Raw genomic sequence first — 60948 nt, 5'->3', positions numbered from 1 at the left:
AAATAATAATTATTATTATTATTTTGTATTCATTTATTTACAGTCAAACTAAATCACAACATTTAAAGTACATCATACCTGTAATGCTTACCTATGTAATAACACACACACACACAGAGAGACACATACACACACCCATGAAATCCTATAAAAATGAGTCATTAGATGTACCAAATAGTTTCTATAAGTTAAGGCTGTAGATTTAAAAAATGCTATTGCTTTTAAATCTTATTCTAGGACTGTGTTATTTTATTTCATTTATGAATTGAATTAAGCCCTAGACATTCTATCACACCTATCCATTGTCCATGATTCCCAAATCTCATCTTTGATTGGCTGAAAGCAACATAAATTTGTCACTAGATGTTTTCAATCGTAGATATTTTTATCTCTATCATAACTGAGTCATTGGGTATTTTTTATCCTAGATCCAGTTCTCTCTAGGAGGGGTCACCACCATTCCCTCCACTAATTTTGCCTTCTCCTGAAATATTTTTTAAAATTTTGTTTGAAAAGCTCTGGAAGAACTTTTCAACCTCACTGAGAGATCCAGAAGTGTTTCCAAACTTGCCAACCAACTTCCTATGGGAATGTCCCCATTTTCCCAAGTAAATACCTCAATTTACTCTTCATAAATGAAGTCTATCAGACCCAAAAGGGGTTGCATTAGCTCTGATTGCAATGAGAGTACAGTGCACACTTTAGCAGGATGTATGAAAGAAATTCAACTCTTTATCTGAACAAATACATACTCAATCTTCATACGGGAGTTTGAAATATTGATCAATTATCACCTTAGTAAGAAGTACATTATATGAAAATACTCTTTTATGTGGGGCGTATAGAATTTTATAAAAGTAATTGAAGAGCATCCAAGGAGAGAGCAATTCATCTGTAAGTGATATGGGAAAGTTTAGCTATGCCTACCTAAATCTTGCCCCGAAATTGTCAGTCCCAGTCATCGTCTTCGGTATGGTGGATGCCAGCCATTCCGATTCCTAATGGCACGAACCACTGAAGGCCCAGTAGGCTTGGTCGGTCTCTATCAACAAGGGTGAGTGGTAGTATTGCAGTATGTCCCTTGAAAGAGACCTGGAAATGGCTGGTGCCCGCAACTGGAATCCAGTTGCCCTGGTAATCTTTTAATATTTGTCTCTGACTGCTGAGATCTCAGCGGCGGATGTTGGGAATCAGTTCTTTAAGGGTTTTCCAGGATACCATGGATAGGGAAGACCCAGAGTCTACTTCCATGATGCACAGTTGATTTTCGATGGAGACTTTTACACGGATTTTTTTTGTATCTAGTGATGAAGCGTGGCCGATGGTGATGGTCTGATGTGCCTCTTCTCATCTGGGTATGCCAGTAAACCTTCGGGGTCTGTTGTACTGGTTCCACTGGTTGCTTGGGCAGTCCCTCTGTGTGGTAAGGTTGCCATCGGATCTTTTTGGGCTGTTCCCTCTCCGTCTGGAGCTGGAGCTTCTTTTATTCCTGCATACCTTAGCAATATGCCCTCGTTTTTCACAAAAACGACAGATGGCGTCTAGGAATCTGCACTCAGATCGTGGGTGGTTCCCACCGCAACCAGCATATTGGTAGTTCGCTTTATGACCCCACTGGTCCCGTTGCTCAATTTCTGACCGGAGTCTGTGGACTTCTTCCTCCCCACTGTCTGAGGTGGACTCGACATCTTCGTGATGGGTGGCTGATATGTATTTGTCTGAAGGCTTCCCAGTATTGTTGGTGGGTTGGCGTTTGGCCCCACTGGTTCGGTGCATTCGTGCTCCTGATTTACAAGTAGCTTCAGCTGCAGTGGTGTCTGCTATGGAATCTGCAAGGGAAATGTCTCCTTTGGCCATGATATTGCTTTGGACATTTGGATCTCTCAGGCCAAGGACAATTCGATCTCTCATGCCTTCTTCTAGGTGGCGAAGCCACATAATCCGCCCAGGTTTCTCAGGTCAGCCATGAAATCCCCGATGCTCTCACCTTCACGCTGATCCCTCTGGTAAAACTCATGCCTACGAATGAGAGTCGGTACTGCTGGGGCGTAATGGTTGTGAAGGATGGGAGCAAGGGTATCCCAGTCCATCGTTTTGACTTCAGCTGGTTTCGCAAGTGCTTTAGCCATTTTAAAAACGGCGGGTCCGCAATGCGTTAGAAAGACTGCTCGTTTCTTGCTGGCCGTCGCATCTTTAAGGTTGTTGGACTCCAGGAACATTTGAAATCTGTCCATATATGAGTCCCAGTCCTCGCTGGCTGGATTGTATGGGGCGGGTGGTATAGCGCTGCTGGCCATGTCGCCAATGTTTGCGCTCTGTCAGCCACGTGCTCCTTCAGCTTCAGCGAGTGTTCAGTAGGCTTCGTTGTCTCCGCATCCCATCCTCGTCGCCAGTGTTAGATCTGGGAGGATAGGTTCAAGGACGGAGACAAGACTCAAATAACAACAACAGCTCTTAATTAGTGACTTCAGATCTGAGCGAAATATCCCAGCTGCAGCAGCCCCTTATATAGGGCTGGCTGCGGCTAGGCAGCCAATGATGGTGATTTGAGTTTGCCGTGCTTGGCTAGACCAACTGCGGAAACCCGTTTACTAGCCAATTGGATCAGTCTGAGGTGACCAATCACAATCCGCGGGCCAATCAGAGTTGCAGGCTTTTGAGCCTGCTAGTCCGGAACAAATGCATTAATTAAAATATGATATAACCAGTAATGATGTATAAAGATATAAATTGCAATTCTTGAAGCCTGCCTTCCCTGAAAACTTCTATTTGGTTATTGTTTGCTTGGGAACAAAGGGTGGAACTTTTATGTCTCAGGTGACTAGTAAATGAGTGACCATTTGTGTGTGTGTGTGTGTGTGTGTGTGTGTGTGTGTGTGTTATGAACAGGGGGAAAGTAAGAGGCAAAGAGAAAGGAATATTCTTAGGACTATCAGGGTTGGGAACATAGACAGAATGGAAAGGATATGCACAGATTATTTATTTATTTATTTATTTAAATTTTTATAGCTGCACATCTCAGTCAATGATTCTGGGCATTGACAATTGTGTGTGTGTGTTTGTGTCTGTATTTGTAACTTCCAAAAATACAAAAAACATTTTAAGACAATAAAAATACTAAAAACCTCCAGATAGTTCTCAATGACTCTTAGCATGAATTGTTAGTTTGCTGCAAACTCATTTTAGAACCTTGCAAACTTCTTTGCTTTTCAAAATATAGATGAGAACCAAAGTAGTAAGGATAATAAAAATAACTGTGAAGATTTGTTTTGAAATGACTTACAGTAAAACTATGTGGCACCATGTAAATAATGGGTTTTTTTAATTTTAAAATTCATTCATTCATAGAAAGAAATAACAAATTACTCAACATTTTTGGCAACATTTCAAGAGTTGAGTCTGGTTTTCCTGATTCAGCCTTTGAAATGTCAATTCAATGTATATTCTTTTTTAAAGTATAGCAATGAGCTCATTCACCATCCAATCTTTTCTTTTCCTTTAGACTTTTGTGTCTGTGCGATTAAGTGGAATACAATTAAGAATGAAGAATGTAAATATGTTGCAGAATATAGCAAAAACATTCAATATTTCAGATGAAAATATGCCTGTTGAACTGCACTCATACATATCCCTGAATCCAAAGTAGAACTTTAAGAAATATTATCCAAAAAATTATGCCCCAAGCATCTGAAACTTCTGACTATGTATGATTTGATGTGGATTAATTGGTGTTAATTTCATGACATATGTATATATGCATGGATGTTTTGTGTGTGTATGTGTGTGTGTGTGTGTGCATGCGTGCGCTTATGGATTTTTATTTCAAGGAAATGTGTGTACAATATGTGAACACACCATATAACAATGTTTCCAATAATGATTGATTCAAACAAACTATTTTCTTGAAAGTGACTAAAGACAAAATATTAGACAATTAGAATGAGCCACTTTCTAGAGTTTAACCTCTACATTTAGAGCAACCTATAACATAGGAAAATATTGAAAATAACCTAAGCAAATATTATGTTAAAAATAGCCAAAGCATGACAAAATGATTATTTATTTATTCCACTGTCAGTTATCTCACCTGGAAGAGACTTTGGGTAGCTTTCAATAATTACAAAAAAGAAACATTTAAAATTTAAATTAATAATAAGATTAAATTATTTTAAAATTAACAAAATGGGAAGATTAGATGCCAGACAGATAGATAGATAGGTATAGAAATTATGATAGATAGGTGATAGATAATGATCAAAATATAGATAGATAATAGTGAAGCAACTTCCGGTTTGTCAGCTTCGGTGACAGCAGGGATTCACTTTTTTCCACGATCCCTGCTGTGCTAGCTGCCTTGGTGCCTCCGATCCTGACGGATTTGGAGGCTAAGGCTGCCCTGTTGGGGCAGCTGAAGAAAGGGGGGATCCGGACAGGGGTTGAGGAGTATCGCAAACCCCCTCCCCAGCCGGCAATAACCCCCTTCTCTCAAGATGGTGGAGCGGCGGTCTTAATGGCCGCCATAAAGAAGCCGGCAACTGGATAAAGAATGTGCAGGAGGAAGAAGAAGGAGTTTTAAAATGAAAGTTTTTTCTTGGTCGAACTGGGACCTTAAGGACATATTCAACACCTGGGAAAGTATTGGCTTTTTTCTGGATGCTACAATGTTCCCGATTGATGTTTTCAGCGGCGAAGAAAAGTGATGAAAAGGGAAAGTTACTCTCCCTCCCTTATGGAATTAACAAATGGACAAGGGAAACCTGCCTTTTAATAGAAGGTAAAACCTAAACTCCTTTGTTATAAGTGGGAAGGGAGAGGCTTGGGAAAAAAAAATTTACTCTAAGACTTTGCTGGAGGAGATGCCTTGAAGATAAAGAGAATAGAAATTAATTCTAAAAAAGATTTAAAGTACAGACTGGACGTTTTTTCTTTCCCTAATTTGACTTCACCCTTAGAAGAGAAATTGTAAAAAGAAGAAATTTGTACTCTGCCTGGACTGTTTGATGATTGCGGGATTTTGGGACTTTTGGGAACTGTTTTAAGTTTGGAAATAACTGATTGGCTTAATAATAAGAAGAGGATACAGAAAAAGAAGAAACAGTTTAAAATGGCTCTATCTCTTGATGAATTAAAAAAACAATATTTAAAAATAAGGAAAGAAGGCAAAGATGTTATGGAAGAAGCCCTTTGTTTCCTAGATATGGCGCTTGTCATGTGTCAGCAAATTAAACAACAGCTGGAAGAAGCTGAGGAAGAAGAAGCCATTTTTAATGAACTAAATGGTGTGACTAAGAAAGAAAGGAGAAAGAGAGGAGCGAAAAGGAAGGACTTAAGAAATAAAAAAATATTTATGAAAGAGAAAAAGAAGATGCAAAAACAACAGAATGCTAGAAAGCAAAAGGAAAGAGGAATGCAACAGAAAGGGGAAACCAAGAAGGGAGAGGTTTGGAGAGGAGGGGGTAAAAGTTTAGGCAGGCTAAGAAGGAAAGGGAAAGGGGGAAAAAGTTACAAAGGTATAAAACAAGATGGAGAAAAGAATTTTTTTTTTAGGGATAATGGGTAATGTATGGGGTTTTTTTCTTTAAAAAAAGGGGGATTCTGTAAAGTACACATGAGTATTGTAATAGTGGTATTTGTATTATAAGTAGATAATCAGAACTTTTTAAGATCTAATAAAAGACTAAAATATTAAGGTATAACTTTAAAATGTTTAATAATGAATGATCTTAAGTTTTAATAAAATACTAAAGGGAATGTTTAAAATATTAGTTTAAATATAGAGTTTAATGGATTAATGTGTTGACTGTTATGGATTTATTATTGTAGTATTGGTTTCTGAAATAGTAGAATGTACTAAGCAGAATCTGACTGGGATCTAGGTGTTATTTTAAATTTTAATTTAGGGGAATGATAGAAAGGCATCATACTCTGATTAGTGATTCCAGGAAACTATTCTTTTTATATTGGAAATGAGACAGATGTAAATGGAGAAATGGACAAAAGATATAAAAATATTTTTCTTTAAAGCAAGATTAAATATATAAAGCAGAATTAAGATGTGGCAAAAGTGGAGAGGAGTTATATAATAGATATAGAATGGTAAACAAGATAGGTAATGGTATATAAGAAGAGCATGAATTCAATTGAAGTCCATACAAAAAGAGGTAATCTGGGGCCAAGTTACTTTCTAAAAGAAAGTTTTATGTTTTTATGTTTATGTCTTATGTGTGTGTGTTCAATTAAGAATTAAATAATAAAATCTCGGAGGAAGACTAGATGAGAACAATTATAAACAAGCCAGAGGAAAATATAAATGTGATGATTGAATAGCAGATAAATTAGAAAGGAAATATAATTGAATAATGATTAAAGAGAAACAATGTGGAATTTGGTAAAGAGAATTTGCGTGTTTATATGGAAATGGGATAAATTATAAGTATGTGATATAAAGCAATGTGTTACCTGCTTTGTAAAGATTTACAATGGAAAGAGGTTTTATGTTTTTAATGTTTAAAAAAAAATAGATAGATAATAGTACAGATATAGATGATATAGATATAGATGATATAGATTTAGATGTAGATGTAGATGAGAGAGATAAACTTAGAAAATTGGCATGTTTTTTTAAAAAGATGCAATTTTCTCTGAACTTGAAGAATGTTCAGCCAGGAATTGGAAAAGAATTTCCTGAAATGTAGGAATAACACATTTATTACTTCTGTAAAGATAGGTAACTTTTCAGAATTGAATGTTACCAATAGAAAAATCTGCCTAAAAATAGTCAGAAAATCTCATGAGCTTTACATTGTGAACTGCCACATTGGGAGATGTGACAATTAGACCACACTGCCATTGCCTCAGGAATAGACAATATAAGCAATCCTTCTTTGAAAATATAATTAACTCAAAAGAGCATGCTGTAACTGAGAGCAACAATCAGAAATAAAAGACATCAAAGGTATTCTCAATGCTGAAGCTCCAAAATAGATTTGAGGCCTAGCATAGGAAACAGGTTGTAAACACTTAGAGAAAGAAAAGGAGATTCTGCTGAAGAACAGAAGGATTGGAGCCTTGAAGAAGAAAGGAGGTGCAAATGAACACTCAAAGGAAACAAGGACAAAACTTGTGATAATGTTGGTGAAATTTGTGGGAAAGACTGGAAAGCAAACAATCAGCAAAACAGTGAGTTGAAGCTTAATCAAAATGGCAGAGAATCTGGAACAGTGCATCTCAAATTATTAAAGACGATTCTGCCTTAATTAACTCAGTTAATTGTATTAGGAAATTGCAATAACAGGATATGCTTATTGCAGGCTAGCATTAAAGAAAGAGTCTATACTGTAATGGTTATGGGTACTGCCCCAGGAGTGTAGTGACTGGGTGTTCTATTCTTCAACAACTTGGTGATTATGGTCCAATCATTGTCCTACAGTCCTTAGAAGAACTTATTGACAATCTACTTACAACATGTAACTAAAAAAATGCATGGACCTATCTTGTAGTCCAGGGGTGTCAAACTTGCATTGTCACATTGTTGTCACATGATATAGTGTGACTTTTTCCCCCTTCGCTAAAACAGGGGTGGGCGTCACCAGCACACAACACATCCGGCCCATGGGCTATGAATTTGGCACCCCTGTTGTAGTCTATAAAAATCCGGATTCATCTGAAAGTTTAAAAGCTTCTGGCTGGACTCCTTCGCCAACGGACCAAAATCTGCAATTGTCCATGGTTTCAGTTCATACTCTCCCATCAGAGGGCCCTGATCATCCTGATTTGAGGCCAGAGCCAACCCACAGAGGTGGTGAAGAAGGGGGAGACTGCCAGCTGGGTCTAGGGGAGCCGCATCTCTCCTCCTTGGCTTGGTAATACTCCCCTGCAAAGATGGCTGTAGCGGTGGCCAATATGGCCACCCTGAAGAGGTGAGCTAACCAGGATAAAATCATGAAGAAGAGGACAGCACAGAAACCAGGAGAATTGGATGCAATTTTTAAATAAAAGGTACCCCAGAATTAAATCAAATTTTTTTTAAGAGAGTTAATTGAAGTGACTAATAAAGAAGTGAAGAAAAGAATTTTTGACAGCTTAAAGTGGTTTTGAACCTTAAAAGGAAGAAGCCAGAGGAAGATTCTTGCTTATATAGGATGAATATATAACTCTGACGCTAAATAGGCATAATTAAAGCCGTACTTGAATGTGTCAGGGGAAAAAAAAAGTAATTGATACTTGGAAATATTAGAACTTTTGAAGTTTAAAAGTCTGAACTAGAGAGAAAAAATGAGAAAAAAAAAAGAAATGATTTTAGACATAACAGAGAGTGCCATCTAGTGGCAAAAGAAATTGCTTGTTTCTCTTTTTTTTCTTTTTAAATACCTTCAAGTATTTATTTGATATAAAATAACTGAAATTAGGATACAATAAAATAGAGACCCTGGAAAATGAAAATGGAATATTGAACATTAAGACAAAGAAAGAAGCAGGAATGAATTTTTTTTGGATTGTTTGATAATCTTGGTACAAACTTTAATCTATTTATACTGAACTATGAGATGAATTTAGAAAACCTAAAAGAGAAATTAATAAAAGCTGATCATTGGAAATAAACTTTATAGATATTGGTTAAATCAAGTTACTGGATAAAAGTGGGAAAATGGCAGAATTGCTCTTTGAACTAAAACTACAACTTAGAAACATGAAAGAAATGTTAAAAGAAGAAGGATATGCTTGACCTTACAATGTTTAGAAATGAAAATCTTAGAGCATGAAGAACAATGAGGAATGCCAGAAGAAGAGAAACTGATTAAAGAAGAGGGCATTTTTAATGAACATTTAAAACAATGAAAGTTAAAGCAAAGGGGAAAAGAAGGGAAATTAAAAATAGGAGGTTTGAAATGGTAATTAAAAAGGAGTTCATTTTGAAAACCAAACAAAGTAAAAGGAAACAGCAGAGAAGGGAATTGCTGAAGGGAGTTTTTAAAAAATGGAGTAAAAAAAGAGGGGAAGAATGAAGGAGAAAAGAGACAATAAGAAACAGAACCAAGAAATAAAGAAATATGGAAATCAAACAAAAATGAAAAGAAATTGTTTGTTTAAAAAACACAGATATAATGATTAGTTAAAAATTAAGAAAGGGGATTCTGCAAGTTGATGAGGTGTAAAATAAATGAATTAAAAGTAACAAATTAATTAGAAAATAGTGAAATACAGATTACTAAAATGAAAGATTGGAACTGATATTGTTCTGTTACTGCAATGTTTGCTTTTTTATGGAATTATATACAGAGTTATATGTGAAATAATTGTGAAAAAAGGGAAGCTATGATAAGTTATTAACTGTGTTTAATGAATTTATAAAATACAGCTGAAATGAAACATGGAAATTGTGACTAGGAGAATAATATCAGTTTTTATGATGAATTGAATAGATTATTTTTTTCTTTTAAAACTATAAATATTTTTATGTAATTAAAGGGGAAACTTGCAGGCCCTGAACTGAAAGATATATATGCAATGTAGTATGCGTTAGAAGAATACTAGTATTAACTTTTTAGGTGATAATTAAAACTTAAATAATTAATAGGATTTAAAGGGGGATTACATGATATGTATGCTATGGGGTGGCACATTCAAATTGATAATAGTAGGGAAATTTTTTTGAAATGTTTGAATTGTGATTGAACTTTTGGACTGATGAATTAAATATATGTGATGAAATTGCAAACCTGACAGAGAAAACCATAAAGTATAATGAATATGAAAAATGAGAGTTACTCAAAGTTTAAGGAAATAGATCAAGTAATAAATTGAAAAAATATATAAAATAAGCTGGAGGAAAGTATATAATAAAAATGATAGAAAATATGAAAAATAATGGTAAGATATGAAGTTAAATGTGAAAGATGAGTATGAAACTAAAGTCATGTTTGTATGGAAATGTGATAACCTGAAATCATGCTGTTCACTGAAAAAAGATGTTTTTAATATGTAGAAAACTAAATAAAATTTTATTTTAAAAAAAGCTAATGCAAAAATACCTAATTAAGTTTTCTGCAGCCATTGCTTCCTTCCTTATCATGAAAAATATAATAAATATTTATTAGAATATCAGAAGTAATTATTGTTCCTAAAATGTGCTATCAGTTATAACAGATACATTTCTAAACCTTAAAAATGAAGATTGAAATATTAAAGAAACTGACCTTTTGGGGGGGAAATTTATAGCCATAAATTCATATTCTAAACTCACATTGGAAATAACACTATAAAGAGAAAGGTAACAGCCAAAAAATGTTTAGAAATTGACAAACTGTGAAGTTAAAACTGTCATAAATAGGGCAAGTCTGATGCCACTTGGAAAGAAAACTTATACATAATGAAGGAAGATTTCTAAGAAGTGAGTACATTAAGCTTTAGAAAAACTTAGGACAACTTAATAACATCTGTTTCTGGAAATGAACTAAGCAATTCATAGCTCAATCCATAGTTGTTCAGAATATACATCCATTTTGTATTTCTGAAATAGAAAACTTATAGCAAATTGAAAAGAAATATCAGTATGTTAAGCAGCATTGCTTTGAACCTAGAAAAAAATCATGTTTGACATACAAAATGGACAATATAAGTTCCTTTTTCCCCATTCATCATGATGATAAAAAGGAGCAGTGCTTTCCTCTGATAGCTACCTCTGATTCAGCAACTATATTTAGAATAGAATAGAATAGAATTCTTTATTGGTCAAGTGTGGTTGGACACACAAGGTATTTGTCTTGGTGCAAATGCACCAAGAAAAGATACATTCATCAAGAATCATAAGGTACAATACTTAATAATAGTCATAGAGTACAATAAGCAATCAAATCATACTAGGAAACAGTCAATATAGGTCGTAAGGATACAAGTGACAAAGTTACAGTCATACAGTCACAAGTGGGAGGGGATGAGTGATAAGGAGTGATGAGAACATTAATAGTAATAATAGTGCAGACTTTGTAAACAGTTGGAAAGTGTTGAGGAAATTATTTGTTTAGTAGAGTGATGGCATTTGGGAAAAAACTGTTCTTGTGTCTAGTTTCTGGTGTGCAGTGCTCTATAGCATTGTTTTGAGGGTAGGAGTTGAAACAATTTATGTCCAGGATGTGAGGGGTTTGTAGATATTTTCACAACCCTCTTTTTGACTCGACTGAAGGCAGGTGGGTAGTAATCGTTTTTCTGCAGTCCTAATTACCCTCTGAAGTCTGTGTCTGGCTTGTTGGGTTGCAGAACCAAAACAGACAATTATAGAGGTGCAGATGATAGACTCAATAATTCCTCTGTATCAGTAGCTCCTTGGGCAGTTTGAGCTTTCTGAGTTGGTGCAGAAAGCCCGTTCTTTGTTGTGCTTTTTTAATGATTTTTTTGTTGTTTTGATGAAGAATTTAAAATGCTTAGTACTGAAGAAGAAGGAATGTCTTCAAATAATTCCTTCAAAAAAAGCGGCTCAATTTGCTCTGAAAGCGTCTAGAGGCTTTGTGAATTTCTGTATTTCTTAAAGTATAGATGAGGGGATTAGCCAGAGGAGTCAGGATTGTATAAAAAATGGAGAAGATTTTATTAAGTTGTCTCAGAGTGGGGGTGTCTGGTAACATATAGACAATGATAATAGTTCCATAAAAGAGACATACAACCATGAGATGAGAGGAACAGGTTGAAAAGGCCTTTTGCCTCCCAATGGTGGATTGGATTCTTATGATGCTGGAAATGATACAGATGTAAGAACTAACAGTCAGACAAAATGGAGCAAGTGTAAAAATTAAGGTCAAGAGGAAAACAATTATTTTAAGCAGGCTAGGATCACTGCAAGACAGATTTTCAAGTGGACTTAAATCACAAAAATAATGGTCTATTACATTCGGTCCACAAAAGGAAAACTGAGCTATAAGAAATACAACAATGCTATTAGCCATCAAACCATTTAGCCATGCTCCAGCTATAAGCTGGAAACAAAGCTTTTTATTCATAACAGAAGCATATAATAGAGGTCTACAAATTGCCAAATAACGGTCATAAGACATTGCTGCCAGGAGAAATGTTTCTATACCTACGCAACAGCCAAAGAAATAATATTGGGACAGACATCCATTCACAGTAATAGTTCTGTCTCCAGTGAACAAATTGCTCAACATTTTTGGCAAAATAGTTGAGGAATAGAAAGTCTCAAGACAAGACAGATTCCCCAGAAAAAAGTACATAGGAGTGTGAAGTTGTTGGTCGTTTGCAACTAATAAAATGATGATGAGATTCCCAATTATTGTCACAAGATAAATCACCAGGAAGAGTAAGAAAAGAAAAGGCCACAACTCAGTGTTATTCTCCAGACCCAAGAGGATGAATCTGGTGATGCTTGTCTCATTTTCTTTATTTCCATTCAACATTTTTCCAAATCAATCAATCTGAGCCCTTAAATGCATAACATATAATAATGAATCCAAACTTTCTTATAAAATATAGCTTGAGAATTAGCTTGAGTCCACATAAAATTGAAGAACTCAGCTAGAACGAATTATGAGGACTCTACATTTCTCCATTTTAACTAATGATGAAATTGTGACAATGGTTTTTATAATAAGATGGCATCTTCTCATCTGGTTTTCTTCATCTCTGCATGATGATATTTGAAGTTCAGACTGAAAAAAGATTGAGAATTACAAAAACTATTCTGTCAGTCTCTTTAACATTTGCGTCATCAAAAGACACCCGAAATAAAATATAAAGCAAACCTTTTGTAGTTTTCAGGAACAATAGTGATGACAGAAAAGAAACTACTTTGCTGTTTTTTGTGATACTGCTCTATTGTAGAAAATTACAGAGATGGCCTTAAAAGTTGCATTTAAAAGTTGTTACATAAGCACTATATTACCCTGGAAGAAAAGAAGGAAGAAAAAATAATTCAAGACTAACCTGGTCTGTTTCTCCTTGGTATGGAAAGGAGTGAGGAAGAAAAAGACACTCAGAGAGGCTTTCAAAACTATATCATATTCCATGTAATAATAGAATCAATCTTTGTATGCTCTGTTTCCTAGCCTGTCCGGCCCCAAAGAATTAACAGCAGCTTTAGAAGTCAATAGAAATTCTGTCTCTGCCTTTATTAAATATTATTTTGTAAAAAAAAGTTGAAATTATCATGTCTAATAATTACAGAAACAATCCCTTGTGAATATGTCTAATTCCAATTCAGGAATGACTTCATTATAGTATTAGCTGAATAGTCAAGATCTTGTTGATGATCCAAGCTCTGTAAAGGACCTTGGAATACTCACCTCTAATGATCTAAGTGCTAATGCCCACTGCAACTACATAGCCAAAAAGGCATTAAGAGTTGTTAACCTAATCTTACGTAGCTTTTTCTCTGGTAATATCACACTACTAACTAGAGCATACAAAACATTTGCTAGACCAATACTCGAATACAGCTCATCAGTCTGGAACCCACATTACGTATCTGATATTAGCACAATTGAGAAAGTCCAGAAATATTTCACAAGAAGAGTTCTCCACTCCTCTACTCGTTGTAGAATACCTTATACCACCAGACTCGAAATTCTAGAACTAGAAAACCTTGAATTACGCCGTCTTCGGTCTGATTTAAGCATGGTATATAAAATCATACATTGCAATGTCCTACCTGTCAATGAATACTTCAGCTTCAACCATAACAACACAAGAGCACACAACAGATACAAACTCAAGGTTAACCGCACCAAGCTTGATTGCAGGAAATACGACTTCAGCAACAGAGTGGTCAATATCTGGAATACTCTACCCGACTCTGTAGTTTCTTCACCAAACCCCAAAAACTTTAACCTTAGACTGTCTACTATTGACCTCACCCCTTTCCTAAGAGGTCTGTAGGGGGCGTGCATAAGCGCACCAACGTGCCTACCATCCCTGTCCTATTGTTTCTTTTATTTTTCTTTTATTTTTCTTATATGTACCTATTTCATGTATTCATAATTTTGTATACACTTTTACTTATTATCTCGTAAACAATTGACAAATAAATAAAATAAAAAATAAAATAAAATTATTTCAGTATTATTTCATGAACAAAACTAATACATGCCGTTTTATAAATGGTAAATGGACTCTCTTAGTGATTTTAGGTTAAGGTGACCAAAATGCTTAACTCAAATATAATCAGTTTTCTTGAGTAATTATCAATCCCCAGGAAATTAAGTCTGCATTCAGCAGATTAGATTAGGTTCTCCAAAATATGAGTGACACAAGGAAGACCAAAAGAAAGCAAATAATTGTCAATAATGTTATTTTAAGAAAATATTTTACTGAAGGCAATACCTAGAAGACATATATATGAAAATGATCTGGCATACTGACCATAATAAAGATTATAGCTTCAGATTTTTCTTAACCAAAATTTCTTAATAAAAAATTCAAGCAGCCTAGAGTCTTTTTCAGAAAATAAGCATCAATTAAGATCATGCGTTATATTGCTCAAAAGTTTATAGAATCCAATAGCTATTTTTTTCACATCTTGAAAAAAAAAAATCAGTAAGTGCTCAAAGAAATGTCTTCTATTTTTTTTCTCTAAACCATCTTTTTAATAAAATCTCAATCACATCCTCACAATTTCACAATTAACATAAGCAGGAGTCCAATATTTGGCAGGAGTGAAATTGACTTTCTAGCATTGTGAAAATTTTCTTCTCACAAAAAAACAAAAAAGATTGAAGATTTGCTATAAAGTTTTCTAGTGGCAAGTGGGATTTTTTTTTTTTTCATTGTCAGGACACTGAACAGATGCCTAGGCAGTTGGATGTTTTGGATCAAGAGGCAGTAAGCACACCAGTAAATAAAGATATTTTAAGCTTTATTATTAACTAAAGCAAACAGGTTTAAAAGCATAATATAAAAAGTAAACATACCAAGGAAGATGACACCCAAATAACTTGGAAGCTGTCAGGAGCTACTTAATAAGAGATATCTCAAGGATAGCTAGTTTCCACAGTATGCAGTGCTAGGTTTTGTGCAAAAGATCCCAATCACAACAATTTATTATTGCATTTAGTTTGCAGAAAGTCTGCACTGGCTTCAATTTCTGTCTAATCCGCTACCGTCATTGTCTTTGGTCCATGCAGGATCAAATATCCTTAACTGATTCTGAATCTCAGTTGCAAGTATCGCCACAGCATTTGTCTTTTAAAAAGTCCATGAATTTTCTTTAAAAAATCTAATTCATAACCATCCATTCTATCATCTCAAAATCTCTTGAATTCATAGCCATTCCAGTCTTCTCCATCAAATCTGTAATTTTCCACCAAAGTTCCTTCTCCTTAAACTCTGTCAGGGACAAATTAATTTCCAATCCATTTTGATTCCAAATCTGTTTTTGCTATTGCCTGTATCTGAGTATCTTTTGATTGTTTTATAGTTGCTGTTGCTTCATTGAACCTATTATCTTCATAGGTTACTGTTGCTTCATTGAACCTATTAAATTTTCAAAGAGAACTTGTATATTAAAAAAGAGTTATTCTTTCAAAGACTTCCAAGAAGTCTTTTGTTGTTTCCATTTTTACCCCATAGTCCAAAAACATAGACAATTCCTCTCAGAGACAGTCTATTCCACAAACAGCTAACTGCAGGAATGATTGAGATATTTTTTCCCACCATAGAGCATGAATAGAAGAGATGAAAGGAAGAGTTCCTGTCTTGAAAAAAAGAATTAAAAAATATTCAGAAATAAAGTACAGTAAAACAGTAAAGTTATTGTAAAATCCAGTAAATTACAAATTCCTTACAGTAAGAGCCCAGTGTAAATCAGATCGTTTTCACTACAAAAAGAACATTCATGCTGCCAACTCCATGCAGCAAAATCAAGTGTTTAACCTCCCAGAAAAGTAGTAAAAAACAAAAATCACATTTATAATCCAGCAACGTGTAAAAGATACTTCAGTGTTCAATCAGATTTTAACATTTAAAATGTAAGGCAAAGCAAAATAAAACAAATTCAAAAAGTGATCTTAAAATGAAGGTATGCTTCAAAATCTGAACAGATGATAGATCCAACAATCTGGCCATTCTTACCATGAATTGCAACCACCCATATTCCTCTTCACAAATAATTAATTGCAGTTGTCTGAGGACCATCTGATGCCATTCCTAGTTGTTACTGTTTGAACCTGGACAGCATGAGGCCAAAGAACTAGCAGAAGAGGAAAATCTCCTAGCTGCTCAGGGAGTCACTTTCAGAGGATCCGATTTTGTCCTATCCCAGTGTCTGGCACCTTCCTGAGAACAAACAGAATATCAATATTTAAGAAGAGGGACCTTGAGTGCCAGTCCACTCTATCCATTCTGGTGGGATGACCAGAAACCAACAGAAAGAGGTGATCCTGCAGTTAAGCTGGTCCTGGGCCATGTGAAGCTTAAAAGGCAATAACTATTTATTGAAACAATTTGGTTTCAGGAAAAAAAACTATCCTGCATTCTGCAACTCTTACACTGCAAAAACATATGGACTATACAACTCGATCAGGGCAAAACAATAGATGCAATCTACATAGACTTCTGTAAAGCCTTTGATTCAGTGGTACATAACAAACTACTCCTAAAACTAAAATCTTACGGTATCTCTGGACAACTGCATAACTGGATAGAAGCATTCCTGTCAAACAGACAACAAATGGTCAAAATTGGGAGTGTCCTATCAAATTCTGTACCTGTCAACAGTGGTGTCCCCCAAGGCAGTGTTCTAGGGCCAACTCCCTTCATACTCTACATAAATGACCTCTGTGATCATATTAAGAGCAACTGCGTTCTCTTTGCTGATGATGTAAAGCTGTTCAATACTACAGACAATACTGCTACCCTTCAAAAAGATCTTGACTATGTATCAGAATGGTCAAATAAATGGCAACTTCAAATCTCAACAAATAAATACTCTGTCTTACACATTGGCAAAAAAAAATCAGAAAATAAAATACAGGCTGAATAGTCAAGACCTTGTTGATGATCCAAACTCTGTCAAAGATCTTGGAGTACTCATCTCAAATGATCTAAGGGCTAGAGCCCAATGTAACCACATAGCCAAAAACACGTTAAGAGTTGTTAACCTAATCCTATGTAACTTTTCCTCTGGTAATGTCACACTACTAACTAGAGCATACAAAACATTTGCTAGACCAGACTTCTGGGTTTAGCCCTCCTCACTGACTGACTCTAGATTGTGACTGTCCATGGCTATGGTCCGTGCTTTTTTGTTGGAGAGCCCTGATCATTGCGATTAGGGGCTGAAGTTGCCTTGCAGGGGGGTGGAGTAAGGGGAAGCTGCAAGCCAGGTTGAGGAGAGCCGCATCTCCCCTCCTGGGCTTGGTCTTTTTCCCCCCTGAAGACAACTGAAGCAGTGGTGGTTTAAAATGGCCACCCCAAAGAGGAGGACTTGGCTGGATTAAGATTTGTGCAGGAGTGAAGAAAGAGGTGGATAACATCTGAGCCAGGATAATTGGGCAAAACAACTAAACAAAAGTACCCTGTGATTAAGGTAACATCGAACTGTTAAGAAAAGAAAAGTGAGTGGCAGAAATACAAAGGGACAGGAAAAAAATAAGAAAATAATTTTGACAGCTAAGCGAGGCTTTGAACCGGGAAAGTAAGAAGCCGGAACTAAAGACTTAATTAAATTGGACTAAAATATTTTGGCAATAAAAAGGTGTAAAATAAAGCTGGATTTAAGATTGTCAAATAATAATAATAATAAAACTTACAAATTGGAGACTGGATTGTGCTGGAATATTGAGGTTCGAAAAACCCTAAATAATAAAATAGGGGGAAAAGGTGTTATATAAACAGAGAGTGCCATCTTTTGACAAATAACTTAAACTCAACCAAAAGGGAAATCATCCTGTTTCAGTATGAACTTATGTCAATATAATGTTAAAGAAATATTGAAACAAAGTAAGAATTTTAGAAAGTGAAAGAGGAACCAGAATAAAGAAAGAAGCAAGGAAAGACTGATTGTGGGATTGATTGATGTTTTTGGTATAGACCCTGGGTTGGAACAAGTGAGAACTTTAGAAAACTTGAAGAAGAAAGAAGGAAAGTAAAAGTGTTTTTTTGTGGACTTCAATGATTATAAAATACAAGAGTGTGTAATGATGATATCTCTTTGGGAATTAAGAATGGAACTTAAAAATATGAGAGAATTACTACAGGAAAGAGGCAAATCACTTTGCTCTGTGTTAGAAAGGGTGATTGAAGAACAAGAAGAAAGAACTCCAGAGGAGGAGGAGTCGACTCAAGGAGAAGCCATTTTAAATAGGCAATTAACACAAAGAACGCTACAAAGACGAGGGGAAAGAAGAAAGATTTAAAAGTTGAAATTTAAGAAGATAATCATAAAGGGAAATACCTGTGAGATCAGGAGAGGTAGAAAGACACAGCAGAAAAGGGGAAAGGAAGATATCAAGAAAGAGAGGGATATAAATTGGAATGAGAAAAGATATGGGAAAAAGAGGGGGAGGAGGGGCAGTAAGAAATAGGTGCAGGAAATAAAGAAACACAGAAATAGTAAAATGATAAAAAGAAATTGTTTTTTCAGAGATAATGGTTGATGAATTAAAAGGAGGATTCTGCAGGGTGACAAGTGGTAACAAGATATATTTGCAATTAAAAATACTTAGAAAATAGGGTAATATAGATTATTAATGGAGGGATAGATACTGATAACTTATTAGATGAATATACATTTTTATTTTTATATTTAAAAGAAAAGTTAAGGTCTATTGAAGAAATTGTAATAATTGAAATGAATGTGAAGATGTTTAAAAATGAGGTCAATATCAGTGACCAGGAATTAAATAGTCAATCTTTCCCTTTTATTTTTTTGAAATTAGAAATAAAATTGGGGGGGGATATATTGCGGAATCCAAATGAAAAGATGTAATGATTATTATTGTAACTACTTAAAAATAAAGGTTTATTGGGAATCAAGATGAGGGAATAAAGGTATATTTTAACCACTGAGGTGTCACATTCAAAGCAGTAAAAGGGGGGAAACCTATGCTTGTTTCTTTATTTTTAGTGTTAAAATTTGTATTAATCTAGAATTTATAGGAAGAATGTGTGATGGAAAGAAAATATAACATATTAAAGAACTATTTAAATTAATAAGCTAATACAGACTATTAAAGGAAGGAGAGACATTGGGAACTTTTTTTTAAATTAGATAAATATATATTGTTATTTTTTGTTTTTAAAATAAATATCAAAGGATTATATTTGAAATAATTGAAATGAAATGAAAGGATGTTTGGATTGAGATTAATCAAAGAGACTAGGATTAAATTGTTTGTTTCTCTCTTTTCTGAAAGTTTGGAATGGAAAAGGTAATAGTAGAATTAAGTATGCATATATGAATGTATAACTATTTTCATATTTGTTTGTAAAAGTGATGGGCCGGAAATATCTTGTCCACTAAAAAGAGCTTTTTGTTTTTATGTGAAAAACTGAATAAAATTTGTTTACAAAAAACACATTTGCTAGATCAATACTCTAATACAGCTCATCAGTCTGGAACCCACGTTATGTATCTGATATTAGTACAGTTGAGAAAATCCAGAAATATTTCACAAGAAGAGTTTTCCACTCCTCTACTCATTGTAGAATACCTTATGCCACCAGACTTGAAATTCTAGACCTAGAAAACCTTGATTTATGCCATCTTCGGTCTGATCTAAGTATGGTATATAAAATCATACATTGCAATGTCCTACCTGTCAATGAATACTTCAGCTTCAACCATAACAACACAAGAGCACACAATAGATACAAACTCAAGGTTAACTGCACCAAACTTGATTGCAGGAAATATGACTTCAGCAACAGAGTGGTCAATGTCTGGAATACTCTACCTGACTCTGTGGTTTCTTCTCCAAACCCCAAAAACTTTAACCTTAGACTATCTACTATTGACCTCACCCCTTTCCTAAGTGGTCTGTAGGGGGCATGCATGAGCACACCAATGTGCCTACATTCCCTGTCCTATTGTTTTTTTTATTTTTCTTATATGTACCCATTTCATGTATTCATAACTATGTATATACTTACATATTGACAAATCAAAATAAATAAATAAATAAAACTACCACCTTGAACTCCACTCAGAAGAAAACTGCTAGCAGGTTTTGCGATTAATAATCATAAGACAAAAATTAACAAGAAATATGAAAAAGATCAAACAGAATTGATGAAGAAAATGAGTTTTAAGATTAATAAAAAATTACATATTTGTGTGTCGCTATGAGAAATATTAATTGTATGTTGTTTCAAAATAATTATGTTAAAACTGGGAACAAAATTTTAAAAAACATACTAAAAGAATCTACAGTTTTTATTGTTGGGGAGAATTTCTATGATAAACATATATTTCCCTAGAATTTCAGACAATATCTATTTTGTCAACTGTTGCACCATTAACAAAGATAAAACAATATATCCAAGTTTGTATGGCACTGGAAAAAGTCACAAGTTAAATAACCAAGTGTTATAAGATGCAAAAGAAAAAAGAAGATTGGGTCTATCTGGTTTAAAATTATACTTTGCAGCTTGTGGAAAAAGAATGGGTTTTTCTGAAAAGTAAAAGACTTTTAGAGTTAGAAGAACAAAATCTCAAATTTGGATGGCATGGATTCCTGTTAGAAGTCAAGGTTATTGTAGATTTCAAATTTTATATTATTTGGACTTGTAATTGAGAGAATATGGAATAGATACAAATCCTGGTCACATTTGTTCTTATGCTGAGAGCCACACTTTTGTTGTCAGCACAAGAAGTGTTTTATGGGTGAGAAATAATAGGCAAAGTTGAATGTTTAATATATCATGAGATAATCTAATTTTACCAATATAAAATAAAATCAAGAGAACAACTAGAAGGGTCATTATAATGTGTTTGGTAGACATATTAAAAAAGAAAGAAATTTTTGGCTTCAAATTCATACAGTTATTCAGAGGATTTCAAAAATTAATATTCAGTTGCAACCAGAACTTTTCCTCTTGGGATTGGTGAATAAAGAGTTAGAAAAAAGTCATGGAACACTCTTTTTATGAATGGTAAGTGAAGTAAGATGCTTGTATATACAAAGATGGAAAATCTGGCAATAGCTGTAACAGAAAATGGTTAGTGGTGATGACAAAGATAATATCTACGCTGACCTTATATTTCTTATGGAATTTTTGCATAAAAGAAAAAAATGTTTCTTTTTTATGATTAGATGAAATAGATAACAGAAAAAAAGAGCCATCTTACAGAAAAACTGTTTAAACTATCATTGTTTTTACAACCATCATGAAGAAGATTGGAAGCAACTTGTTTATATCTTTCTATTTTCTCTCTCTTTTTCTTCTTTCCTTTTCTTCTAATTTTTCTTTTTTGAGCTTTTAGTTTTATTTTCCTTCATTTATTCCTTTTTTTTCTTTTTCTACTTTAGTTTGTATTGGTGCTTATTGTTATTTAAAGTTATATATAATTTTTATATATAAAATTAATCACCAAGAAGGAAATGAAGAAGTTATAATTAAGTAGGATTCCCCAAACATACAAGGATATATTCTGTGATACCTATCTCATTTGCTTTCTCTGCATCCAGCAATCTTGTCATATCTTTATGCAGTGTACCAGTTAAAATATAATGAAGAAATCATTTATATGTATCCTCCACTAAATGTTACAATGACAAATCCCAATTTTATTAAAGATAGTAGCTTCATCCACACAGAATCCAATGCCTTACCAAAAGCCAATCACCATATTTTAGCATCTTTATTTTAAACATCTTTATTTTATGAATTAAATTGTTGAAATGATTGGTATAAAAAGGAAATCTTCCAGTTTTGTTCAATCTATTTATTTATTTTTGTCTTGGAAACTTGAAAAAAATAGAATTTCAAAATGTTCTACTGATTAATATTTTCTAATATTTGAGCAAGAAAGTTTAATTTTGATTGTTTTTAATCAGTGCTTATGGCAGGAAATTTACAACTTCGTTTCATATAATCCATCTCATTCCTCTTTCTCCATTCTAAACTACTGTATATAAAGTCACATCTACAAGACAGATAATTTTTGATTAGAATCAAGTTACAATGATTAATCAGAAGTGCAAATACAATTACATTCCTGATTAAGTTGTATTTTCTCAATTTATTCATTTTGTTAAAAAAAGTCAGCACACTAATTTTAACATTGATATTACCCTTCTTTATAAAATGGACAAAGTACAAAATTACAGTCAAAATCATTTTCACTACTTCATCACAGTTGTTACATCCTTGACAAGCAAAACACCAGAGATGTATTGTTGTGGCTGCAAAGACATACAGTAACTATTCCTAGTTTAGCAAATATGTTCAACATTTTTACCAGTTAAAGATAAAGAATCTCTTTGGCCTATCCCTTTGTGAGTGCTCCATGGAAGCTAGGAAAATCTTGATGGCAGTGTGGTTCTATATGAAGGCCATCTTTTGGGAGAGTTGTGGGCTTCCCTGTGTATCTGGTTACCCACTGGAAGAACAGACTGCTGGACTAGATGGACTGGACAACTGATCCAGCTAGGCATTATTTGTGTTCTTATCTTCTGTCTAGCTGCCTTCAAAAAAAGGTTCTCAACTTATCAACAGTTCTTCTTAAAGCCTGGTGAACTTCTTTATTTCTTAAAGTATAGATGAGGGGATTGGCCAGAGGAGTCAGGATTGTATAAAAAATGGAGAAAAATTTATTGAGATGCCTCAGAGTTGGGGTGTCTGGCAATATATAGACAACGATTAAGGTGCTGTAAAAAAGACAAACCACCATAAGATGAGAGGAGCAGGTTGAAAAAGTTTTCTGTCTTCCAATAATAGATTGGATTTTTATGATGCTGCAAATGATACAAATATAAGAACTGAAGGTCAGGAAAAATGGAGCAACAGTAAAAATAAAAGACAAGAGAAGAACAATGAGTTCAAATAAGCTAGGATCACTGCAAGACAGTTTTTTCAGTGGACTTAAGTCACAAAAATAATGATCTATCACATTAGATCCACAGAATGAAAACTGAGCTATCAGAAAGACAATAATGCTATTAGCCATATAACCATTTATCCATGCTACAGCTATAAGCTGTAAACAAACTTCCTTATTCATTAAAGAAGTATAGAATAGAGGTCTACATATTGCCAAATAATGGTCATAAGACATTGCTGCAAGAAGAAATGTTTCTACGCCTACATAAGAGCCAAAGAAATAATATTGGATTAGACAGTTTCTAACAGTAATAGTTCTGTCTCCACTGAATACATCAGATAACATTTTTGGTAAGATAGTCAAAGAATAGCAAATCTCCACACAGGACAAATTCTCAAGGAAAAAGTACATTGGGATATGAAGGTGTTGGTTATCTGCCACTAATATGATGATGATGATGTTTCGAATTGATGTCACAAGATAAATCATCAAGAAGAGCAAAAAAAAAAAAGGCTGCAGTTCAACAGGATTCCCTAATCCTAAGAATAGGAATTTTGTGGTGCTTGACTCATTTCTCTTGTCTATATACAACATTGTGTTTGGTTAATAATTATTATACCAAAGTTAGAATATAATCAGGACATCATACAATATTATTCTCTACTAGATAACCCAACTTTCATTTTTAAAAAAGTCTTCAAAGAATTGAAGGTCTTATCAAAAAATAAACCAGGGATCCTTTTCTCTATGTTTTGGTTAACAAGTGAAATCAGCAAAAGAAGGAAGCATCTCATCTGGTTTTATTCAGTGTACGTGCTTGGATCTTGGAAGATATGCCCTGGGAAAATAATGAGAATTACAGTGAAGAGCAAAAATTAAAATATAGTAATCGTAGTTTGTGCCATTTTTTGTGACAATGGTGATGGCAGGAGAGATACTACAGGTAGTCTTCAAGTTATGACCACAGTTAACCCCAAAATGTATGTTGTTGTGAAACATTTGTTAAGTAAGTTTTACCCATTTTACAACCTTACTTCCCACAGTTGTTAAGTGAATCATTGCAGTTGATAAGTTAATAACCTGGCTGTTAAGAGAATCTGGCTTCCCCAGATTGACTTTGCTTGTCAGAAGCTTATAAAAGGTGAACATGACCTTAGAACACAGCAATAGTCATACGTATGAACCAATGCCAAGCATCTGAATTTTGATCACATGATCATGGGGATGCTTCAAGGATTGTAACTGAAAAATGGTCATGATACTTTTTTCAGTGCCATTGTAACTTTGAACGGTCACTAAATGAACTGGTGTTAGTCAACTGGTGTTTCTGGTGATTGTCCCGTATGTCTACATCTCTAAACTGTAAAAGATTATATCTACATAATGATAATTTAAGCATTAGAATTAAGGTGCAACTAACAATAGGGAAAATGATTTTGTAGCAAAGAAACATGTATACAGAATTCTGAATAAGATGCCATTTGATCTAATTGAAACAGTGATACTGTCATTTTTCATAATGAAAGTTATAATTAGCAAAAATGTTGACACAATTTTACTTGATTAAACAAGGAACTAATGTTTATGGTGACAAATTATTTTCCTTCACCATCATATAAAGCATCATATTAACCATCATATTAAAAAAAATGCACAAAATATATAATAGCTGAACCATTAGAAAATCTAATTCTGGAATAAAATTATATTTTCACACAAAAGAAACAATAAATAGAAATATTTATGAGTGGATAATGACCACCAATCTAAGAAAGAGGAGAAAATTATCAATAGCTGTTGATTATACAGAGTTTTGCTTATTAAAATATTTCCCCCTTTAATTTGTTCAGTGGAATAATGGATCCAATAATAGGACGGCATAGTGTATTTGGTACAAAACTTTGTTGTGCTTTCACCTTAAATTACCTCTGCATTCTGCATTCTATCAGTTTGCCTCTGCACAGTCCTATTTTGGAAATCTTATCTTGAATTAAATCTTTTTAAATAAAATGAGATGTGCTTTCAATAAGCATATATTGATTTGTCCTGCCAACAGTGTCTGAATAAAATAAATGAACTGTGGGAGATGTATATTTGGGCAAAGTTCCTTCATTTTTGATAATTTTGATGTGCATCATTAAGCATTAGCTTTTTAGTAAATTTATTGTGCATCATTAAATTATAATAAGTAAACTGGGAGATGTATCCCACAGGTTTTACCTGCTATATGAGATAAGTGTGTACAAGGACATTTCCCCAGAGAATATAAAGAAAGGTTTATTTTTTAAAGAGTGTAGCTGTTTTATATACATTAGAAATATGAATCTAAAATTAAGATAAAATTGAGAAAGAATAAATGGCCTTTCTTGTAATGGAAAAAAATCATGGGTTTAGTTTTCCTTTCCAGTTGCTCCAGTGTGAATTTTTCAGCTTTCAGGTGATAATATACATATCCTATTTCAGTAGTTGGTCCTTGTGCAGGCAATAGTTTTATTTTTTAAGTCACCCAGTTTTTGTTACTTTTAAAATCCTCTTGGAAGCAGTTATTATAAAATAAGAGCATTTCAGCACTTAGGCAACTGGGAATTTTTCCAACCAGAGTCTCCTTTGGTAAGATTGGCAGCATACAGATTTAATGATTTTTTTCAAGGAGCTATGATTGAAATGTCAAGATCCATTTTCAATTATGCTTATGGACAGGTTTCAGAAGCAACACACAGAATTGGAGGTGCTTCTCAAGGCTATGTACTCTATTTTACCCTTCCCTGTATATACCAATTACTATATGTCTAAGGAGCCTCTGGTTTTTTTTAAGATTTTTTTTTAAAAAAAACAAACATACACATACAAAACATAAAAACATAAAACCATCTTTCATATTATATATATACAGTGTGTCACTTGGTTACAAATCTTTTGTGCTATTCTTTTGTAGTCATTTACTCACAATTTTCATATTGTTGAACTAACATATGCTTGTATATTTATCAGTTATTAATCATCCATGACTAAACTATTTATTCCATCATTTTATACGAGATGTTCCAAATTTTATCATAAAATTTATGTTATATTTTCAACCAATGGTTATTTATGTCTATATTATGTCTTATATCAATCTATTAAATTTCTATCACAAAATTATCTAGTCTATTATATTACCATGTCTTTTTGTCCAACCATTGATAAAACAAATCCCATATCATATAAAATTATCTTCTTGTTCTCTAATTTCAAATATCAATTTACTCATTTCAGCACAGTCCGCAATTTTCTTAATAACTTCCTCCTGCCTAGGAATTTTATCATTTTTCCAATTCTTAGAAAATACAATCCTACCGGCTATTAGTACATTTACAATCAAATATTTCAACTCTTTGTTGTATATTTCTGGTATAATTCCCAATAAAATATTTCTGGTTTAAAGTCTGCATGTTGTTTTATCATTTTTTCCAAACATGTGTGGATTTTAGGCCAATATTTCTTTGCGTCCAAGCATGTCCACCACATATGGTAATATGAACCAGGTATCTGATGACACTTCCAACATTTGATGGAAGTGGATGGAAGTGGATGGAAGTGGATCTGATTTATTCTTAAACATTCTCACAAGTCTCATCAGGGATAGATGCCACCTGTAAAACAAATTTTCTTTATATGCAGTTGACATTGTCATTTTATAATTTTGAGACCACAATTTTTGCCATTTTTTCTAAATCAATCCCATATCCAAAACTTTTCCCCTAGGCAATCATCATTTCTTTAACTTATTCCTCCTCCAATTTAAATTCTAATTAGTGTCCATAAAGTTTTTTAATTACCTTTTCATCAGTACCCATCAAAATCTTACCTAAGTCAGTCAACTTATCATAAATACCTCCTGCTTTAACATCTTTGTCAAATCTAGATTGTATTTGCAAATATGAAAACCAATTCATTTTTACACCTTGTTCTTCCAACGCTTGCATAGATTTAAGTTCACCCTTTTCATTCAATATCTCACCATATCTAACTGTTTATTCCTTTTTATATATTATTGGATAAGAAAAAACCTCAATGGTAGATATTCATAGTGAAATTTTTAAATAATATTGTCTTTTTATCTTCTCCCAATTCAAAAACAATGCCTCTCGAATATAATGTCTTCTAAAATACTCCTGTGTTTTAGTTCCCTTGTTCCAAAGGAAGACATGCCATCCCAACAGCAAGTCATTCCCTTCTAAGGTCAATAGTCTATTGTTTCTTAATGTTATCCATTCCTTTACCCACATCAAATTTGTTGATTGGTAATACAACTCCCAGTTAGGCAAGGCAAACCCTCCTCTTATTGCATCTTGTAACAATTTTAATTTTATTCTTGCTTTTTTGCCCTGCCAAATATATTTCAACACAATTCTATTTAAATCTTCAAAAAACTCCTTCCCTAGTCAGATTGGAATTGTCCGGAATAAATACACATTCATCTTAATTGTAGATATTCTCCCAATCAATGATAATTGTAAGTTTCCCCATTTTGTCAAATCTTTTGCAATCTGTGTTTGAGTTTAAAATAATTAATCCTCCTCTAAGGAGACTCTGTTAAAGTACTGAAGTTTGCAGATGATACAACAGTCATTAGTATCATTTAAGATGGTGATGGGCTTACATATAGATGGGAGGTTAAATAACTGGCCCATTGGTCCAGCCAGAATAATCTGGAGTTGAAAATGCTTAAAACCGTAGAGATGAGAGTGGAATTTAGGAGGAGTCTTCCTATTTTACCACTTATTACTATATTAGATAGCACAATTTCAATAGTAGAGTCCTTCAAGTTTTTGGATTCTATATAAAATGAATGCCTAACATTAGAACCATCATTAAAAAGCCATACCCAAGAATGTTCTTCTTGCATCTCATTTCCTACAAATCAGAAAATTCAGACTGGCCCAGGAGCTTTTGATACAGTTCTACAGAGAATTATTGAGTCTGTCATTTGTATTTCTGTAACTGTCTAGTTTGGTACAGAAACCAAACTTGACAGCATCAGACTTCAAAGGATGGTTAGGACTGCAGAAAAAACAATTGCAACTTAGTTGCTTTCCAGAGATGACCTGTACGTTGCAAGGGAGAGAAGGAGGGATGAGAAAATATCTACAGACCCCTAACATACTGCACATAAACTCTTTCCATTCCTCCCCTCGGGACACTTCTACAGAGCATTGCATGACAAACACAACTAGACACAGAGACAGTTTTTTTCTTCTTGCCATCACTCTTCTGAATACCTAATTCCCATAGTACTGTCTTATATCTAAATATATTTACTGATGACTGTAGTATTATTATTTTTCTCATTTTCTCTACTACCTCCTATTATTGGTATCATGATTATTATTACTCTGGGATTTTTGCATGTACATTGAGCATTTCTGCACTGGAGACCAATTCCTTGTGTGTCTAACCACGCTTGACCAAATAAAGTACTCTTCTCTTCTACTCTCTCTATGATCTATTTTCTTTTTAGAAATCTTATTCCTATCCAGAAATAGACCCTAAATTAAAATTTCCAGCAACTATTAGAATAATGTAAAATGTATTCAATTAAACCATAAAATTACATCTATTGCATGCTATTCAAAGATTTCTATGTTTAACTACTAAAATGTATAGTAATATTTAATATCTAAAATTACTTATTCGATGTTCTGAATAATATTATTTTGAAAATATCATACCTAGGCTATGGCAAAAAAGGTGAATATACATTCATAAATTATTATCTTTATGCCTGTAAATAGTGTCCTAAAGAAACTGTTAATCCTCAGTCTTTGAATTAGCTATGTATTGATGCAAAGACAAGAGCATAAATCATAAATGTTGTCTTTCTAGCCAAATCAGGAATCATCTGCATTGTCTCTAACAAGGACAAGAAATTGGAAAGTAGAAATTAGAGTTTCACAAACATGTGTTTGCTGAAAATAATCCCATATTTTTCTTTAAACTAAGCACTTTTAGATCCCTACCTTGTCCTGCTGTACCTCTTGGAACATCATAATTTTCTAAGATCATCATGATCTTCATGATCATGCTATCAGCACTATGCATTTAAAACAAAACAAAAAATTATAGCAATATCAATACCACGTAGAGTTATATACCACTTCACAATATCAATACCACTTAGCCCTCTCTAAGCAGTTTATAGAGTCAGCATATTGCCCCACACAATCTGGGTCCTTATTTTACCCATGTCAGAAGGATAGAAGGCTGAGTCAACCTTAAGCCTGCTGGGAACTGCTAAATTGCAGGCAGCCAGTAGTCAGCAGAAGTAATTTTCAGTACTGCACTCTAACCACTACACCATCACAGCTCTTATAATGCTCTTATTCAATTTACATCTTTATCAAATTTCAAAATCAAACATTAAAATATAAATTAAAATGAAAGGGAAAGTGGAAGTGAATAATAAAACAAATTATCTATAAAATAAATGTTCAGTTTACATCAAAATTGGTAATTAAAATGTATTGTTCAAAAATATGTGTATTTATTCAATTTAAACTGACCATTTCACTATTGAACAACTCTTTTTTAAGGGAGAAAAGTGATTAATTGAAAAAATATTTCAGTGAAACAATCAATAAAACACACTAATTGTACAAAATTCTAAAGAGAAATGTGGCTTTGCCCCTCCAAGTTTTAAATTGTATTATAAAGTAAGCTGCTTGTAATGAGTAAAGTCTCCAAATAGCAAAATGGCAATTCTGGAGGTAGCTATGTATACAGACATGATACACTCAGGTTCTATGAACGTAAAAAAAGGAAGAATTATTTAATGAAAAGATCTTCACCTGAAGATCAGATCTCAAAAAGGAAGGAAGAACATCAGGAAAAAATGAATTTGAAATGCTAAAATAAATCAACACCATTTATTAGGCTGTAAATACAAACTTTTATTTAGACTTGACACAGAATAAAAACTTGCAATAAAATGCATAAAACATTCAAATAAAGTTACCATACAATAGTAGGAAGAATGATGGACTAAATCTATAAAATTTACAGTTATAAACTAAAGAAAAATTGGTATAAAATGTTTTATTGACGGTATACTGCAATGGTGGGATTCAAAATTTTTTACTATTGGTTCTATGATCGTGGCATGGTGGGCATGGCAGGGGAAGGATACTGTAAAATCTCCAGTCAGAGGTGGTATTTGCCGGTTCTCCGAACTATTCAAAATTTCTGCTACCATTTCTCCAGAACTGGTCAGACCCTGTTGAATACCACCTCTGATATACTACCACTATCTATGAATATTATCTAAGACATACATCAGTAAATGTTGGAAATGCCAGGAAATAAAATAAACATTTTATTACATGTGGTATATAAGTAAAAAATAATGTAAACATTATACATAGCATAATACAGAATATTTTGGAATTTAAATTTGAAATGAAATCATAACTTTTTTATTAGAAATAATCTCTAAAATAATCAACAAGAAACATAATAACTAAATGAGATATATGCTTACACTTGTGAGAATAAACTTTGTTCAACACTGGAAGAAAAGCCCAATTGTAATAATATCTTCATTAGGAATTAAAACTTGAAGAATATGTACAATACACTAGTTTATTAAACTTTAGAAACATGCCTGTTCTATGTATCTCCAATACAATTACTTCTAATGATTGTAATGAATATATATTATACAAAATGGTTGTTTTTAAAATTAAAATAGGCTGATTTCTCTCCTCATTTACATCTGCTAATTTGCAATATTTATAAGCATTTAGACCCCTTAAAACCAATTAATAGATGATTGTATCTAACATGACGTGTGATGTATTGTATACAGGGGCACAATTCTTGTGCAAAGTTAAACTTCTGGTATGCATACCCTGTTATTTTTGCTGTTGTTGCAAAACTAATAATTATATTTTGCTAATACAGGAAAATTCATATTAAAATCCTGAAACACAAAATTGCTGATTTTTTGATATCTGAGAAGTGCATTGCCAAACTGAAAAGAGAAATCAATGCATAAATTTCAATGCAACAATTATAAAACTTCATGGGAGAATAGACAGTAAATATCACCCCCGCCAGCAACTTCCTTGCTGTCCTAGAAGAAAAAGAAACCTCAAATCTAGATTAGCAGTTTTGATTGCAAAACATACTTGCATCTGTTTTAGCAGCTACATTCATCACCAAAGGCAAGGAGAGTATTCTATGGATATTTTCTTAAAGCAAGTGAACATTTGATAAGAATTTGTTTTAAGGATTTATGAACTTCTTTATTTCTTAAAGTATAGATGAGAGGATTGGCTAGAGGAGTTAGGATTGTGTAAAAAATAGAGAAAATTTTACTGAGATGTTTCATAGTGGGGGTATCTCGGAACATATAGACAGTGATTAATGTGCCATAAAAAAGACAAACCACCATGAGATGAGAGGAGCAGGTTGAAAAAGCTTTTTGCCTACCAATGGTAGATTGAATTTTTATGATGCTGACAATGATGCAAATGTAAGAACTGAAGGTCAATAAAAATGGAGGGATGGTAAAAATGAAGGACAAGAGAAGAACAATGAGTTTGAATAGTGTTGGGTCCCTGCAAGTCAGTTTTTCCAATGGAGTTAAGTCACAAATGTAGTGATCTATTATATTGGATCCACAGAAAGAAAGTTGGGCTAGCAGAAACACAACAATGCTATTAACTATCAAACCATTTATCCATGCCCCAGCCATAAGCTGGAAACAAAACTTCCAGTTCATAATAGAAGCATAAAATAAAGGTCTGCATATTGCCAAGTAGCGGTCGTAAGACATTGCTGCCAGGAGAAATGTTTCTATAGCTATGCAACAGCCAAAGAAAAAATATTGGGTTAGGCAACAACTTACAGTTATTGTTCTGTCTCCAGTAAATAAAGTGGTCAGCATTTTTGGCAAAACAGTTGAGGAATAGCAGGTTTCAAGGCAAGACAAATTTCCCAGGAAGAAGTACATGGGGCTGTGAAGGTTTTGGTCAGCTACAACTAACACAATGATGAGAAGATTCCCAGTTACTGTCACAAGATAAATCACCAAGAAAAGCATGAAAAGAAAAGGCTGTAATCCATCAGGATTTCCCAAACCTAAGAAGATAAATTCTGTGATGCTTGTCTCATTTTCTTTCTCTGCAACTAACATTTTTTTCAGTTCAGCAAATATCCAAAAATAAAAACACAATCAGGAAACCATGCGATTGTGTTCTCCACTGGATCAGTTAAAATTAGAAATCCCAAATTTATTATTCAAAGTGGTCTTACTTCATTTAGAATCAACAATCTAATCCGGGACTGCTTTATATCTCTCTTTTTATCTAATGAATGAAATTTTCACATTGGTGGGTTTATGAAGGAAGCATATTTCCCATAGGTTTTGTCCAGCTATCAGTCTTGCTATCAGAAGCTCCATCTTGTGGGGAAAAATAGATTACAAGAACTATTATATCAGTTAGTCTCTTAAAGTCTGAAACACTTGGAGTCCCTGCCAATAAATGCATATTGTTTTGTACAAAAGATTGATGTCATTATGAAACTTACTTGCCACAAGTGATTTTCAAACTCATAGATGTCCAGCCATCACTAAACCTAACACTAACATTCTCCACAATAAACATGTGTGTCTCTAAAGAATCTTCCCCAGGCATTTCAATTAAATGATCCATTGAGATCACTTGCTGCTGATTATCTAACTTTCTATAAAGCTTTAATCTACAACCAAATTGCTAGCCTCAAAAAAAATTTCTCCTTTAATTATGTTCCCCTGAATGTTCCTTTGTTTGAAATTTATTATTTTGGAAGAATAATGTCCCCTCCCCCCAAAAAATAAATCCTTAGAATCTGCAGGGTGATACTTCGGTACAGATGATATAGAGTGACCTGTACCACCAGCTATAGTTTTTATGTCTTTCTTTCTATATGTTGGTACTCTCTACCTCTTGGTACTGGGTTACCTTGAATTTATGTTTTACTGACAAAGAAATAAAGAGAGACTGCTATAGATCAATTTAGCTCTCATCAGCTAGCCATAACCTTCTGGGATTCGAACCTAAGCTACTTGCATATTAGGTAGATGTATTAACCTCTAAGCTATGGGCTTTCCTTGCTTTGTTGGCTATACCAAAGGAAAGGTTAAGCGTTTTTATCAGGGCATCAAGGCTAGCTGATGAGAGCTAAATAGCTTCAAATAGATCTATGTTGGTACAACATAAATTCAACAAAAATAGTTTGTCATGAAAGCAAGAATGCCTTACTTAGAAGAATGTCTGGAATGATGGTATTGAATACCAAACTGAAGTCTACAAAGAGAACCCTTGCATGGGTATTTAGAGATTCAAGGTGTGGTAGGGTGTAGTGCAGAGCCATATTAATAGCATCATCTGTCGATCTATTTGCTTGGTATGCAAATTGCATGGGATTTAACAGTGGATCCGTGATGGTTTTTAGGTGGGACACCACTAGCCTTTCAAAGGTTTTCATAACTACAGATGTTAGAGCAACTGGACTGTAGTCATTCGGTTCCCTAACGGAGGGTTTCTTTGGCACTGTGATGATAATAGAGCATTAATTATGTTAATTGTGGGCATGCCTATTCTTTGTATGCTGCATTGCAATTTAAGTTACTGGGTAGATATATAAAGCCCTAACTTGACATAGGGCTCAGTTATTTGATAGATTGCCTATCTCCAGTGGTGTCTGGCTGGCAAATTTTAGCTGACAGTGTTGACACATTCTGGCTTCCTTCAATTAAACAAGTAGCTTAATGATAGATGAGAATTTGATGGATATCAATGGTGGTATCCTACTGGTTTGGCCTGGTTCTGGCATACAGGTAGTGTCAAAAATCAGCTGGCAGAGAACCAGTTCGCTCCAAGCCTCTCCGATGGTCTGCAATTGGGCCTACCTGCCTTGCCCTGCTCCTAGGTTCTTTTTAACTTCTCAGCTGTTTGGTGTAGCAGAACTGATTGCTGTGTTAAATAGCTGAGAGGTGCAGTAGCTTAGTTTTTTACTGTTTTAACATGTGTGCAAAGCACACGTTTGGCATGTGTGCATGCACACGCTCACATGAGTCGTCTGAGTCACACAATCCAACCCTGCAGCCATCCCCAACAAGCCACACCCACAGAGCCAGTGGTAGGAACTTTTGAATCCCACCACTGATGGATATTGATGTAAGTAGGCTATCCTAATGGAAAAATGCTGTCATCATTATCTAGATAAAGGAGCTACAGCATTTTTTCAGTCCAAAATGTCCAAGTAACATTCAGAAGCAGCTCAGATTGACGTCACCCTAATTCACTGAACTATAAGAAAGACAAGGAGGTAGAACACAACCAGACTTTTAAGGTTCTGTTGTTATAGACAATCTTTGTTAAAGTAGTCTTAGCCTTTCTGTACAATTAATTTCTTAATCTTGTCTACCTGGTGGGGCTGACAGACGTTTTGGGGTTTGCCAACTTTACTATTTTGTTATTTATTTTATTCTTTTTGCATGAGAATAGTTCTGTTGTTATACTATTTTGGTATACTGACAGCTGCCCAGTTTAGAGTAATAACTAATAAATAAATAAATTTCACTGACAATTATTTGTTCCTGCTAAACCATGTAATTTAAAAAATCATGATGTTGAGTATGAGTTCGGATTCTAATCATACAGTTGTGTTAGATATAAATTCAGGGAATTACATAATTGAGTTAAAAACAATATATGTTCCATTATTTTTGCCTCAAACACTTTTAAGGCAGTTGGAATGTACTATTTGTCCTTAGAAAAATAGAAAACCAAAATAGCCAAGACATTCCTATCAGCCATTATAATGCATGTGTCAGATGTGGGTCTCTCAAAATGAATGAAAAGAAATTCCAAGATAATTAAAGCACTTACTTAATCTGTTTTATTTTGTTATCATTAAGATCATGGATTTGTTCATTGGTAGTTTATCAGCAATTTTTCATTGTTGCAATATAGACAAACAGATTTAATTTCTACAGCAGGCTGCGAACCATCAGCATACAGGCACACTGAGATATGTCTATCAACTAATTTAGCAGAATTAAAATGACAGTGATATTGTCATACATATGTTATAATTTGTATAGTTCAACCCCCCTCCCAAGTGGGAGACCCTACATCATTTCTGACAAATGGCAGTCCAATCTCTTCTGGAAGGTCTCAAGTGATGGCGCTCCCACAACTTCTGAGGGCAAGCTGTTCCATTGGTTGATTGTTCTCACTGTCAGAAAGTTTCTCCTTATTTCCAGGTTAAATCTCTCCTTGTTCAGTTTCCATCCATTATTCCTTGTCCGGCCTAGAGGTGCTTTAGAAAATAGCTTGACCCCTTACTCTCTGTGGCAGCCCCTCAAATATTGGAAGACTGCTATCATGTCTCCCCTGGTCCTTCTCTTTACTAGACTAGCTCCAGTTCCTGCAACCGTTCGTTGTATGTTTTAGCCTCCTAATCATCCTGGTTGCTCTTCTCTGTACTTTTTCTAGAGTCTCAACATCTTTTTTATAATGTGGTGAATAAAACTGGATGCAGTACTCTAGGTGTGGTCTTACTAAGGCTTTATAGAGTGGTATTAGTACTTCCCTTGATCTTGATTGTATCCCTCTGTTAATACAATTTAGGATTGCATTAGCTTTTTTGACTGCTGCTGTATACTGCTGGCTCATATTTAGCTGGTTGTCCACTAAGACTTCAAGATCCCTCTCACAGTTACTACTATTGAGCCCGGTTTCACCCAATCTATATGTGTACCTTGTTTTTTTCTTGCCTAAGTGTAGGACTTTACTTTTCTTGCATTGAATTTCATTTTGTTAGATACGGCCCAGTGTTCTAGTCTGTCAAGATCCATCTGGATCTTGAGCCTATCTTCTTGGGTGTTAGCTATTCCTGCCAACTTAGTATCACCTGCAAATTTGGTAAGTTCCCCTTCTATTCCCTCATCTAAGTCGTTAATGAAGATATTGAAGAGTATAACAGAAACAAGAATAAACATAAGTTTAAATACAAGAAATAGGAACTAATAATTGGGGACAATAGACATGGATGGTAGGCATGATTGTGTGCTTATGCAGTTGCAAGTCTGTCTAGTGATGCTATCTATTCCTCTTTTTTTCTAGCTTACTAAGAAGTAGATTGTGGTCTACTTTGTTGAATGCCTTGTTGAAATCTAAATATATTATGTCCACAGTATTTTTCTGGTCTACTAATTTAGTTACTATGTTGAATAATGAAATAAGATTGATTTGATATGATGTGTTCTTAACAAACATGTGCTGACTGCTAGTTAATATTTTACATTTCTAGATGTTGGCAGGTCTGTTTTTTTATTATCTTTTCCAGTATCTTCCTAGGTATTGATGTTAGGCTGATTGGTCTATAGTTTCCTGGGTCTGTTTTTTTTTTCTTTCCTTTTTTGAAGATGGGAACCACATCAGCTCTTTTCCAGTCCTCTGTAGTTTCCTGGTGCTCCAGGTTGAGACAAAGTTAGATGAGACAAAGATTCAAATCCATTCATTGGATTTGAGAAGCCAATTTATTTTCATGCAGTGGCCGACTTTTTCCTTTTAGGCAGTGGAAATAATTTTAATATAGTGGCAAATATGGATATGTAGGTTATGAGAGAGTGATGAGTAGAAATGGCTATCACTACCATCATCTGTACATGCATAAAATAAATACATAATGATCAGAGAATGTGAGAGACATTTTTATTTTATTTTATTATTTATTTTACTTTTACAAACAATAGAACTCTAGAAAATTTCTAGGCAAGATAAAATGCCCAAAGAATGCTAAGAATAACATATAAATAGGATATGAAGTTTCTTCAATTGTAACTAGTAAAAAAATAAGAGGACCCGTAGCCATTTTAAGAATTTATATCATATATATCTCTGCTGATAGCATTTGATCCATTCAGCAAGAGTTACATAGTGTGCAGAAAATAATGAGGTGGAACATCATCCAGAAGCACTTTTATATGTAAGATATTATAGTACCTGCATAATGCGTCTAGGTTAGCTTTTTCATTAAATCATGAGAAGTTTTTTCCCAGGGTAAATTTCTTAGAAGTTTCTTCAAGGACATAAATTGGCTGGGAGGAAAGCCTTCCAGAAATGAAACTACAACTGCACAAACTGGACTCCAAGCAAATGGGGACTTCCAGCAACACAAAATACCACTTTATACCCTGAATTGTTCTTTGCAGAAATATTAATATGGGTAAAAATCTATCATTATTACTTTTTGTCTTAATATTGTGTTTTATTCTCAGCATTTCTCCTGAATATATATATATATTAGAAGAGTCAAAAAGGAATTACAACAATTGGTATACAATATCTTATACTACATGATTATTTTGTATGCATTTTCTCTTAATTCTATAAATGTCTCCCAAAGGTGTTTTTCTTCAAGATGCAACTGGACCTTCTTGTATTTCACTTCTCATCCAAGAAGCTTCTTCAGCTCTGACTGGATGGTGGGGAATTGGAGGATTTATATTCCTCGCAGACAGCTGGTTATTTACATTCTTTTAGAGATTCATTGAGGCCACTTGGAGATTTATCTGTGTTCTCTGGGTCAAATGGGTGTGCAACTGCTAAAAAGACTGTGTTGTAAACTGGAGATAGCTGATCTCATATTCCTCCCCCTCTGTTGAAAGAGGGATGTTCAATTTTGACATAGATGGCCTCTTTGACATCTCTTTCAAACCAGCTCTCTGTCCAAAATGTGGACTTTTCTGTCTTCAAAATTGTTGCCTTTATCTTTTAAATGTGGATGAACTGCTGAATCTTGTCTTGATGGGTTTGATCTCCTATATTGTGCCCTGTGTTTATGAAGTGGTTGTTTTGTTTCCCCAATGTACAGATTTTCACATGTCTCACTACATCATTTAAAAAAAACAGCCATATGCACATAATAAAAGCATTAATCAAATGTGTATTATAGTCCCTCATGTAAACATAGTATACATTTCTTTGATACAGAATTATGAATACATTTTTACTTAATTAAATGCTTTTTTCACTTCACCCAAAGAAAATAAATTTAGTGAGTATAAATAAGATTTACAGGACTACAGTGTCACCTAGTGGTTACTTCATCCAGCTTGTTTATATTTCTGCCTTTCCTTTTGTATAGCTACAGAACTTTAAAAACACATGTCACTCATTTGAAATCCACAACAATATATTTCTCTTTTTTTTAAAGCTACATATTTAATAAACCTGATATCTAATAAAACTCTTAGATTAAATTATTTCCTTAATTTTTACAATCAGAAAGACATTTTCCAAACAGAAGTAGGCTTCTTTAATGCCTCCTAAAATTCTCAGTTTCAGAAGTCTTATATTTCAGGTCTTGAACAGAAATGCGTATATAAAAGAGAGACAGCTGATAAATATAGCACATAAAACTAACATTCTTAACTGAATTAGATTAAAACTACCATCAGCCTAAATTATCATATTAAGCTACAGCAATGCACCTCTTTTAATTCCATACAATTAAGCAACTGGTTTTTTTTTTAAAGCTTTTACTTCCCTATTTTGTCGGTGGTATAAAAGAAGTCAGGATTGTATAAAACAGAGACAAGACTCTGTTGATGTCTCACAATCCATCTATTTTGGGCAATATGTAGGCAATCATCATTGTGTTAAAGAAAATAGACACTGCTATGAAATGTGAAGAGCAGGTTCAGAAAGTTTTTAGGGAAATAAAATCCTTGGGGATTAAAAAGGATCAAAGACATTAGGAGAACAAATAAGATGGTTTTGCTCTGTTCTGCTTTGCTTTGCTTTGCATGTACACGAGAATTTCTGCACCACAGACAAATTCCTTGTGTGCCTAATCACACTTTGTCAAATAAAATATTCTATTCTATTACTAGTGGAGACAGAGATTTTAACAATGCTTCTTCGCATTAAGCCTCTTTTAGTGACAGCATGATGAATGGAAAAACTTATCCTCATTTGTCTCTCACCATTTGCCCTAGTGGTCAAAAATCCTCAAATGTGCAAGGAGATAATTCAAGCCCCAGCACTTCTTCTCAATTGTCTTAGAAACTCATGACACAAATTTTCTATTGAAGAACCTGAAAGTGATTTCAGGGCAATAACTTTCTCAGCACAAGATTTTCTGCCCTGCTAACCTGCTAATTTCAAAGTCCTCAGCTGAAATGTAATTTTGATGGAGAAAATTATCATAAAGTCCTCCTTCTGCTAGTCCAAATGAATAATCTATGGCCAGGAATGACAAGCATGCATGTGAAGATCCTTCTATCCAATGGTGGGATTCAAAAAAAAAAAAAATTACTAGTAGTTTTGTGGGCATGGCTTGGTGGGCATGGCAGGGTAAGGATACTGTAAAATCTCCAGTCAGAGGTTTTCATTTATTTATTTATTTTTATTTGCCAATTGCTTACAAGATAATAGGTATAAGTAAAAACATAGTTATGAATACATGTATACATATAAGAAAATATATATATATAAGAAAAATAAAATAAAAATAAAAGAAACAATAGGACAGGGATGGTAGGCACATTGGTGCGCTTATGCTTGCCCCCTACAGACCTCTTAGGAAAGGGGTGAGGTCAATAGTAGACAGTCTAAGGTTAAAGTTTTTGGGGTTTGGGGGAAAAAAATCACAGAGTCAGGTAGAGTATTCCGGACATTGACCACTCTGTTGCTGAAGTCGTATTTCCTGCAAAATGTTGTGAAATATTGTGAAATATTTCTGGACTTTCTCAACTGTATTTGCCGGGTCTCCAAACTACTCAAAATTTCTGCTACAGGTTTTCCAAAACTGGTCAGAACCTGCTGAATACTACCTCTGCTTCTATCATTGCACCACTTACTCTACTGGTCAAACAGAGTCATAGATACAAAGAGATATGCAGTTATATCTAGCCTTTTGTGTCTTGTCAGTGTTTGCCACAACTCTAACAATTTCCAATGGCCAATCAGGGTGGAATTCTGATAGTTGTAAGCTGCAAATATTTGGAGACATCTTGTTTAGGAAAGCATTTAGAGTCACCTTAATTGTAGGGTAATTTGGTTGGGTGATGATCAAAACAAAATGTGAAGATTTCCTTCCCTCCGTTATTTAGGAGCACTGAAGACAAAAGGTTCACCCTAAGTATGAGTGTCTCTGTAAATTAAAACAACAAGGTTTTCAGTATAAAATTCCCAACAATTTATTCTTACACAATATCATAAAGATACTAGAATGCATAATTACAGTTATACAATGTTGTTAATGGATACTAGTATCTTTCATTGGATTGCATTTATTTTATTTATGAGGAAAAATAAATTGTAACATACTGTAAATTGTAACATATTGAAATGCAATCAAGCTAAATATAAAATACAGAAATCTATGTTTTAAGATAAAAACAATCATCAATATTATTGGCTCTATTGACAAAAAAATATAATTTAAACAACATGGGGATTTGATTGGGGGGGATGTTTTATTTATTTATTTTATTTATAGAGATTGTTTATTCTCATTTTTATTATTTTTATAAATAAGTCCAAGAAGCTAACATATTTAATACTACTCCTCTTGTTTTCCCCACAACAGTATCCTATCAGGTGAGTTGGGCTGAGAAAGAGTGATTGACCCATAGCTATCCTGCTAGCCCTTATGCTTAAAACAAGACTTGAACTCAAACTTCCTGTATGCCAGTCCCATGTTTTAACAATTGGACTATGCTGGCTCTCTTATAAAGAATCTCTGTTGAACAAAATCACTGATTCCGTTTTGAAGTGACATGAACTGATAGAGTAACAGACAAATATTTTTTTTATCTCTTCTTTCTAGCTGTTTCCTGAAAAGATCAGATAATTAATTGGGGAAGGACTGTAGTTCAGTGTTGATATATCCAATAATAATTCTGTCTCTCCCTTTGTCTTTCCCTCCCAATCTTTTGATTTAGCTATTGTCTTACTTCAAATATAACAACATGGGTTATATTTGAAATAAGTGGAAGTGTTTCTTACTTTTCTTTTAAACGTGTTGCATTTCTTAAAGTACTAAGATTGAAAAAACATCCAAGATACTGCCTACATTTAACAAAATCAATTGCACCTTATTGGAGCTTTCTTTCTTGAGAGTACAATAAACACTAACAACATTCACTTTTGTGTATCAAAATTAAAGCTAACTTCAAGGAGACTCAATAGAATTTTATCACACATGATTAATTTGTCCTTAGGATAGAATGTATCATCTTATGAGATGTATGACTGACTAAATCATTGATAGGAATAACAATCCTGATACACATTGTGGAAATAACTTTATACACCTGATATTCAGACAGCAGCATTTGAACTTCTGTCATCATCACTGCTAATTCTGAATAGAATCTTACCTTGATTTTTAGATTTGGTTCAAGACTGATGTAAATAAAAGAAGTAATTAACTTGAAGCATAAATGAACTTTATCTGTAAAAAAAGGCATTGTTCTATTTTTGCATTTATTTTATATTAAAAGACACACAATCCCTAAGGTGCAAATTAACTGGGTTTATCTTGAAGAGGAAAAAAATCTCTAGGTGATGATGCCCAGGAGAATATGAAAAGTTCCAGAAAAACACAGCTTCTTTCCTCATATTTTCACTACCCTTAAAGCACAACAAACATGCCAAAAATGCTTCTCAAGAAAGCATCAAAATAATGCCTAAATAGCTGAGATTGAAAAATAAAATAAATGTGCTAAGCTTGTTGTAAACTTCACATGCATATTATCCTAAACATCTGAAATCAAAAATATAATTTAAAAACATGATGACATCATTGCTACATCAGGTGCAAAGCTTAGTTGCTGAAAAATGTAGAGAAAAATACTATATTTCCCAAATCACGAGAAGATAGATGCTTCCCCTATACATTTGGACATACTATCCTTAAACTGGGATCCAGATTCATTCCCTTAAATTATTGTAGTGCAAAGTGCAGCTTTCCAGTGTCACATTTCTGAAATCTCAGAAACAAGGTCAGTTATCCTTCCTCCTATACATAATCCCATCAGACTTAAAGAGACATTGCTGCATTAAAATAAAGCACTCAAAATCCTGTAGGAAAGAGAAGAAAGAGAGTATTTTGTGTTTCTTGCTATCATTTTTCACCCAGATTCAGGGTCTGGTTTTGGGGGGTGGGTTATTGGAGGGGTTTAATCAACAAAATGATGATCCATTGACTGTTTTAGAAATTGACTGACCAGTTTGTCACCAGACCAAGTAAAGACACTGAGGATTCACACAGGAGATCCACTGAGAAAATTGTAACAGTGTAGCTAAGCAAAAAACCACAGACCCACAATCAGTCTCATAAATTAGAATTTAATGAAAAATTCTTTATTATATTTCTTACAGATACTTTTAGATAAATTGTAACATAATGTTATCCTAAAATAACCAAAATTTTCATTTATTGGAGATCAAACCAGCTTTTTAAAAAAATCATAATAAATTACACTAGTGCATCTTATTTTATTTTATTTTATACCATTTAGCAATTGCTCTTCTGTGGGCCTCTTTCACTTCCCTGTTCCGTAGGCTATATATCAGGGATTAAACAAAGGGGTCAGGATTGTATAAAACAGGGACAACACTTTGTTAATGCTTTGCAGGCCATCTGATTTAGGCAAAACATAGACAATCATTAAGGTGCTATAGAAAATGGACACCACCATGAGATGTGAGGAGCAGGTTGAGAAACTCTTTTCCTGCCACTGACAGATGACATTCTCATTATATTAAAAATAATGTAACTATATGACAACAAGGTTAAGAAAAAAAGGAGGCAAGATGCATACAACAGATATCAAAATTGTGACAAGTTCAATCAAGCGGGTATCACTACATGCTAGCTTTATTATTGGATTCAATTCACAAAAGAAATGATTGATTTCACTGGGGCCACAGAATTTTAACTGACACATAAAATATAAAACTACGCCCATAACAAGTAAACCATTTATCCACGATCCAGCTATAAGCTGTAGGCAAACTTGATTGTTCATTAATATTGTGTAATGCAGTGGTTTACAGATTGCTACATACCTATCATAGGACATTGCTGCTAGGAGACAACATTCTGAAGATACAAAAAGACCAAAAAGATAATGTTGCATTATGCAGCCAGTGACAGAAATTGTTCTCCGCCCACCATACAAGACATTAGTCAGCATCATTGGAAGGATATCAGAACTGTAGCAGGCTTCCAGGCAAGAAAGATTACTCAGGAAGAAATACATGGGTGTTTGAAGATGAGGATCAGTAACAACCAGCAAAATGATGAGGATATTCCCAGCCATGGTAGCAATGTAGATAACTAAGAAAAAGCAGAAAAGTGGAACCTGCAGATTGCCAAGTCCTACAAATCCTACCAAATGGAATTCCATGATATCTGTTAAGTTTTTTTGTTCTCTTTTCTCCATATTTACCTAGCTCATACCTGTAAAGAGCATACAACATTCATTTTACATTTTCAAAGTGTTACCCATTCCCTACCATTTTATCTTATAAACAAAGGACACATTTGTAAAGCAGATGCCAAACAATAGATTCAGGATTGAGATGATTGTAAGTAATTTTTCCATGAAAAATTCCATAGCTATCAACTCCATAGCTATAAACCACAACTACTGTCCTATTTTTGAAGGCTTGAGCAGTAATTACTTGAAGACCAGATGATATTGTAAATAAGTAAGGAAAAGAATCTCTATTGTTTTAGGCATTTCTAAATAGTTCTTTGTGGAAGTTCCTAGATGCAAGCCTACATAATAGGTGATGGTATCTAAAATAATAACCATGGACATAGAGTATTTCACAGTTATTCTCCTTTGCAGATGCTTGAAATTTCAGCTAGAATAAGAAGTCACTAATTAGATCTCTTCATTTTATTCCTATTTTTACATAGATTTAAGAAGTATGGATGTATGTATGTGAAGATTGATAGATGTGTGAGAGAGAGAGGGAAGGAGGGAGAGGGAGAAGGGGAGAGAGTCAGACAGAAACAGAGACAGAGAGAGATGATGGATGCACAGATCTACTGCCATGACAGGGCATAATCAAAGATGGAACATCAAGCACCCAATATGTTTATATGGGAGAAGTCTGTCTGAATTTAGTGCAATTTAATTATAAAGTATTAATTAACCTTCATTCTGAAGGATGATTTATATAAAATATAAAGAAATTATGAAATATTAATTAACCTTCATTCTTCACACTTCATTCTGAGTGTGGACTAAGATCTTTTCTTCTGCATTAACTACAGCTATGATAGAATTAACTATTTCAATTCATGTATTGTGAAGTGATAAGTTAATTCCTGAATGTTTCTTCATTGTTTATATCAACTTTCCAAAAGCCAATTGCATATAAACTAAACAGTTTCTTCATCTGGGGTTCCTCTCTTTTGCTCCTTTTGCCTCAAAAATGAACCATTGAAAGACTTCTTAAAATCCAAAAAATTGGCATTTAATTGTGTTTCTGTATTGTGCCAGGCCAAAATGGCTTTTAGCATTCCAAGATAAGGCATAGTTCAAAACACCCACTGCTGCCACATTTTGTTTGTGTCATTGTAGTTTGATTGAAATGGGGAAAGAGAGTACTGTGAAAGTTTATTCTGTGAAAGTTTGTCACAGTTTTACTTCCTATTCTAAATAGGATAACTTACCTTTGAAGGCAGCTTTTCTTGTAGTGAGCAGATTTGTGGCTTCTATCACTATCAGTGCCAAAGTAAAAATAGTATTAAAAAGTATTTTGAACACCAGTAATCAACATCACTAAATCTGGCTGAGTAATTAATCTAAATCCTGGCTGCTCATTGTTTGTGCCAAACTGCATCAATGCATCATGCTTATTTGGTATTTATTTATAAAGCAGCATATAATCTCTAGTATACATAGCACATTTTCCTGAGGGAAAATAATACCTCTCTAAATGCCAGAACCCAGGAGAATTGTAGAATCCACGGAAAATCATGCTTTATTGAATGTATTACACCAACTTAATAAAAGCTATTGTCACCATCTGAAGATAAACAAATATCTTTGAGAATCCTTTCATTTCTTCTGAATTAACTAATGTTATGAAATTAGATTCAGAAGAATCAATTTCCAGTTCTGCTTATTTCCTAAGACTCTATCATATTGCCCCCCTAGTCCTTTGCTGAAATTTCTGGTCACTTTGCTGAATATATGAGCACAGGAAAATGTGCATTTGCACTCTGCTTCTCTCTAGTTATGCTCAATTTCCATGTGTGTTCCATGCTCACTTATCCTAATCACAACCTGCCAAATAAAATCCAATGACAGATTATCTCATATAATAACTATTCTATTTATCTTTTCACTTTTTCCTTATTCATATAGGAATGTAATCAAAGCATGAAACTTCATTTTTTTCTGCTTAGTTAGAATATGGAATGTATATCAATAAACTTCCTTTATTTTTGTTAAATTAACTGACTTAAATGTTAAGAATTGAATTGTGTCTCATATATATTATGTAGGCCTTGTGGTTTTCTTTTTCTTTCCCTGTCTGAAGAAAATCTACCAAAGAAAACATCTAGGCTTTCTTCTGGAAATATACAGTAATCAGTAGTTATTCAATGGAGCAAAACTATATGTAGATGTCCACATTCCTTTTCACATTTTATATAGCAAGTCATAAATCTGTAAGCAGTAAGCTCCATTACATAGACACTGCTTCTAAAAAGCATTAAATCTTTCCCTTGGAAGGGATGGGGAGAGAGGGAAATGAATAGGTACTTTGTTATGGGTTTTCTGAAGGGATCTTCAGAACTAATAAAGTACATAGTATATCTGGTTTTAACGTATTTTCTTTTTTCTTCCGTCTCTTTGTTTTTTTCTCTCTTTTATACTTCTTTTTCTCCTTTTTCGGTCACAAGACCGAGCGTTTGTTTGTTTTTTTTTCCTCTCTCTTTCTCTTCTTTCTTTCTTCTTTTTCTCTCTCTGTTTCTTATGTAATGTTGTTATGTTATTTTTTTAATTGTAAATTCAATAAAATTTATATATATAGAAAAAGGAGAAATGTGGCTTCAAAATTATCTCCAATTTAAAATTTGGTGTAAATTTTCTAGCAGCATCTCACTGTTTGGGTAATGGCTTCAGAAATATTTAATTACTAGATTCTTCCAAATCTCAGATAATTCCTGCTAGCTTCTCACAGGATCGAATAGAGCCAGGAAAGTTATTTTGTTGTTCCTTTTTAATATTCCTTTTTAATATTTTATTATTGCAATTTTAATATTGTAATTTAATAATGCATCACACATAGAAAACAAATAGCAGATATTCTAATGTATTTCCTTCACTGGAGAAAAATGTAAACATAAAAGAGGATATTCAGAGATGTGTCAGCTTGAAAATATCATTTATTTATTTGTTTGTTTTACTAAACCATATAAAGCAAACATCAGGAGCTGACCACAGAAAATGTTTTATAACAATTATGTATTGTATTATAAAATGCTTTATTGTACTTTATCCATAAAATGATGTATAAAATTTGCCAAATTTCAGAAACATGTGTATAAGGATTTCTGGATTTGGGGCACATTCTGTGTGTAAGCTCATTTGATTTAAAAAGTTTAAAGCCTTGGTTTAAAAAGTTTTGGCCTGTAATGCACAATTTCTAATTTATTTATTCCAATTTATTTTCATGCAGTGGCCGACTTTTTCCTTTTAGGCAGTGGAAATAATTTCAATATAGTGGCAAATATGGATATGTAGGTTATGAGAGAGAGATGAGCAGAAATGGATATCACTACCATCATCTGTACATGCGTAAAATAAATACATAATGACCAGAGAATGTGAGAGACCTTTTTATTTTAATTTAATTTTATTTTATTATTTATTTTACTTTTACAAACAATAGAATTCTAGAAAATTTCTAGGCAAGATAAAATGCCCAAAGAATGCTAAGAGTAACATATAAATAGGATATGAAGTTTCTTCAATTGTAACTAGTAAAATAATAAGAGGACCCGTAGCCATTTTAAGAATTTATATCATATATATCTCTGCTGATAGCATTTGATCCATTCAGCAAGAGTTACATGAGTGGCAGAAAATAATGAGGTGGAACATCATCCAGAAGCACTTTTATATGTAAGATATTATAGTACCTGCATAATGCGTCTCGGTTAGCTTTTTCATTAAATCATGAGAAGTTTTTTCCCAGGGTAAATTTCTTAGAAGTTTCTTCAAGGACATAAATTGGCTGGGAGGAAAGCCTTCCAGAAATGAAACTACAACTGCACAAACTGGACTCCAAGCAAATGGGGACTTCCAGCAACACAAAATACCACTTTATACCCTGAATTGTTCTTTGCAGAAATATTAATATGGGTAAAAATCTATCATTATTACTTTTAGTCTTAATATTGTTGTGTTTTATTCTCAGCATTTCTCCTGGATATATATATATATATTAGAAGAGTCAAAAAGGAATTACAACAATTGGTATACAATATCTTGTACTATATGATTATTTTGTTTGCATTTTCTCTTAATTCTATAAATGTCTCCCAAAGGTGCTTTTTTTCAAGAGGCAACAGGACCTTCTTGTATTTCACTTCTCATCCAAGAAGCTTCTTCAGCTCTGACTGGATGGTGGGTGTTAAGTCTGGGCGGTGGGTCCCAAGGAGAGACGAGACTCGAAATAGTGACAACAGCTCTTTATTAGGAAACCAGATACTGAGACAAGACTCCCAGCCGAGGCAGATCCTTTTATAGAGCTGGCTGTGGCTAGGCAGCCTATGACATGCATTTGAGCTTGCCGCGCTTGGTTTTACCCAATCGCGGCAGCCGAATAAGAACCAATCAGAATGCTTAGTTTTGTCCAATCATGGCCCGGCTTTTCCGGACCAATAGGAATGCAGGCCTACAAGCCTGCTAGTATGGAACACCCCTCCCCTCTTGGTTCCGTCCAAGGGGCGGGGTAATGTAATCATGCAAGTAGGCGGGTCTTCGTACCTGCCTACTAGACTTGCGCAGTTCACAGTGTCTCTGTTCACCATCGGGTTCGGATGGGCTCTGCGTCGCTCTCAAGCTGCAAGATGGAACTGCCTGGAAGGGTGAGCCGGTCCTCTGGCGGCGACTCCCGCCTGGTGATTCCAGTTCGGTTGAGTCGTTTGCTCTGCTGCTCCCTCCTGGGCTCTCTGGGCTGGTGGAGCTTGTCCGGCCGCTGCTTCCAGGCAAAATGCCCGTCTGCCACGACTCCCTTCTGGCTGATAAGTATTGTTGGTTTTTGTTTAATGTCTGTGGGGGGTGTTCTACTTGTACAGATGTTCGTTCATTTTCTGAATTTGAGGTCCCCCCCCTCTGATTTCTTGGTTAGAGTCTATGAGGGGGGAAGTGCCAGCCTGGATCTTAGCTGGTCAATATGATGTTTCCACGACCTCCCATCGGTGGTCTCAAGCCAGTAGGAGCGGGGGCCTGTGACTTGGGTGATTTTTGCAGGGATCCAAAGTGGGTCCCCTGTAAAGTTTTTGGCAAATACAGTGTCTCCTACCTTGAAGGCGCGGTCCTTGCTGCTGGAACCAAGGGGTTTTTCTGGAGTGTAAGCAGGGTACAGGCGGTCTAGAGGTGACCTGAGTCTTTGATAGCTCTGCTGGGCTCTTGTTGGTGGTAGCATTTGGTGTAATATGTTGTAGAAGAAGCATCCTGGTGATCTTCTCGTGGATGTTGCCATGTTCCATTTTGTGCAGAGTTTTTTTTGTAAATTGAACCATGCGTTCAACTCTACCATTCGCCACCGGGTAAGCTGGCGATGTCAATGCGTGTCGGATGCCACGGTCTGCCAAGTATTGTTCAAAAACTAAGGCGGTAAATTGTGGCCCATTGTCAGAAACGATAACATCTGGCAGACCATGCATTGCAAAAAGTCTATTTAATTTCTTGATGACAGCTTCTGTCATGGTTGTCTTCATTGTGCTCACCTCGAGCCAATTTGAATGGGCATCAACAGTGATTAAGAAGGTGTGCCCCTTGGTTGGCCCTGCGAAGTCAATATGGATGCGCGACCAAGGGCCTCTGGGTGTTTCCCATTCTAATGGTGGGGCCTTAGGGGGAGCCGAGTGAGTCTCTTGGCATCTGTTACAAGCGGCGACCCAGGTTTCAATTTGCTTGTCCATGCCTGGCCACCAAGCGTAGCTCCTGGCCAGGGCTTTCATGTGCACAATACCAGGGTGCCCGTCATGCAGCAAGTCTAAAACTTTTTTCTGTAGTGTCTCTGGTATTACTACCTGGTCTCCCCACAACACGCAGCCTTTTTGCGAAAAGAGTTCAGTTTGCCAGTTTTTAAACAGTTTAATATGTTCATTTGGCTCGGTTTCTGCTCATCCCCTCTCCACCCAGCTGAGAACTCGCACCAAGCATCTGTCCTTCCTAGTTTCGTGGGCGATGTCTTGTGCGGTTACTGGTGGAATGGGGATTGTTTCAATTTGCAAGACTGGTAATGTGGGTGCTGGGTCCTCTTGCAAGTCTGGCAAGGGGGAGCGGCTTAAGGCATCGGCGTGCGAGATTGTCTTGCCAAGGCGATGTATCAATTTGTATTTATAAGCAGCAAGAAATTCAGACCATCTTGTCATTCTAGGTGACAAGATGTGTGGAGTGGGTTTGTCACCCGCCAATATGCCAAGTAGGGGCTTATGGTCTGTAATAATGGAAAATGCCCTACCATAAATGTATTCGTGGAATCTCTTTACTGCTGAAACAATGGCGAGGGCTTCTTTGTCCAGCTGGCTTTAGTTCCTCTCGGGCTTGGTCAATGTTTTGGAAAAGAATGCAACGGGGGCTTTCGTTCCATTTGGTAAAACGTGGCTCAGGATGGCGCCAACCCCAAAAGGCGATGCGTCGCAAGTAACAGTCAGAGGTAGCGTTTCATTGTATTGCATGAGGACTGCGTCTGAAGTCAAAAGGTTTTTTATCTGGTGAAAAGCGTGCTCTTCTCGCCATCCCCATATCCAGGAAGCCTTTTTATCAAGGAGTCTATGCAGAGGTTCTGCAACAGTTGCTTTCTGGGGTAGAAAAATGTTATAGAAATTAATGAGTCCGAGGAAGGCTTGGAGGTCCGTTTTGTTCTTTGGTCTGGGGGGCGTTTTTAATGGCTTTCAATTTTTTATCTGTGGGGTGAATTCCTTGTTTGTCAAGGAGGTAGCCAAGAAATTCAACCCTTTCAGTGCATAATTGGCAATTTTCCTTTTTCACCTTGAGGCCAGCGTCTTTGAATTTCTGTAGGACCGCCCTCAGTCGTTTTTCCAATTGTTTTTTGGTAGGGGCTGCTACCAGGATGTCGTCGAAATAGGGCACGACTCCTTTAATTCCCTGCAACAATCTCTCCATTAGACTTTGAAAAATGCCTGGTGCGACGCTGACCCCAACCTGGAGCCGGTTACATTTGAACGCCCCTCTATGTGTCACTATTGTTTGGGCTTTGGTGGTTTCAGCATCGACTGGCAGTTGTTGATAAGCTTGGGCCAGGTCGAGCTTTGCAAAGAACTTGCCACCCCCTAGTGAGTGCAGGAGATGTTGGACTACTGGCACCGGGTAGGCGCTCTGCTGCAATGCGTGGTTGAGGGTGGCCTTGTAGTCACCACAAATTCTCAAGGAGCCATCGGGTTTGATGGGGGTGACAATTGGGGTCTCCCAACGGGCATGATCAATGGGTTCTAACATGCCTTGCGCTATTAGTTTGTCTAATTGTTCATTTATTTTAGGCTTGAGTGCAAAAGGCACTTGGCGCGGCTTGAGACAGATGGGAGCAATGTCAGGGCTGAGATTAAAGGAGATAGGGGACCCCTCGTACTTGCCTAGATGTTCACTGAAGACTTCTTGGAAGTCCTGGATGAGCGTTGTTTCCCAGTTTCCATTTTCTGTGTGGTTGATGCCTGCCATCTCGATCTCCAACAGTGCGAACCACTGCAACCCGAGTAGGCTGGGTCTGTCTTTATCGATGATTGTGAGTGGTAGGATGGTGGTGTGGTTTCTGAACGAGACTTGAAAATGTCCAGTGTCAACGACCGGAATGCGATTACCTTGATAGTCTCTTAATATTAGCTTCTGGTCGCTAAGCTCTTGGCGGCGGATGCTGGGAATTAGTCTTTTGATGGTCCTCCAGGAGACCATAGAGAGGGAGGAACCGGAGTCTACCTCCATGGTGCAAGGCTGATTTTCGATGTTGACCTCTACACGTATCTTTCATGCGTCTATTGATGAAGCGTGGCCAATGGTGACTGTTTGGTGCGTTTCTTCTCTTCTGGGTGCCGCGATGAACTTCCTGGGTTGGCTGTCCCAGTTCCATTGGCTGTCATTATGGCGGTCCGGGTTTATGGTGGGGTGCCATCTCTTCTTCTTGGCCTGTTTCCCCATCGTTGGGGGCTGGGATTTCGTTTGTTATGGCATACTTTGGCAATATGCCCTCGTTTTTTTGCAAAAAAGGCAAACAGCGTCCAGGAACTTGCATTCGGAACGCGGGTGATTTCCTCCACAGCCGGCACATTGGGAACTCGACTTACGACCCCGCCGGTCTCATCGCTCGTGTTCTGACTGAAGTCTGTGAATTCTTCCTCTTCACTGTCAGAGGAGGATTCAATGTCGCAGTGGTGGGTGGATGCTGTGTGTTTGTCTGCTGTGGTTGCCGTCTCCCTGGTGGGTTGGCGGTCGTTTCTGTTTGAACACCGCATTCGTGCCACTGACTTACGGGTGGCCTCGGCTGCGGTGGTTTCGGCTACGGCGTCGGCGAGGGTGATGTCTCCTTTAGCCATCAGTCTGCTCTGGAGAGTTGGGTCTTTCAGGCCAAGGACAACTCGATCACGCATGGCCTCGTCTAGATTGGTGAATCCGCACAAGCCTCCTAGGTCCCTCAGGTCGGCTACGAACTCTCCAATGCTCTCGCCCTCGTGCTGATCCCTCTGGTAAAAGTCATGCCGATGGATGAGAATCAGCACCACTGGGGCGTAGTGGTTCCGGAGGATGGGAACTAGGGATCCATGGTCTAGATGTCTGTTGGCTTCGCGAGCACCTTGGCCATTTTAAAAACGGTGGGTCCACAGTGTGTTAGAAAAACCGCTTGCTTCTTGCTGCCGGTGGCGTCCTTCAGGTTGTTTGATTCCAAGAACATTTGGAAAGGATCAATGTAGGACTCCCAGTCCTCGCTGGCCGGATTGAATGGCGCGGGTGGCACGGCGCTGCTGGCCATCTTGCAGGTCGTCTATGCACTCTCTGCCACGTGTTAGTCAGCTCTGTTGTCTCAGTATCCACCCTCATTGCCAGTGTTAAGTCTGGGCGGTGGGTCCCAAGGAGAGACGAGACTCGAAATAGTGACAACAGCTCTTTATTAGGAAACCAGATACTGAGACAAGACTCCCAGCCGAGGCAGATCCTTTTATAGAGCTGGCTGTGGCTAGGCAGCCTATGACATGCATTTGAGCTTGCCACGCTTGGTTTTACCCAATCACGGCAGCCGAATAAGAACCAATCAGAACACTTAGTTTTGTCCAATCACGGCCCAGCTTTTCCGGACCAATATGCAGGCCTACAAGCCTGCTAGTATGGAACAGTGGGGAATTGTAGGATTTATATTCCTTGCAGACAGCTGGTTATTGACATTCTTTTAGAGATTCATTGAGGCCACTTGGAGATTTATCTGTGTTCTCAGGGTCAAATAGGTGTTTAACTGCTACAAGGACTGTGTTGTAAACTGGAGATAGTTGATCTCATATTCCAATAGTAATTCTGTCTCTCCCTTTGTCTTTCCCTCCCAATCTTTTGATTTAGCTATTGTCTTACTTCAAATATAACAAAATGGGCTATATTTGAAATAAGTGGAAGTGTTTCTTACTTTTCTTTTAAATGTGTTGCATTTCCTAAAGTACTAAGATTGAAAAAACATCCAAGATACTGCCTACATTTAACAAAATCAATTGCACCTTATTGGAGCTTTCTTTCTGAGAGTACAATAAATACAAACAACATTCACTTTTGTGTATCAAAATTAAAGCTAACTTCAAGGAGACTCAATAGAATTTTATCACACATGATTAATTTGTCCTTAGGATAGAATGTATCATCTTGTGAGAAGTATGACTGACTAAATCATTAATAGGAATAACAATCCTGATACACACTGTGGAAATAACTTTATATACACCTGATATTCAGAGAGCAGCATTTGAGACAACAAATGGTCAAAATTGGGAGTGTCCTATCAAATTCTGTACCTGCAATAGTGGTGTCCCCCAAGGCAGTGTTCTAGGACCAACTCTCTTCATACTCTACATAAATGACCTCTGTGATCATATTAAGAGCAACTGCGTTCTTTTCGCTGATGATGTAAAGCTGTTCAGTTCCACATACTGCTACCCTTCAAAAAGATCTTGACTATGTATCAGAATGGTCAAGCTAATGGCAACTTCAAATCTCAACAAATAAATGCAAAAAAAAATCAGAAAATAAAATACAAGCTGAATAGTCAAGATCTTGTTGATGATCCAAGCTCTGTAAAGGACCTTGGAATACTCACCTCTAATGATCTAAGTGCTAGAGCCCACTGCAACTACATAGACAAAAAGGCATTAAGAGTTGTTAACCTAATCCTACATAGCTTTTTCTCTGGTAATATCACACTACTAACTATAGCATACAAAACATTTGCTAGACCAATAGTCGAATACAGCTCATCAGTCTGGAACTCACATTACGTATCTGATATTAGCACAATTGAGAAAGTCCAGAAATATTTCACAGGAAGAGTTCTCCACTCCTCTACTCATTGTAGAATACTTTATGCCACCAGACTTGAAATTCTAGACCTAGAAAACCTTGAATTACGCTGTCTTCGGTCTGATTTAAGCATGGTATATAAAATCATACATTGCAATGTCCTACCTGTCAATGAATACTTCAGCTTCAACCATAACAACACAAGAACACACAATAGATACAAACTCAAGGTAAATTGCACCAAACTTGATTGCAGGAAATACGACTGAGGTGTCACATTCAAAGCAGTAAAAGGGGGGAAACCTATGCTTGTTTCTTTATTTTTAGTGTTAAAATTTGTATTAATCTAGAATTTATAGGAAGAATGTGTGATGGAAAGAAAATATAACATATTAAAGAACTATTTAAATTAATAAGCTAATACAGACTATTAAAGGAAGGATAGACATTGGAAACTTTTTTTAAATTAGATAAATATATATTGTTATTTTTTGTTTTTAAAATAAATATCAAAGGATTATATTTGAAATAATTGAAATGAAATGAAAGGATGTTTGGATTGAGATTAATCAAAGAGACTAGGATTAAATTGTTTGTTTCTCTCTTTTCTGAAAGTTTGGAATGGAAAAGTTAATAGTAGAATTAAGTATGCATATATGAATGTATAGCTATTTTCATATTTGTTTGTAAAAGTGATGGGCCGGAAATATCTTGTCCACTAAAAAGAGCTTTTTGTTTTTATGTGAAAAACTGAATAAAGTTTGTTTAAAAAAAACACATTTGCTAGATCAATACTCTAATACAGCTCATCAGTCTGGAACCCACATTATGTATCTGATATTAGTACAGTTGAGAAAATCCAGAAATATTTCACAAGAAGAGTTTTCCACTCCTCTACTCATTGTAGAATACTTTATGCCACCAGACTTGAAATTCTAGACCTAGAAAACCTTGATTTATGCCATCTTCGGTCTGATCTAAGTATGGTATATAAAATCATACATTGCAATGTCCTACCTGTCAATGAATACTTCAGCTTCAACCATAACAACACAAGAGCACACAATAGATACAAACTCAAGGTTAACTGCACCAAACTTGATTGCAGGAAATATGACTTCAGCAACAGAGTGGTCAATGTCTGGAATACTTTACCCAACTCTGTAGTTTCTTCCTCAAACCCCAAAAACTTTAACCTTCGACTGACTACTATTGACCTCACCGCTTTCCTAAGAGGTCTCTAGGGGGCGTGCATAAGTGCACCAATGTGCCTACCATCCCTGTCCTATTGTTTCTTTTATTTTTATTTTATTTTTCTTATATGTACCCATTTCATGTATTCATAACTATGTATACACTTATACTTATTATCTTGTAAACAATTGACAAATCAAATCAAATAAATAAATAAATAAATAAATAAATAAATAAATAAAACTTCTGTCATTATCACCGCTAATTCTGAATAGAATCTTACCTTGATTTTTAGATTTGGTTCAAGACTGATGTAAATAAAAGAATCAATTAACTTGAAGCGTAAATGAACTTTATCTGTAAAAAAAGGCATTGTTCTATTTTTGCATTTATTTTATATTAAAGGACACACAATCCCTAAGGTGAGATGCCCAGGAGAATATGAAAAGTTCCAGAAAAACACAGCTTCTTTCCTCATATTTTCACCACCCTTAAAGTGCAACAAACATGCCAAAAATGCTTCTCAAGAAAGCATCAAAATAATGCCTAAATAGCTGAGATTGAAAAATAAAATAAATGTGCTAAGCTTGTTGTAAACTTCACATGCATATTATCCTAAACATCTGAAATCAAAAATATAATTTAAAAACATGATGACATCATTGCTACATCAGGTGCAAAGCTTAGTTGCTGAAAAATGTAGAGAAAAATACTATATTTCCCAAATCACGAGAAGATAGATGCTTCCCCTATACATTTGGACATACTATCCTTAAACTGGGATCCAGATTCATTCCCTTAAATTATTGTAGTGCAAAGTGCAGCTTTCCAGTGTCACATTTCTGAAATCTCAGAAACAAGGTCAGTTATCCTTCCTCCTATATATAATCCCATCAGACTTAAAGAGACATTGCTGCATCAAAATAAAGCACTCAAAATCCTGTAGGAAAGAGAAGAAAGAGAGTATTTTGTGTTTCTTGCTATCATTTTTCACCCAGATTCAGGGTCTGGTTTTGGGGGGTGGGTTATTGGAGGGGTTTAATCAACAAAATGATGATCCATTGACTGTTTTAGAAATTGACTGACCAGTTTGTCACCAGACCAAGTAAAGACACTGAGGATTCACACAGGAGATCCACTGAGAAAATTGTAACAGTGTAGCTAAGCAAAAAACCACAGACCCACAATCAGTCTCATAAATTAGAATTTAATGAAAAATTCTTTATTATATTTCTTACAGATACTTTTAGATAAATTGTAACATAATGTTATCCTAAAATAACCAAAATTTTCATTTATTGGAGATCAAACCAGCTTTTTTTAAAAAAAATCATAATAAATTACACTAGTGCATCTTATTTTATTTTATTTTATACCATTTAGCAATTGCTCTTCTGTGGGCCTCTTTCACTTCCCTGTTCCGTAGGCTATATATCAGGGGATTAAACAAAGGGGTCAGGATTGTATAAAACAGGGACAATACTTTGTTAATGCTTTGCAGGCCATCTGATTTAGGCAAAACATAGACAATCATTAAGGTGCTATAGAAAATGGACACCACCATGAGATGTGAGGAGCAGGTTGAGAAACTCTTTTTCCTGCCACTGACAGATGACATTCTCATTATATTAAAAATAATGTAACTATATGACAACAAGGTTAAGAAAAAAGGAGGCAAGATGCATACAACAGATATCAAAATTGTGACAAGTTCAATCAAGCGGGTATCACTACATGCTAGCTTTATTATTGGATTCAATTCACAAAAGAAATGATTGATTTCACTGGGGCCACAGAATTTTAACTGACACATAAAATATAAAACTACGCCCATAACAAGTAAACCATTTATCCACGATCCAGCTATAAGCTGTAGGCAAACTTGATTGTTCATTAATATTGTGTAATGCAGTGGTTTACAGATTGCTACATACCTATCATAGGACATTACTGCTAGGAGACAACATTCTGAAGATCCAAAAAGACCAAAAAGATAATGTTGCATTATGCAGCCAGTGACAGAAATTGTTCTCCGCCCACTATACAAGACATTAGTCAGCATCATTGGAAGGATATTAGAACTGTAGCAGGCCTCCAGGCAAGAAAGATTACTCAGGAAGAAATACATGGGTGTTTGAAGATGAGGATCAGTAACAACCAGCAAAATGATGAGGATATTCCCAGCCATGGTAGCAATGTAGATAACTAAGAAAAGGCAGAAAAGTGGAACCTGCAGATTGCCAAGTCCTACAAATCCTACCAAATGGAATTCCATGATATCTGTTAAGTTTTTTTGTTCTCTTTTCTCCATATTTACCTAGCTCATACCTGTAAAGAGCATACAACATTCATTTTACATTTTCATTACCCATTCCCTACCATTTTATCTTATAAACAAAGGACACATTTGTAAAGCAGATGCCAAACAATAGATTCAGGATTGAGATGATTGTAAGTAATTTTTCCACGAACAATTCCATAGCTATCAACTCCATAGCTATAAACCACAACTACTGTCCTATTTTTGAAGGCTTGAGCAGTAATTACTTGACGACCAGATGATATTGTAAATAAGTAAGGAAAAGATCCTCTATTGTTTTTAGGCATTTCTACATAGTTCTTTGTGGAAGTTCCTAGATGCAAACCTACATAATAGGTGATGGTATCTAAAGTAATAACCATGGACATAGAGTATTTCACAGTTACTCTCCTTTGCGGATGCTTGAAATTTCAGCTAGAATAAGAAGTCACTAATTAGATCTCTTCATTTTATTCCTATTTTTACATAGATTTAAGAAGTATGGATGTATGTATGTGAAGATTGATAGATGTGTGAGAGAGAGAGGGAAGCAGGGAGAGGGAGAAGGGGAGAGAGTCAGACAGAGACAGACAGAGACAGAGAGAGATGATGGATGCACAGATCTACTGCCATGACAGGGCATAATCAAAGATGGAACATCAAGCACCCAATATGTTTATATGGGAGAAGTCTGTCTGAATTTAGTGCAATTTAATTATAAAGTATTAATTAACCTTCATTCTGAAGGATGATTTATATAAAATATAAAGAAATTATGAAATATTAATTAACCTTCATTCTTCACACTTCATTCTGAGTGTGGACTAAGATCTTTTCTTCTGCATTAACTACAGCTATGATAGAATATAGAATTAACTATTTCAATTCATGTATTGTGAAGTGATAAGTTAATTCCTGAATGTTTTCTTCATTGCTTATATCAACCTTCCAAAAGCCAATTGCATATAAACTAAACAGTTTCTTCATCTGGGGTTCCTCTCTTTTGCTCCTTTTGCCTCAAAAATGAACCATTGAAAGACTTCTTAAAATCCAAGAAATTGGCATTTAATTGTGTTTCTGTATTGTGCCAGGCCAAAATGGCTTTTAGCATTCCAAGATAAGGCATAGTTCAAAACACCCACTGCTGCAACATTTGTTTGTGTCATGCTAGTTCGATTGAAATGGGGAAAGAGAGTACTATGAAAGTTTATTCTGTGAAAGTTTGTCACAGTTTTACTTCCTATTCTAAATAGGATAACTTACCTTTGAAGGCAGCTTTTCTTGTAGTGAGCAGATTTGTGGCTTCTATCACTATCAGTGCCAAAGTAAAAATAGTATCAAGAAGTATTTTGAACACCAGTAATCAACATCACTAAATCTGGCTGAGTAATTAATCTAAATCCTGGCTGCTCATTGTTTGTGCCAAACTGCATCAATGCATCATCCTTATTTGGTATTTATTTATAAAGCAGCATATAATCTCTAGTATACATAGCACATTTTCCTGAGGGAAAATAATACCTCTCTAAATGCCAGAACCCAGGAGAATTGTAGAATCCACAGAAAATCATGCTTTATTGAATGTATTGCACCAACTTAATAAAAGCTATTGTCACCATCTGAAGATAAACAAATATCTTTGAGAATCCTTTCATTTCTTCTGAATTAACTAATGTTATGAAATTAGATTCAGAAGAATCAATTTCCAGTTCTGCTTATTTTCCTAAGACTTTATCATATTGCCCCCCTAGTCCTTTGCTGAAATTTCTGGTCACTTTGCTGAATATATGAGCACAGGAAAATGTGCATTTGCACTCTGCTTCTCTCTAGTTATGCTCAATTTCCATGTGTGTTCCATGCTCACTTATCCTAATCACAACCTGCCAAATAAAATCCAATGACAGATTATCTCACATAATAACTATTCTATTTATCTTTTCACTTTTTCCTTATTCATATAGGAATGTAATCAAAGCATGAAACTTCATTCATTTCTGCTTAGTTAGAATATGGAATGTATATCATTTGTATTATCTAACTTCCTTTATTTTTATTAAATTAACTGACTTAAATTTGAGGGGATATCTCTCTCTGGGGAGAGGGGGGAGGGGAAAGGGGGGGAGTGGGGGGGGGGGGGGGTTTTAAAAGTGTTGAATGCCTCAGCTGACCATTACTCCCTTTCCTGAAGGCGGTTGCAACGGTGATCAGAAATGGCCACCACAAAGAAGAACTCAACCAGACAAGAATGTGCAGGAGGAAGATAAGAAGTGAAAGTTTTGGCTGACCAGGTTAAATTGTAAAAGCAACAACTAAGGTACCCTGGAATTTAAACTTACAAAAAAATAACATCGCTCCCAAAGAAGAGTCGGAAGCAGCAAAAGAAAGTGAAAAGGGAAAGGTTTGGGGTTTTTTTCTTCTCTCTCCTTCCCTATACTGACAACTAAGAGACTTAAATAAGAAATTGGAAAAATCCGCTTTGACATCAATAGGCAATTAAGCTGAAAATAAAACAAAATGTCAAAGGGATAACAAAGATTTCTGGACACTAAATGTTTTTTTTCATAAGCAGGAAGGGAGAGAAAAAGAATAAGGGCAGGATCTGGAAGAGGGAGGAGACTGCCTGGAATTAAAAAGAATCTACAGTAAAACTTTAATAAGACTTCTAAAAGATACATTTTAACTGAAACTTTGTAACTAAACAGTAGAACCCCAGGAAGAGAAAGCGAAAAAAAAGAGCAAAAAGAAACAGCTTGCGTGTATTTGGATTATTTGGTGATCTTTGGATTCTTGGATATTACATTTGAATGACTAAAATTAATTGGGTGGTTGTTTAAAAATGTATACAATGGCACCACTTCTGGATGAATTGAAAATGGAACTTAAAAAGTACAAAGAAGATGCACAAGAAGGGAAGGGTTCTTTTGGCTTTGTTTTTCAATTCTTAGAAATGGAGATTTGGATCTATGAGAAACAACAAGAAATGACTGCAAAACAAGAAGACTGGGACAAAGAATAAGCCATCTTTAATGAACAAGTAATTTTATGTGGGGAAGAAAAAGGAAAGGGGGGAAAGAGAATGGAGAATTTAAGACAAAAAACAACCAAAGAAAAGAAAAATAATTCAAAAAATAAGTATAACACTGGAAAGCAACAGAAAAGGGGAATACAGAAGAGAGAAATAGAGGTAGAGAGACAAGGGGGTAAAAAGAGGAGAGAGAAGAAGAGAGGGAAGAAGGAAAGGAAAAGAAGTTACAAAGGACTGGAGCAAGATATAGAGAAACAGAACCTATTTAGAGATAATGGGTGAAAATCTAACTGAAAAGGGGATTCTGTAAAGGTACATAAGATTGTATTGTTATATTAGTAATAGAAATAACTTTAGAAAATTGAAAACAAAGTATGATTAAAATGAGGGATAAAATAGTTAGTGTAATTTAGTGAAATGTTTGTTAATAAAATAAGTGAAATAAAATAAATGAGAAAATTGAATTAGGGAGGAACGGGAACATTTTAATTAGTTAATGTTTTATAAAATATAAGTGAAGAGGGGGGGAATTAATTATGGAAAGCTTATAATTGTTCCCATAGAAGTATGATATTTAATTGAAAAGTAATGTTAAAGAAGTTAAGACTTTAATGAATATTAATATTAAT

General features: G+C 35.1%; 4 protein-coding genes and 1 pseudogene across 4 annotated transcripts; all 5 read right to left on the bottom strand.

Moving 5' to 3' along the window:
- Positions 1-11459: 11459 nt before the first annotated feature.
- Positions 11460-12407, bottom strand: LOC113450815 (olfactory receptor 6B1-like). The gene has a single exon (XM_026722117.1). The coding sequence runs from the start codon at positions 12405-12407 to the stop codon at positions 11460-11462; it is 948 nt and encodes a 315-aa protein (XP_026577902.1).
- Positions 12408-22633: 10226 nt separating this feature from the next.
- LOC148124192 (olfactory receptor 1f45-like) lies at positions 22634-23581 on the bottom strand. Its single transcript, XM_087917213.1, has one exon. The coding sequence runs from the start codon at positions 23579-23581 to the stop codon at positions 22634-22636; it is 948 nt and encodes a 315-aa protein (XP_087773339.1).
- A 7624-nt stretch (positions 23582-31205) lies between these two features.
- On the bottom strand, positions 31206-32165 carry LOC148124191 (olfactory receptor 5G9-like). Its single transcript, XM_087917212.1, has one exon. It carries the CDS (start codon positions 32163-32165, stop codon positions 31206-31208), a length of 960 nt encoding a protein of 319 aa, XP_087773338.1.
- Positions 32166-42531: 10366 nt separating this feature from the next.
- Positions 42532-43481, bottom strand: LOC113453155 (olfactory receptor 10C1-like; annotated as a pseudogene).
- Positions 43482-49825: 6344 nt separating this feature from the next.
- LOC113453154 (olfactory receptor 10C1-like) lies at positions 49826-57306 on the bottom strand. Its single transcript, XM_026724664.2, has 3 exons — positions 56373-57306; positions 50817-51205; positions 49826-50098 (listed from the first exon to the last, which is right to left on the bottom strand). Exons 1-3 carry the CDS (start codon positions 57304-57306, stop codon positions 49826-49828), a joined length of 1596 nt encoding a protein of 531 aa, XP_026580449.2.
- Between the last annotated feature and the right edge of the window lie 3642 nt (positions 57307-60948).

This window comes from Pseudonaja textilis, chromosome Z, assembly GCF_049901715.1.
Source record: "Pseudonaja textilis isolate UNSWEBS1 chromosome Z, rPseTex1.2, whole genome shotgun sequence".
Taxonomy (NCBI): Eukaryota; Metazoa; Chordata; class Lepidosauria; order Squamata; family Elapidae; genus Pseudonaja; species Pseudonaja textilis.
The sequence above is the reverse complement of the archived record's forward strand: the minus strand, read 5'-3'. Positions and strand labels throughout refer to the sequence as shown.

Excerpts from the sequence above, each read along its gene's own strand:
- LOC148124192 (XM_087917213.1), bottom strand. The coding sequence starts at position 23,581 with ATGTTGTATATAGACAAGAGAAATGAGTCAAGCACCACAAAATTCCTA.
- LOC113450815 (XM_026722117.1), bottom strand. The coding sequence starts at position 12,407 with ATGTTGAATGGAAATAAAGAAAATGAGACAAGCATCACCAGATTCATC.
- LOC148124191 (XM_087917212.1), bottom strand. The coding sequence starts at position 32,165 with ATGTTAGTTGCAGAGAAAGAAAATGAGACAAGCATCACAGAATTTATC.
- LOC113453154 (XM_026724664.2), bottom strand. The coding sequence starts at position 57,306 with ATGGAGAAAAGAGAACAAAAAAACTTAACAGATATCATGGAATTCCAT. Across the intron at positions 51,206-56,372 it reads CAGAAGAGCAATTGCTAAAT|TGGTCTCCTGGAGGACCATC; the intron begins GGTATAAAATAA and ends CCTCCCTCTCTA. Across the intron at positions 50,099-50,816 it reads TCTGTCTCAAGCCGCGCCAA|AAAGCAACTGTTGCAGAACC; the intron begins GTGCCTTTTGCA and ends TTTCTACCCCAG.